The sequence below is a fragment of the Ylistrum balloti genome, unplaced genomic scaffold, assembly GCF_031769215.1.
Source record: "Ylistrum balloti isolate Yb309-2 unplaced genomic scaffold, AGI_CSIRO_Ybal_v1 Utg370542, whole genome shotgun sequence".
Classification (NCBI taxonomy): domain Eukaryota; kingdom Metazoa; phylum Mollusca; class Bivalvia; order Pectinida; family Pectinidae; genus Ylistrum; species Ylistrum balloti.
Window position 1 is genome coordinate 617,284 of NW_026782344.1, and position 72,089 is coordinate 689,372.

General features: G+C 35.2%; 5 protein-coding genes across 5 annotated transcripts; 2 read left to right on the forward strand and 3 right to left on the reverse strand.

Moving 5' to 3' along the window:
- Positions 1-8,318: 8,318 nt before the first annotated feature.
- LOC132556044 (ubiquitin carboxyl-terminal hydrolase 48-like) lies at positions 8,319-11,734 on the reverse strand. The gene has a single exon (XM_060220437.1). It carries the CDS (start codon positions 11,732-11,734, stop codon positions 8,468-8,470), a length of 3,267 nt encoding a protein of 1,088 aa, XP_060076420.1. The 3' UTR covers positions 8,319-8,467.
- Positions 11,735-13,423: 1,689 nt separating this feature from the next.
- LOC132556045 (DALR anticodon-binding domain-containing protein 3-like) lies at positions 13,424-21,975 on the forward strand. The gene is made up of 13 exons (XM_060220438.1): positions 13,424-13,615; positions 14,469-14,773; positions 15,177-15,565; positions 16,052-16,122; positions 16,407-16,526; positions 17,201-17,277; positions 18,300-18,358; positions 18,690-18,772; positions 19,086-19,212; positions 19,375-19,433; positions 20,268-20,384; positions 20,865-20,933; positions 21,856-21,975. Exons 1-13 carry the CDS (start codon positions 13,424-13,426, stop codon positions 21,973-21,975), a joined length of 1,788 nt encoding a protein of 595 aa, XP_060076421.1.
- A 1,496-nt stretch (positions 21,976-23,471) lies between these two features.
- Positions 23,472-34,067, reverse strand: LOC132556075 (uncharacterized). The gene is made up of 12 exons (XM_060220465.1): positions 33,975-34,067; positions 33,550-33,729; positions 33,075-33,218; positions 32,657-32,839; positions 30,779-31,181; positions 27,083-27,629; positions 26,722-26,792; positions 25,983-26,408; positions 25,486-25,747; positions 25,160-25,350; positions 23,914-24,140; positions 23,472-23,786 (listed from the first exon to the last, which is right to left on the reverse strand). Exons 1-12 carry the CDS (start codon positions 34,065-34,067, stop codon positions 23,472-23,474), a joined length of 3,042 nt encoding a protein of 1,013 aa, XP_060076448.1.
- A 1,254-nt stretch (positions 34,068-35,321) lies between these two features.
- LOC132556046 (cyclin-dependent kinase 20-like) lies at positions 35,322-41,213 on the forward strand. Its single transcript, XM_060220439.1, has 10 exons — positions 35,322-35,385; positions 35,487-35,573; positions 35,796-35,869; positions 36,440-36,479; positions 37,239-37,427; positions 37,841-37,962; positions 38,156-38,218; positions 38,453-38,504; positions 39,111-39,182; positions 39,879-41,213. Exons 2-10 carry the CDS (start codon positions 35,499-35,501, stop codon positions 40,221-40,223), a joined length of 1,032 nt encoding a protein of 343 aa, XP_060076422.1. The 5' UTR covers positions 35,322-35,385; positions 35,487-35,498; the 3' UTR covers positions 40,224-41,213.
- A 22,484-nt stretch (positions 41,214-63,697) lies between these two features.
- On the reverse strand, positions 63,698-66,560 carry LOC132556076 (neurogenic locus notch homolog protein 1-like). Its single transcript, XM_060220466.1, has 4 exons — positions 66,326-66,560; positions 65,258-65,389; positions 64,613-64,849; positions 63,698-64,079 (listed from the first exon to the last, which is right to left on the reverse strand). The coding sequence occupies exons 1-4, from the start codon at positions 66,558-66,560 to the stop codon at positions 63,853-63,855; spliced, it is 831 nt and encodes a 276-aa protein (XP_060076449.1). The 3' UTR covers positions 63,698-63,852.
- Between the last annotated feature and the right edge of the window lie 5,529 nt (positions 66,561-72,089).

Genomic DNA, 72,089 nt, shown 5'->3' on the forward strand with positions numbered 1-72,089 from the left:
ATTTCTGTTGTATTATCTTATCTAGCGTTCAAAATATCTTGCTTTTAAACATACGTGTACTGTTAAGTGTGAAACGACAAGAATTATTTTGTAGGCATGTAGTAATTAATACTGGCCTTCAAGTAGAAACGATCAAATATATTATCTCCTTTATTATATAATATATACATGAAGTTGAATAATAGAAACTGGAGGGGCGAGTTATAGTATTTGTTTTTAAATAGAATGAAGACGACTATCATGTTTATTTTCCTACTTTATTTATTTATTTATCTATTTATTTATTTATTTATGTGTGTGCGTGTGCAAATATCGACTCGAAACTTGCAATTTGCATACTACATGATATACAAAAATAACGTTGTACGCATTTTTAATTCAACAAAGATAAGATGTGTTTTATTTCTTATAACTGGCTTTCAGAGAACAGAATTTGTACAATACCTTTTATCATTATATCCCTCATGTTGTTTCTTTGATGTACATGTGATGTTTATTGCACAACTAGGGGTATCTGAGCACCTCTCTAGCATGTGTTAATGTTTTTCGTGGATACTCAATAATCCTATCACAAGTCAAACTACCAGGTAAACAAGAAACCCGTTTACAAAATGTTACAGGTTATAGGTAAAGTAATCCGCATTGAACCAATGATTTTAAGAGTATAAAGAAGTCCTGTTTACAATTTTAAGATACATTTCTACATAAAATTGATAGCGACGTCATACTAATATCTGTAGCTGCGATGCATGTCAGTTCCTTTTAGTCGCAATATTTGTAAATCTATCACGCCTAAAACCACTACAGGATAAATGGGCTGTTCTCCTTCTTTTCAATTGAGCGACATAAGATAAATGTTAATCTACAAATTGAAGCTGCCCTGTTTCAATTTACATATTGAGTATGAAGTAATACGTAATTTACATCTACATGTCAGAAGTCATGCAGAACCAATGTTGTGTCCGTTATAAACTTCACCGCGTTAAGAAAACAAGAAAATAATGAGGTCGTTTTCTTCATTATTTAAATCAGATTTCAAACTACATGTATACAGTAACTGGGTATTAAATCGTTATCATCTAAACCCGTGACCTGTTTGAACTTTTAACATATTTGCAAGCATAGTCATACAAATAATAACTTTATATCGTGCAGCCCTTCGTAACAATTTCATTGCTTGTTCATTACAAAATATCCTGAAAAATAACTCTGGTTTTCAAAAAAATGTTCAACTTTGATATTTTACTTTATCAAAGGATATGAAGTTTTAATTCAAATCGTCAGTTTTAGGGAAATGCCAACGGTCACAGCTTTACACTGAACCATCTTATCATTGTGTAGTGATTACGTAATCCAAGATTAACAAATACCCAACAAAATAGATTGATTTCCATATAAAATGACATTTTCCTTCGTTTCTAGAATATCCAGTATTTTGTCTGACTATTGACACAAACGCAATGAAAAGGAAACGCCCAAACTAGATTTCCCAAATAAACAGGTATGTAACTGAACTAAGAGGTTTACTGTAAACTCGAATGACGTCATTATTAGATAACACATTTAACACACGACAAAGCATTCGTGAAATTAATGGAACAACATCTTCCCCTCAAGGAAAAAATTCAACTTAAATATATATCTTTTTGTAGCACTTTCCTATATTACGCAACTCGATACACCAACAGCATCGCAATACACCACGCCAAACTTTTGCACGTTGTCCAAAAGAAATAAGATACGTGGATTTCTAATGGTGTGAAAAAGTTGGTACGCATATAGAAGTTGAGGGTCCGAAGGGTCACTCATAGCAAGGTGTTTTTTTCATTACTACTTCCTATTACACACATATCTAGATACACTCTGTCATACAGCTAAGGCAAATAGCATATTTCACTCCCACGGAGAAAACGCGACTGCTTGCGGAGTATTTGCAACATACAGATCTTTTCCGGACGGTTGAGATTAATTACCTTATCAACAAGGAGATGAATGATTATTTTTCTGTTACCTTTCTGACTTTATTAGGTACTCGTATGTATTTTCTGTTGTCCTATTGCTTCGCATCATTGGTGTGACTTAATTGTTATCTTGACGTCATATCATTTCATGAGAGGGGAATCCCCTTCCTCAACCCTAGGGTGAGACAAGAAAATCTCACACCGGTAAAAAGCATGGATTTACCTCACCAGAGTGAGAGACAAGGAAATCTCACACCGGTAAAAAGCATGGATTTACTTCACCAGAGTGAGAGACATGGAAATCTCACCCCGGTAAAAAGCATGGATTTACCTGTCCAGAGTGACAGACAAGGAAATCTCACCCCGGTAAAAAGCATGGATTTACCTCACCAGAGTGAGAGACAAGGAAATCTCACCCCGGTAAAAAGCATGGATTTACCTGTCCAGAGTGAGAGACAAGGAAATCTCACCCCGGTAAAAAGCATGGATTTACCTGTCCAGAGTGAGAGACAAGGAAATCTCACCCCGGTAAAAAGCATGGATTTACCTGTCCAGAGTGAGAGACAAGGAAATCTCACCCCGGTAAAAAGCATGGATTTACCTCACCAGAGTGAGAGACATGGAAATCTCACCCCGGTAAAAAGCAAGGATTTACCTGTCCAGAGTGAGAGACAAGGAAATCTCACCCCAGTAAAAAGCATGGATTTACCTGTCCAGAGTGAGAGACAAGGAAATCTCACCCCGGTAAAAAGCATGGATTTACCTCACCAGAGTGAGAGACATGGAAATCTCACACCGGTAAAAAGCAAGGATTTACCTGTCCAGAGTGAGAGACAAGGAAATCTCACCCCGGTAAAAAGCATGGATTTACCTGTCCAGAGTGAGAGACAAGGAAATCTCACCCCGGTAAAAAGCATGGATTTACCTGTCCAGAGTGAGAGACAAGGAAATCTCACACCGGTAAAAAGCATGGATTTACCTGTCCAGAGTGAGAGACAAGGAAATCTCACCCCGGTAAAAAGCATGGATTTACCTGTCCAGAGTGAGAGACAAGGAAATCTCACCCCGGTAAAAAGCAAGGATTTACCTGTCCAGAGTGAGAGACAAGGAAATCTCACCCCGGTAAAAAGCATGGATTTACCTGTCCAGAGTGAGAGACAAGGAAATCTCACACCAGTAAAAAGCATGGATTTACCTGTCCAGAGTGAGAGACAAGGAAATCTCACCCCGGTAAAAAGCATGGATTTACCTCACCAGAGTGAGAGACAAGGAAATCTCACCCCGGTAAAAAGCATGGATTTACCTCACCAGAGTGAGAGACATGGAAATCTCACACCGGTAAAAAGCATGGATTCACCTGTCCAGAGTGAGAGACAAGGAAATCTCACCCCGGTAAAAAGCATGGATTTACTTCACAAGAGTGAGAGACAAGGAAATCTCACACCGGTAAAAAGCATGGATTTACCTGTCCAGAGTGAGAGACAAGGAAATCTCACACCGGTAAAAAGCATGGATTTACCTCACTAGAGTGAGAGACAAGGAAATCTCACACCGGTAAAAAGCATGGATTTACTTCACCAGATTGAGAGACATGGAAATCTCACACCGGTAAAAAGCATGGATTCACCTGTCCAGAGTGAGAGACAAGGAAATCTCACCCCGGTAAAAAGCATGGATTTACCTCACCAGAGTGAGAGACAAGGAAATCTCACCCCGGTAAAAAGCATGGATTTACCTGTCCAGAGTGAGAGACAAGGAAATCTCACTCCGGAAAAAGCATGGATTTACCTGTCCAGAAGGAGAGACAAGGAAATCTCCCACCGGTAAAAAGCATGGATTCACCTGTCCAGAGTGAGAGACAAGGAAATCTCACCCCGGTAAAAAGCATGGATTCACCTGTCCAGAGTGAGAGACAAGGAAATCTCACACCAGTAAAAAGCATGGATTTACCTGTCCAGAGTGAGAGACAAGGAAATCTCCCACCGGTAAAAAGCATGGATTCACCTGTCCAGAGTGAGAGACAAGGAAATCTCACCCCGGTAAAAAGCATGGATTCACCTGTCCAGAGTGAGAGACAAGGAAATCTCACACCAGTAAAAAGCATGGATTTACCTGTCCAGAGTGAGAGACAAGGAAATCTCACCCCGGTAAAAAGCATGGATTCACCTGTCCAGAGTGAGAGACAAGGAAATGTCACACCGGTAAAAAGCATGGATTCACCTGTCCAGAGTGAGAGACAAGGAAATCTCACCCCGGTAAAAAGCATGGATTCACCTGTCCAGAGTGAGAGACAAGGAAATCTCACCCCAGTAAAAAGCATGGATTTACCTGTCCAGAGTGAGAGACAAGGAAATCTCACCCCGGTAAAAAGCATGGATTTACCTGTCCAGAGTGAGAGACAAGGAAATCTCACCCCGGTAAAAAGCATGGATTTACCTGTCCAGAGTGAGAGACAAGGAAATCTCACCCCAGTAAAAAGCATGGATTTACCTGTCCAGAGTGAGAGACAAGGAAATCTCACACCGGTAAAAAGCATGGATTTACCTGTCCTGGGTAAGAGACAAGGAAATCTCACCCCGGTAAAAAGCATGGATTCACCTGTCCAGAGTGAGAGACAAGGAAATCTCACCCCAGTAAAAAGCATGGATTTACCTGTCCAGAGTGAGAGACAAGGAAATCTCACCCCGGTAAAAAGCATGGATTTACCTGTCCAGAGTCAGAGACAAGAAAATCTGTCACACAGCTGAAAACAGTGAACTTTGTCACTTATCTGAGACACATAGTAATAACCGATTCACACATCTGAGACAGTGTAATAACTGTTACACAACTGAGACAGTGTAATAATTGTGTCACACAGCTGAGATAGTGAAATATCTGTATCACACAACTGAGACAGTGTAATTACTGTGTCACACAGCTGAGACACAGAATAATAACTAACCATGCAAAACAACAGAGACATGGTGTAATAAAATACAGCATATCTATAACCATGTCACAAAGCTCGTACACAGAGTTATCTTGAAACATCCCAGATAGCTGGGACATACATAATAATGTAAGACAAATTGGGAGGTAAGTTTGCAAGAAAACGTGACAAGGGAGATAACTTCGATTGACATGTGATCCATTATGTCAAACCAAAAATCTGTAGTAACTTTACATGAACATCATGTTGATTTGCCTTTATCCAACTCGTACAATAGTGTTATTTCAATATTTCTTAAACTACATCCCCAGACAAAATTACACAGAAACATTCACATGGAATCATTTAATTCTTTCTACACAATTGATAAACTCAAGCTCATGTACATTGCAGTATTCAACATAAATGAGAGCAACATCCTGGTCATTTTTATCTAAATTTTACTTAAACACTTTTATACAGTTTATAATGTAACTGCTGATGACTATTTTAAACGTTTTCATTATCAATGAGACATATGCATTTGATACAAGAATTACGTTTCATTATTCAAAACCCAATGTTAACTAGATCATCTTATCCCTTATTCGAAACATCCATCAAAAAATTAAGTAATCTCGATTCCAATATCTATACTTCATGTACAAGAGATTTTTTTCTTTTTGAAAGCTTGCTAAACAATTTTACCTATAAACATCAAAGAAGTGTAGATGTATAATGTAACAGCATATATTATAGTGGTTATCTTATCTTAAGCAATTTTCAGGCTCAAAGTATTGTGCTAAAATATGATTTTTTTTTTTGTGGTTTCTGTATGTTGTTTATACAGTAATTCATGTGAATGTGCAAGTTTATCATTGCACCTATCCATTAAAAGTATATAATGTGCTAAAATCAGATTTTGTCAAAATGAGTATGCTTATGGTATCATGATGCATATTTTGGAGGAGGACCGTAACATACTTCTGGCATATTGTTTTTGTTATAACAAAATCTTGTTCTAGTATATATTTAGAAACTCTCTGAAATTCTAAATTCAAAATGAACTTTTTTTAAAATTGCTCAGATAAATCAAACTGCATCTGTGACCATCTATTGACATGAATTTTATGGACAAAATGAAAAAAAACAGTAAGACACCTATCTTCCTCAAAGTCTGCAATGATACACTTTCACATGTATCATATTATAACAGAAGTACCTGGATATTTTCTTCATGACAACAAACAACAACTCTGAATAACTTTAACATTTGCAAAACATTAAAGAATTTCAATATCTCAACTAAATTGTCTTGAGGAGGATGACCCTCTACTTTAAGTGTAAAAAGCACAACCTTCAACAATTACCAAGATAACATCAAAAGATACATAAACTAATAAGTTCATATGTAAAACGATAAGAGATATTTTGAGATGACAAAGAAATCAGATATTTTAAAATTTTGTTAAGAAGAAAGTGGGATGAAGTGTTCCAAAGAAAACATCAGCAATAAAGATCAACTAACCTGCAGTGTTTCCCCTTACCTTTTGAAACAGGGGTTCACTAAACAGGGGTTAAGTGTGCCCCTAACAATGTATTCATATGGGAGAGTGCTTGAAAACTGGAGGTATAAGTCTTTAACTTTAGCAATTTGGGGGGTAGAGCCTCATTGAGGGTAATGAGAAATTAGTATACAACTATTAACCAAATATATTATGTATCAAATATTAGTTAATTTCAAGTGCTATTCACAAACAACTCCTACATATCAGGTAATTCACGCATAGCAAAAGAAAATTATAACTATCAAAAAATCTTCCATTTAGAAGAAAGAAAAGAAAAATAGAACCTGATTAACAATGCCTCATCAAAAATACATCTATATTACTCCTAGAAAACAAAGGACGTGCATGTCAACAATGCTAAAGGTAACCATGGGTTTCCTACCTTCTGTACAGCACATTTACTAGTGCTGTACCACAGATAGTCATCACAATGTGAAAAGTCATCAGTTGTGTGCATACCAGTACAATGAAACCAGTCTAATTTACAATGCCCAAATAGATTCAATAATTATTACTTCCTGTAAAATCATTCAATTTTGTGGGAATTTATTTTCATTGGATTCATGGGTAGTCTTAATCTGAGCAAATGACCTGTAAATATAAGAATAAAAAGACTTATTGACTCGTATATTTATTCATGAAACGCAGTGTCAGCTAATCATACTGATTATATTAGTACTTTTTTTGTAAAAACCATGAATATTATATTCCATGAAGAGATTTTACAGCATATATAAAATTGGATGTCAGAAGTCAGAATGCAATATGATTTAGTAGAATGTTGAGACATGACTACATCTGTATATAATTAAAAGCTGGGCTAGACAGGTTTCAATATACTTTACCGTAAATTAGTAAGCACTGCACATATAGACAATAGTATGTGGTTGCATTGATAATGACTGTGAATCTTAACTGTTTAATACTTCAGTAACCATCCAAGATCCAAGTCAGAGTATTTATAATACAATGCTTCACATATTGGTTTTGCAAGAGTAACATTGACTAAATGTTGTTAAAAGTCAGATGCAATTAGTTATATGTCACTGTTTTGGAGAATGTGTTCTGAACATATGAAAAAAGTCCTCATAATTGTTATCGTTTTTTTTCTTATTTTTTTGAAAGATGAAAATTTTAAATAAATGTGGAAACAATATCAAGAACAGTATTTAATACTGATTTGATAAATTGATCAAAGTTTAATTCTTAACAGTCACCCCCACAATACATAAGTAAACAATATATTGAGTGTTTTGTTCCAAATTTCAAAACTAGAGACGCCATTTGTAAGCTCACTGTGAGAATGTACCATATAGGAAGCTAGCTCTTGTCCAGAATAACAGAGATACATAATTCTGGAACTAATTTTCTAATGAAAGAATGACAATCATAAAACCAGCTGTTATCTAATTTAACGGATAACTCATATTTAATCAATGAATTCAAATCCTGAACCAATACTGTTTAAAGGACATCAAGTCAATACATTTAATTACAATCAATTCAAAATTTCAACTGATGTCAATAAATCATGAATGGAGATTACATATATCATATCAAGAGGGAAATATACTATGATAAATGGATATGATATGTACACCTGTAATAAGCTGGTTTAGCACTATTATGCAGTAGAAAAAATCACAAGTACCCCCTGGGGCACACAATTTGGTTACAAGTTCTTTAATCCAATTCTGAATTTTACATGAACAACAGACATATCATATCATCAGATACATCAGACCTGCACCAATATGCTATAATCATCACATTCACAAGTTCAGTTTAAGGCAGAGCTACAATGTAGTAAAGCATTTCTGTAAAATCACTTTTCTTAATTCAAAAAAGAAAAAAAAAAAAGGTTTTCATTTACCAAGTTTATGGTCTTCTATGACCATTCTTAAAAGTTTTTTATTTGTTTTAAATAGAAAAACATTCACATACTAAATAAATACTACTGTACCAATAATAAAATTCAACACTAGGGCTTGTATCTATCTAAGTGGAGATAATTTGGTATGCAAACATCAATGCCCTAACAGACCTGTGCCTTTGAAGCCCGCCTCAGGGCCAGAGGACACTTGAATGAGATCCTGTAGGACCATGGGGTCCTCCACTGGTTCATCTGCCTGCAGCATTATAACTGAACCAGGAGACAACATTAGGCTCCCCAACGTGGCTGTGTCATCATTCAGACTCACCCCTGAAACAGTCAGATTCTGATCAAATGGGGGCACAGAAAACAGCTTCATGATCTGTAGTTTTAGTTCCTTCAACGTATCTGTTGAAGACACTTTTAACTCTTTCTCACCCCTAGATTTTCTGTGGCGCTGACTTTTGCGTCGTGTTCCATCTGCAAGTTTCATGAATTTTTCTGGAGGTTCTTCAAAACTTGTCCTGGATTTGTTTGCATTCTGTTGTATAAAATCTGGATCCTCCTCCTTTTCCATGTCTGTTGTATTCACCAGCTTTTGATCTTTTGGGACTTTTCTGATATACATAATAGCATCCTTGAACTCATATCTCGCCTGTTCCTCTTTCTCCATTCTATCATCGACACATTCACGACATACTTCAGGCAGGGTGAAAACCATCACTGTGCCATCCTCATCTTGTGTTTTTACAATACTTATTTCATAGTCAACTGCAAAGCTTTGTGCGATCACATCCCACTCTCTTGGCCACACATAGACAACCTTACCCCCATGGTCAATAAGGTCTGGATGAGAATTTGCTGGAGGGTACAAATACTTCAAATGTTTGCATAAGAGAGTTGAATTGAGTACCTCCCTAACTGGTTCCCTTTTGAGAGGCTCTCGAATGAAATTTCTCCATTCTCCGACAAAGGCAGCACTAACTACATTTACTTCCTGCGGAGAGCTTAATGCTACTGGACGTTTTTTATCTGCAAAGAGTTCATTGAGTGCAGATTTTTGCTGTGTGGCTAGGAGTTTATTCATCTCCTTACTTTCCTGTTCCTTTTTATTCATCTTATTGCATAGATCACATGATGGTGTACTTTGTGAAAATTCTGGACAGTCTGGAAAGTACTGCCTTAACCTACCCCACACATGATCTGGCACAAGTTTTCTACAAGAAAGGTCTGGGTCTAGTTTATCATGATCACATAAAACGTCAAAGTTAAATTTCAAATCTGGGCCTTCTTCCTCCTCTTCATCTTCTTTTACAGTTCCATTTTGATTTCTAGAGCATGTGGCTTCTTCTGTAGAACAATTTGAAAGCCTTTGAGTTTCCTTGTTAACCAAATCTGTGTTTTCCATGTTATGCTTAGGTGAAACAGTCTGTTCCTCTTTGACATCTTCTTTACCTGTAGCCTCATGACAGTTGCTTACTTTATCTTGTCTTGTTCCATCCAACCGCTCCATAGCCAATTTCTTCCAGCTTCGTAGTGATGCTTTTCCAACCCAATACGAAGGGCCATTTGTTTGAACATTGTTAATTTTCATAGAGGCACTTATATATTTCTCATCATCAACCATTTTGATTTTTAGTCTTATCATGTTACAATGTTGTTTGACACATGTATGGCAAAGAGAATCCACAACACTGAGGCGAGGTCCTCCACCATATTGACTAAACAACTTACTGGCTCCAGCAGAATTAACACACTTGAGTTTGACTGCACAGTGGGGGTCAACCTTGCCATGATGACAAAGGAAAACCTTGTTGTCTATCATAGGGGCCTTTGATGGCTCCTCTAACCACATATTGAGCCACTTTAGCCCTATCCATTCCATTTGGCTATGAGGAATATCCTCCACGAGAAGTCTAAGGTAAATTTCCTTAGTCAATTCCTGTTGTTCTTTTCCAGTCTCAATATTACGATCTCTCATCAGCATCATTTCAGCAACCCACATTTCAAACTTTTCATTGTCGCTGTCAACATAATCTTTGACGTGTTGAGGGATTAGACTTCTGGATACAATGCTGTCTTCTTTGCTGTAGGAGTTGTTCTCTACCTCTTTTTGGCGAGTGTAGACTAACATATAGGCATTTTTGGACCCATGGCTTCCTTTTGGGATTCGTCCTTTTTGTTTGCCTTGGCCTTCCTGAGGGTCATCCTCAGTACCAAGATGTAGGTTTGAACCCTTCATTTTCTCTATTTCCTCATCATTGTACTTGTACCAGGTGCGAGAGTCCATGTCTTTGATGTGTGCAATGTAGTGGCCACTATAGGCAGTAGGGCCTCTGTGGATTAGTACTGCTGTCAGACTGTAGATGGCGTTACTGTCCATCTCATCATCATCAGGATCTATATCTATAATTTCCATCTCATTCTCTCTAACAATTCTAGGTTTTTTGACAATAAATTTGGACATGTCCAAGACTTCAGGGAATTGAATGAAACTGTTCAGTTTTTTCTTGTGCCCTGTTTTTTTATCGAACACAAATCTCAGTAGTTGCAGATTAAGAACAGGTGGAAGGTCCTGCAGCTGTATGGAGCGAATGGCGTTTTGCTTTCTAGAACACACTGAACACATGTATTGGTTGTCTCCTTCAAGTTTTTCCTCTTTAAGGAAGTCCTTAAGAGAGTCCTCTAAAGTTTTGTGTCCCCTAATACTTAGGTCTAACTCATAGAACTTAGAGGGGCACTGAGAGGAATTTCCACACTGACTACATGTTGTCACATAAGCATATTCCCCACAAAACTGGTTTTGTATAACAAATCTAACACTGGGTTCTAACTGCTGAGACAGAGACTCCTCTAAAAGGTTAAGGAACAGCTTTGAGAACTCCTGTGCATCCTGCTGTAGGCCTGCATCTAAACCTAGATGTTCAATAAACACTTTTGGGTCCAAGAACTGACGCTCAGAATGCTCTAGTAAGGCAAACAACAATTGTAGATGACCAGCAATACTACTTGGTGACCAAGTCTCCTCTGTAACACTGCTCATGTCAAGTCCATTCTCTCTGTATTTGTACAAAGCCTGTCGAACAGACTTGTTATGAAACCACAACTGTAGGAACGTGTTCACGTAACACGTAGCTCCTAAATTTTTTAAACCCACAAACATCCCATCCTCTCGTCTTTCCGCATTTGGATCCTCTATATCATGCCAGCTGCTTTCATCAATTTCCCCAAACCACACTCTTTCCCCGATACAGTTTAAACAGTGCGGATTCCCCTTACAGTTTCTCTTGCAGGCCTGTGGCTTGCACTTTTTAAGGTTTAGTCTGTAAGCAATCTCCACATGGTCATGATCAATATCTTCTGGGTTGACTGTCTCTGCCCACTGCCAGGCAGCTTTGTCCAGCTGCTGCTTAGGCGGCATCCTACAACACAAACAATGTTTACTACCACATGGCTGAAGAAAGGCTACCAGATTGTAAGAACAAATTAAAGTTTAAAAAAAAAAAATTGTTTAGCCTATATTCATATCATGAAGAAAACAAAATCAAAAATAAGATTTCACTTATTTAAATTTGACGTCTTTACCAAATAAGAAACACATATAGTTTGGGAAACTGTTATTAGTTTGTGTGAGAAGCTGTCATATAATTAACTCATATAGTGACCCATGTTTGAATCTGCTACTTAATAATGTATTTATAATATAATACTTAAACAACAATAACATGTTTTTAATGTAATAATAGTATAATATATATGATTAAAAGCAAGTGACCTACTACCATATTCGAGTGTCTTGTAATTATATTGACAATAAAAACATTCAGAAATATTTCTATTTTATGCACTTACACTACAGACATTTTGGTAATATTAATCTGGTATCGGGTTAAATTGAATGAAAAACATTATCTTATATGATTGAGTAAATTCAGTAATTGGATGTGCGCAGTGACGTCACAACAGGGCGGGACCAGTTGCAATTACAGTCTTGATCGTAAGTACAGTGTCTGTCTGCAAGTACTGTTTACAAGGGGGTGGCTGCGACCAAATGTAAATTTAATGCAGGTCTTACGATGACCAATTTTACATCATAATCAAACACAATGATGATATTGCTACTGGCACTACATCAAACTTAAAACTGCATTGTATATGTATGATTTCTGGACAGCAGTAATATTCATTCTTGCAGTTACACTAGAAGAGTTGTCCCCCCTGCATCTGAGGTTCAAGTTTTAATTGAACTTGTTCATATAAGATCATGTGACCTAGTGTGGGAAATCATAAATTACATATATCATATACAGAAATAATGGAAAAAAATAAATCTGGAAATTATGATATTTCCACAATCATTCTGTCTCATTAATCAATTGATAGTTAGAAAACCAATGCTCCCAACACTTAGCATAGTCTGGGGTTCACATTTCATACAGTGCAAGCTCATGTTCCTTACCAGAATGTGGGCTGGTAATTTTTCAAGTCAGTTGTTGTAAACTTGGGAAACCCGAGTTGCCAACTCAAAGTATATACACAATAACATGCTATACCCACCCACCATACATAAGACAACCAATATTTTAGTATAGCCAGTATCAAGAAAAGCAATTGCAACCAATAGTTTTATTAACAAACCTATGTCATATACTGTTTACGGAAAAATAAGTCTGAACTATGTATATAAACAAAATCTCATATTTGGTTTGAGATCATCCGTATTCAGTTTTATCAGTTACACATGACGCATTTGCTGCAACCTTAACATAACGATTAATGACCATTCTTTCGCTCATATATATGTTTTGCGATAATTTTCTTTTATATTCATACTTTAAAACAATGTCCTGTGTTCAACTAAACATCTGCGTGTCAACTAAACTGGTGTTCTGTGCCAACGTAATGACTTCCCGCCTCTCTCGTTCATATTTTCTTACCTTGAACTGAATCGACTGCGTTATTAAAATTGTCCATGTCATTTAGGTGCTCTCTCATTATGACTTAGGAACAAAACGCACAAGAGATCTGACAATTAATCTACATCAGATAGAAGCCGGGGTTTCAGCAGCAATAACAAACTTTTACATGACCACGTTTATAGTAAACAACTATGGAGGAAAACGAAAGTAGGCACATGTTTCTCGCTTCCGATACTAGATCAGAATTACTTTCTGATGTCCAGAAATGCTTAAAGTCTCGAAATATTTCTTACGACAAAACATCTGTGGTCAAAAGAGTTCGAGATCTTTATGATGGTGACTACTGTATTCCTAAAGGCTGCCTACCAAAAGTCACGAATGAGGTAACGAACTCACATGGGTTGTAGGTGTTTACAACTCGGGTTAAGATTTCGGGATTTCAAGAAAACGGAAAGAGTCGAGAAAAAAGGAGGTATATATTGTATCAGATGATAATGACATCAACAGGACTATTTATATGGATAGATTATACACACTAAGGTATAAAATATTTTGAAATGGCGATAAAATTATAACGAAAATAGGTCGAGTTACATTGTATTAAGTAGTGATGTTCTTATGAACATTAGATGGTTAATATATATTATCCCATGAACGTCAATTTTTATACATGTATATATTTTTAAAAACCTGCTCTTAGATGTGTCAGAACCTTTTAGCTATGGCCTCCTCGTCCCTGTTTATTCTAGTGCAGGACTTCATCAAATTCCTCTATAATTTGCCCCCTGTTGCATGCTGATATGGCTTCATTGACTTGCAAAGTTAGTGGAGTAGACTTAACCAGGGTTCACCACAATACAACACAAGAACTCTTTCTTTATAAGAATTGTGATAGACTGGAAACATCTTTAAGATTAAATTGTGTGTGCACCAACAATCAAGGGATTTAAGTCATCCCTCACCAAGCACTACCAATAAAGGCATTTCTCTCTCTTTTGTCATGCAAAAACAAGCATTAGGATCTTTGAGGTACAGTTACGGATAGACAGATCACATCCCATGCTTTTAAAACCAAACCAGGTTTAGTCTAAGTCAGTCATTTTTATGGAAGTTGAATTGGACAGTAAATGGTCTTTCTGGTAATGACAGAGCTTATACAATTGAGATACTTTCTTGAGCTAGAAAAAAACCGTATTGAATGCAAAATATGTAAGTTGTTATAAAATCTTGTTTTAGGTCTTGGAGGAAATTTGTGCAGAGTTGATAGAATCAAATACAAATCGACATTTAAAGATATGCAAAGCAACAACTTCCAAACACTTTGGCTTGACATTCTACCTTGAAAGGCCATTGACACTGAAATCTACTCTGGTGCCATTTTGGCAGAACAGAATTGCTGAATCTTCGTTTTGTAATGTTGGGAAAGGTAAACATGTCTTGGTTGTTTCTTCTGACTGGCACAAAAGGAACAGTGGTGACCTGGAGAACTTACGGTCCACTGTTTTGACGGAACATGTGACATATATCTTAAAGGAAGCAGGGTAAGCATCTATGATTTTAGATAACTATTCATTATGCACAATACAGTGCTCCGTATTGTTAGTTAGCTTTTTCGAAAATTTTATTTCCACTATATCAAGGATGGTCTGCAATTCCCCCACCCCCCCCCCCCCACCCCCAAAAAACCCCCCCCCCCCCCCCCCCAAAAAAAAAAAGAAAAAAAGACAGAAATAGAAGTCAAGAAAATGTAATAAATTGAAATTTGTGACCCCCCCCCCCCCCCCTTGAATAACGTAATGGAGTGTCATTTGATGAGATTTATTTATCAGATGTTGATTATAATCATATATAATGTTTAAAAAAAAGAGAAAAAATACATTATCAAACAGAAAAATAGATTTTAAAAAGTCAAGAAAATGTACTTATTTGTTGGTTTTGTTGAAGGTATTCTGTAGAAGCTGTAAGATGTTGTCAACAAATCAAAACTTTACCAGAGTTACTGGACCTGAAAATTCCAAGCATAGGGTTAACAGATCAGATCTCTGCAGACTGTAAAGAGTTGGTTAAATCTCTGGCCATGAATAACAGCTACTGTAAAGAAAGTCACAAGTCCTTTGACCAACGTGACAGTGATGTTCCATGTAAACATGTAAAGTTGGAGAAGGACAGCTCTGTGTGTGATACAGGTGATTCTGTAAGCAAACCGTATGTGGTGGACAGAGAAACAGGACAGCACCAGACCAAGGTTGTACTTAATCTCCAACAATTTGTAGAGGACAAGCAGTTGCTTGTTGGTAAAGATGGCTATGATAAGAACCTGAAATTCTCAGAATGTGAGTTCATTTTTAAGTTTTGTCAAAATTGCTGATTAGCAAAACTTCTTTACAGATTTCAAGTTTGCAAAAAAAAATTGTTGTTTCTAACATTAAAATTAATTGTTGTATTGAAATTCAATATAAAAACAAGACAAAACATTTTGAGAAATAACTTGTGAAACATCACTTAACTGATTTTGAAGCAGTATATGTTCCAATAGATGTGGAGTCTGCATCTGTCATAAGGGAACTTTGTATACTTTTGATCCAGGTACTTTAACTATACATCATGTAGTGTAGTCGTACTATGATCAAAACTGATGGACTGTGATTAAAAGATGCAGTGAAAAGTTATGACAAAATTAATAGATGTTTATAGGCAGTCATCCATGTTCACGAGACAAATTTATGCAGTTTGAAACGTAAACCATAATTCAGGATAAAGTTGATTTTCTTAATTTGGTTAAACCATTCATTTAAAAAGGGATATTTTTTCACCTTCAGTTTTATATGGAGGAGATATGATATCAGACACACTAACAGAATCTTATCTTTTACACGAAGCTGTTGGAAAAGTGAGTTGGTTTTTTACATTGAATCCTTGTCTAAAATATCAGAAATAGACAAACAACTTCAATATCTATGAAGACGTCATACATACATTTAACTTTAAACTATCCAACACATTTATCTAAGGAGGAAAGTAAGAAAAAGTTTCAAATGAAATTTTTATTGTAAATTTATTGTTTGTAAGATTTGCAAGAAAAAACAATTATGAATCTTAATTTCAATCTTTATGAAGTTTTTCGTAATTTGTTTAAGATAACATGTTATGATTTAAGAAAATGTAATTTTTCAGTTACAAAAGTATGGAGCAGGAACTATTGTCTATGTAGTACCTGACAGTGGGTATTTCTCCCAGCAGAGAGTAGACCTATCAACTAGGGCCATCTGGCCTCAGGACCATTCCCACAAACACGTAAGTTGGCACTCCCACAAACAGGTATGGCAAGGTATGAAAAGAACCTGACGACCAATGGCCTCTCATGTTATAGGTTCTGTCTGATGCTATGCATTATTGATCAGTTCATCAAAGAAAAAAGAACAGCATTTACCCTTTGAAATGTACAAAATTTGTAATGTATTGCTGAAAATAATAAAATTTTTAAAATGTTCCGATATATCCGTAAATCTTAATAGAATTGTAAAATTAGTATTTCAAAAGAATCATATCGATAAGGCACTGATCCACTTGTCAATAAAGAACAGATCTGAAGTATTGCTTAGTGGTGAATCATCTGTCCATCTTCCAAAATAGAAAAAAAGGAAACCATTAATGATATATTTGGTTTATAGGGTTTAACATCCTCACTTAGTTGAGTTGCCCAGTCATAATCTGGCAATTACGGTTGATAACAATCAAATGCGGAGTTTTAGTATTGTATATAAATGGAGTATACTAAATGTGTGGACTCCTAGTGTCAGATGTAAAACTAAGTATGTTCTTACCTGTTTCTGCTCAAAGAAGAAAGGCTTTGTTTCATTTTTAAGGAATGTGAAGCTACAAATCATCAAATCCTTAACACCTGTTGAGAACTCATCTTTTCTGAATGTAACAAAAAACAATTTCCTTATTTCTGATGTCTGTGTTAGGTTTACCTTGTCCATGGTCCAGTCAAATCCAGGAGACAGACACAAGCTAACCTTAAAACTGCTGCAGACTTCATACAGTAAGTATGTACTTACACAGAAATAGACTCTATACACTGTCCACAAAATAAAAAATCCAGACATCTACAAACTGAGTCTTAGATATAACACCCTACCTATTTCAGTCAAAGTGCCATCAGATGGGCATCATGTTCTAGATGATATCATCATAACAAATCTACAGGTTGTACCAAATAAAAATAGACCCGAACCTGGCCATCTAGGAAAATTTATAAGTAGTGGACAATTTTAACAAATATCTTCATGTACTATCATTAAAACAAAACGGACATGCAGAATACAAAACAAAACAATTATTCAGTTTTTGAAATGTAATGACACCAGTTGCAGTAATATCACACAACTGAGGATCAATAATGTAGTTATTGTGACAATAATCTTTATTGAAACATCATCTATCAAGCAGTGTTAGGTCAAATTGAATCACACACCTTAGATTAAAGAGTCGATCATTATCAGAAATACACAGAGTATACCCTAAAATATTGAAAATAAGCCTGTTACAAAAATCACCATGGATCTCTTGCAGGGAAAATATCATACCTTGAAAATAAGATGGCCTTGCAAATAACCGATAATAAGAATTTAGTCAAGTTAAAACTAAAATGTGACTGTGTTGACAAATTGAGGCACAGATATTTAAATTTTGCATTTTATTGTGAATGTCTCGTTATCCTTTTAAATTTAGTTTCATCACTGCATCTTTGTTCAGAAAACAAGCTTCCTCAAAAGACAAGCAACAAGAGGCATTTAAAATAAAAGCTTTCATAATTATGCCACACTCGGGTCATCAGCTCAAAGCAACTTGTAAATGTGGCATTCCTGAAGATTAGCTAGTGACAAAAATAAGCAATGAAATCACTATCTTATTTTCAAGATTAATTGTTATGTCAAACTAAGATGAATGAAATGTTTATACACAGCTTGACATGAATTTCAATAAGAAGAATATTTTCTCTGTGATGTGTAGATATAAGTTATATACCAATGGTATATATATATATATTTTTTTTTTTTCAAGGCTGAGATTTTCTCAGATGAAGGCGGCTGCGTTAATGAAATATGGAGAGGAGGTTAATGGTAAGAAATTTCATTGTGATCTGCTAATTTCTAAACCTTCATCAGGATTGTTCCATGATTTATGAATCTCATTCTTCACTTGTTCTCATTTTTACAAACCACTTACACAATACTCTTTTTTAAAATAATACTCCTGGTGCACTATTGAATCATTGTTTGTTGTCAACAACACAAGATAATTCTGTAAAAGTTTTAACAAATCAATTTTGTTTTTTGGTTTCCTAATTTGAGAAAAAAGGTAGAATTTGCTGTCAAAAGGGAAAAATCAAATATACTTAAATACTCTCTGCTGTGGAAAATGATAAGGGATAATTGATAATATTTTTTATAGGTCCAGGATGGCAGTCCACTATTTCTGTTCTCACTTCGGCAGGGATCAAGTTTGAAATGCTCTCAACTGTCAGCAGAAGTGCAGTAAGTTGACATCAAGGTTTTCCTTAGTTTTATAGGCCCATCTAATACCGAACATTTTGATAATTTAAGTTTCTCTTTGGTATTAAGATCTGCCTAATGTTTAAAATTGAAAAGTTAAAAATGCAGTTGACAACAAAATTATTGGGTAATGCAAGCGATTCCTGATCTTGTCATGTAAGATCAAAGAGGAGTAGGAATTGATGACCAGAATGCTTCTTTTATGCATATCCTTGATATTGTATTGAAATGATTTTTTTTCATTATCCTTTCTTTATGTAGGCCTTTATGATCATTGTTTGAATCTATGTTCCAGGTTAAGCTGGATTTATCGGAAGGCGAGAGTGGAACTGGTAATGACAATCGAACTGGTTCTTTTGTCATGTATAACTGTGCAAGGCTAGCGACACTCTTTAAGCACTATGAAGATTCAGTAAGGAAAGGTGTGGTTTTCTCTTTTCTTGGCAAATAATTGTCTTTGGACAAAACATGAATGACTTTTTAATACATACCGATGACAGGATTAAACATGGTTAAACAGCATTTTAATTGACACTGTTATTGATGGCTCAAGTTCACATTTTATTCTGATTTTGTCATTGCAGGTCAATACCCTCCACTTCCAGATATCAAAGATGTGGATTTCAGTCTCCTCAGAGAAGAGGTAAATACAAATTACGTCATATTCCTTTGGTTCATTTATTATATAGTATTAGAAATTGTATTTTAATTTTGTTTCCAAAAAATACTTGAGAGTTTGTTTCTTCAAAAAAATACTTACTTGATAGTTTGTTTTTGCAGAAAAATACTCACACAAGAGTTTGTTTTTTAAAGAAAATACTTACACGAGAGTTTTGTTTTTCCAGAAATCAATATTCATGAAGAGCATACATAGAAAATGCTGCTAACTTTTGACCATTTCTACTTGTTAGATAAGGTGTATATCTGTTCTGTATTACTTCAGGCTGATGGTGCAACAAGACAACATGTGATTAGAAAACATATTGTTGATTAAACATATTCATTAGATGTCTTTAGATCTCATGGTGTCAAAGTACTCTCTGGAATGTCCGTTTTACATGTTGGTGACATATTTAAATGTCTATATTTTAATTGCATTACATGTGATTAATCTGGTATAGGAACTTTTAACAGACGGTCAGATATGACTATTAGATTATATACTCTGCTTTGAAACATCGCTTAATGAATCAGTCTGGAGTACTGGAGATGGAATAGATGGGAGAAACTCTCGGGCACTTTTCTCTATAGAGAACTGAATCGCAAAGATTAAAATGACAATGCAAAAATGGTCAAAGGATTGTACAAGTGTCAATTGAAAAGCAGCTTTCGATGTAAATTTAGAATTAGATACTTTGGAGCCAAATCATTCATTTAACCACGTCCTAGTGGAACTTGTCAGTATTGCTTGGGACCTAACATGTTATACATCAAATAAGTATGGGAACAAATAACAAAAAGATTTGTTGTGTTTCAGGATGAGTGGTCATTATTCTTCCTGTACATATTCCCATACCCTGACTTGATAAGAGAGACCATTGAGGAACTGGTACCGACATCAGGTGGCATCTCAACCAAAATACACACGCACAAGGTAACTCGTTGTCACAGCTGTTTATGTGTGATCAAATGCAGTGTTTATAAAAAGACTTTCATAGTTGAAAAAGTTACCATCACTGACTGTATCTTGAAGTAATATAGTTCTTAATATTGAAGGTGTTTGAATCAGTATAATAATTCAATTCAGCATTTAAGAAAAACACACTCATACTCTAGCACTATGTTTACATTATTTACTACTGAAGACAAAAGCTACTGTGGGTGGTTATGGAATGGTTTCATTAAAATATAAGACATGTAAAGCTTGGGTTAATGTTATTGTATTTTAAATTTTTTTTTGTAAGTCATTATAATGTATTGGCAAAAGGCCAATAAATCAGAGAGGGAAACATGGTTCTTCCTTCCGTATAATATTGGGTGAATGATATGCTAAAAGTCATGCAATTTTTTGTAAATATCAAAGCTGCTTATTTCACTGTCACAATTCTTAATAAATTGTTGTTTGCATTTACAGATCTGTAACTTACTCATAAACTTCAGTCATAGTCTGAGTTCCTACTACAGCAGGACACATATCTTAGGGGTGAGTACATGTCACATTGTGGGCTCCTACTACAGTAGGACAGACATCTTAGGGGTGAGGACACATATCTTAGGGGTGAGTACATGTCACATTGTGGGTTCCTACTACAGTAGGACAGACATCTTAGGGGTGAGTACATGTCACATTGTGAGCTCCTACTACAGTAGGACACATATCTTAGGGGTGAGTACATATCACATTGTGGGTTCCTACTACAGTAGGACACATATCATAGGGGTGAGTACATATCACATTGTGAGCTCCTACTACAGTAGGACACATATCTTAGGGGTGAGTACATATCACATTGTGAGCTCCTACTACAGTAGGACACATATCTTAGGGATGAGTACATGTCACATTGTGAGCTCCTATTACAGTAGGACACATATCTTAGGGATGAGTACATGTCACATTGTGAGCTCCTACTACAGCAGGACACATATCTTAGGGGTGAGTACATGTCACATTGTGAGCTCCTACTACAGTAGGACACATATCTTAGGGGTGAGTACATGTCACAGTGAGCTCCTTCTACAGTAGGACAAACATCTTAGGGGTGAGTAAAGGGGATTGCATTTATACTGTATATAACACATATTTGGAAAAGATCACATCTATTTGAATGTTCTGACTTTCTAATTGATGAAATATTTCATTTGGTGTTATATAAGATGCTGAGTTGTACAATGAAAGACTTCCCGTTTCTGGCTTTGTCATTATGTATACATTCACTGTTTATCTGGTGTACATGCAATTCCTGAGAGAAATATATAATGGTGACTGAACAAATTATATATATATATATTGAATTAACCACTATGTATTGGATTTCTTCCGGGAAACAACATATTCATCTAAACTTTTGATGATCTAGATATATATTATCTATATTTAAGAAATTGGTGCTTGTTTTTTTCAGGAGAACCGCCCCCATCTGCTGCCGTTGATGTATGCTCGTTTGTACTTCCTGAAGATCGTGTTCAAGGTACTGAGTCATGCCCTCAGTCTCATTGGCATAGAACCCATGTCACAGCTGTGAACATTAATTTGTAATAAAATATTGAAACTTGTGTCTGTATTCAGCTTTGTTAAGATATTTAATAAATCAAATATCAAAAGAAGATACAAGCTGGCTGGGATAATACAGTCATTAATAGCTGTAAAATAATTTATTTTTGGTGGGGGATTTTTTTTGGTTGAATTCATAAGTGTGCTAAATCCACGAATTTATGTGTTTACGAGATATGATAATCAGATGAAAGTTGATGAAAATGGATTACAAACTTTATGAGCGATATTTAACCGCAAAATCAAATGACAACGTAAATGTTGATTTTTGGATAACCTCGAAATTTGAATCTCAAGAAAATACATGATTTTACAACATCAGCAACCCTCGTTTTTATTTCATTATTATGATTTTTTTGTCTATTAATTGTAAGGCAGAAAGTCGACCTTTATAATCTTCAAACATTTCATCTCATAGAAATATGTGAAAATATATCTCTGGCACGTAATCGGGATGTCACTAGCTAGTACTACTATTGACCTTCGGAATATTCAAATGTTCTTCAGTCATCTATAAATAGACTAACTAATCAACTGACGAAATGCTAGTCGTACATGTACTAGGATACTATATAACACCAGCTAGTTAGATTTAAGATATATACATGTGTTGATTTTAAAAAGAATAATTAGTAGTCACATGATCAAATTGATGTTAGAATCGACCATTTCAAATAGGAAATATGAAGTAGAGAAATTGACGCTAAATCATCTAGAAAATTTGAAAATGAGAAGTGAAGCAGAACGATTGGTGAACTGAAAATAAAAAGAAAACTGCTTTACCTCACCACCACCTACAATGGCTTAAAGGAAATATAATGCAGAACTAAAACGGGAAAATGCATGCAATATAATTCACAGAAAGAACAATTGCTTTGCAACAGAATTTGAACGATAAAGGTATGAAAATAAATAAATTTATTACGACTCATAAGCATGTACTTCCAACGCCTTTTGTACAGGGACAAGTGGATTGTTGCGGTAACAAAAAATGTATTATTGAAATATGCCATCTAAATCAATTTACTTGAAACACGTTAGACCTCATTAGACAAATATATAAATACCCTCGACACGAGTGTCCATTTTCTGTAGCTTAAATAGATTTTATGTTCCTTTCACAGAGTACCTGGTACTCATACTCAATTTATGTAAACTATTTTGTCTGGTTGATCTTCCTAATACGGAGACTATTGTAGTACCGTGAATAAATAATATATATGTAAATATATGACACAAATAGTAATATCAGAGTTCCTTAATATCGCACTTTCTACACCAGCATGATTAAGTGATTGTCTATTGATCTTTAAATTTTCGTATCAATATCATAAGGAAGGCACGGATTGATTGTGACATTAACTATAGTTTTATATCGATGACCGTAAAGCGCTGTTGATATAAAATGTCACTTTTCGACAATAGATCACTTTTATAAAGCACATTGTTCACACCCAGGAAGAGTCTTCATCGTTGCTTTAACTTCGTAGTCACCGGCCAAGCCATGGACACACGATTCTCAATGTCCTTGTTGTATTTCTTGTATATTTCCGGCAGTTCAAACAGAGAGTAGGAAAACGATGGTGTAAACGATAAAGACGAAACATTTCTCACCCTTTCAATGTCACGATTTTTGACTTTCAATTCAATTTCTCGAAAATAAGCTTTGTTCATCATATCAAGTAAAGGCTTCTTAGCAAAGGAACACTTTCTTTTGGGGGATCGCTTCAGCTCTTTCTTCGATGTGTCTGTAGGGGATCCTTCGTGTTTTTTCTGTAAACCCTGAAAACACGAATTTTTACATGTTCAAAAAATCTTCAAAGCACGTGTTTTCTCATGTTTTTAAAGCGACCATAAGTAAGATAAAATACTAATTAGGTTATTTCAAATCTAAGATTATAATATATACCACAACTTCCGGGGCGAGTGCGGGTGATTCCTTAACATTGGTGATGTTTCCCTGTTTCTTTGGAGTGTCATTATCTTCCACCAGTTTGTTCTTGCTTGTGCTGTGGTTTGGAATCGTCTGAAGGAGATGGTTTAGGGAGAGTTGGGGTATGGCGCCGTTTGTTGACGAACTCGAGGGCAGTTTTACCTCAGAAACTGGCCGCTTCCGTGGGAGTAGGTTACCAGTAACTGTAAATAAAACGATCTTCCTTGTTAACACCCCAATACATGAAATAACTGATTTTGTTAAATTTTTACTTCATATCAATAGTAACTTACGTCACAAGGCATGTAGTTACCACTGATGAATGGATTATCATAGATACTATCAAGACCAAAAAAAGAAACGCTACCTTTTGAAGGAAGGTTATAAACAAAAAAAAAAAAAAACAAAAAACAAAATTGAACACTTGAGATGTTTTTGACACTATCCAAAATCGATCACTTTTCAAACATGTGACATAGAATCTGGATTTTGTTTGTAAGTTGAGTAGTAAACTATGATCAGCAAACTTTATGCTATGTATAAGTAATTATGGTTATGTTTTCTTTGTTGCTAATCATCTCGTTTTAAGATAGAAACAAAAAATGAAATGATAAAATTCCCAGGAAATGATGTCATGCGACAAAACCAATATTCTGTTAGGTTTTAAACAAATAAAAGTATTGCTAAAATTAATAGTTTTGATAAAAAAAAAGTGGCTCAAGGTTTTAGGAAAGTAGTTGCACTTTTATTTTTTTCGATTATGTCAGTTATTTCTATAAATCTACTGAAAATTTACGAGGTGTTCCATCGCTAAACCTGGCATTCCTTGTACGTTGCATTCTACTTATATACACATATTCTTCTGACATTTTAACAAAGTAAGAAAAAAAACTAAAACTGTCTATTGGTGATTTTTTTCTTTTAAAAAGGTGTTCCAAATGGAGTAGTGCTACTTTATGTTGAATATCAACTCGATTTAAAATACGGGAATTGGGACTGTTCGACATTAAATATCTGTTTGTATTTCTCTCAGTACGAAATCAAACGAAGCCAGATTATTAATATTTTATTTTCATTGAAATGTTCTAATATCGGTAGCGTTGCGTTTCACATAGATATGAAGTAAACTGACGATATTCATAAGTTTACCTGTTTAATGAATATTCTATAGTTATTCGTCAAATTTAGTGTACATATTCAATAAAGAATATATTGTACTCACCAACTTTATGTCTTGCCATTCTGGACAGAAGTAATCTCTCTTTTGAAGCTTTGTCCATCCTGATTCTGACCAGGCCGGAAGAAGACTGACTAGGGGAGTCGCCCGATGGATTGGACTTGCTTAATTTGATGACTGCACCACCATCACTAGCCGCATGGTAAACAAGACTTCTGTCTATTGGCTTAAAATACCTGGTAGAAAATAAAAAAAAACTTGTCTGATATACAACTGTCTTGCAGAAAGCACCTGTGTTTCAAAATAAAACAAAGACTTATCAAGACCGACATTTGTTCTTTTAACTAAATACAATTATCACTCTGAATCACCTGTTTTGGTCTTCTTGAAACGGCATCGTCTTTCTTGCGTAGGTTGGTTTCTTTGCCTTGAAGCATGGGAGCTTGGGTGTGGATTTTGTAAGATTTTCTTCCTCATCTTTCCTAGTTGGAGGAGTCGGGGCAACAGATGGCTTCCTGGTTATGGTAACTTGGGAAGTCTGCAGTAGACAACTGCCCAGATCCGAAGTCACATTTTGCTCTTCTTTTCGACCGCTGTAGGAACTCAAATTGAATGCTTCTTGTTGAAGTGTATCTATAGACGTGTAAAGAGATAAATTCAATGTGGATTATGTAAAGAAACTTCTCATCGGGGATATGGAGGATATAATGTTTGAAACTATACATAATTAGCTATTTAATATTTAGTTTCCGTGGCATATGAATTCTTGAACAGAGTAATATTGCTAAATGTCTTTCATAATCATTTCAAATCATATACATGTATATACAATGATGAAAAATGCACCAAAACATAAATGTTTGTCTACCTTTAGCTCGCTGTTCTATAACAGTACGTATCCTCTCTTTGTGTTCCTCAATAGTGCCGTTAGAATGGCAAACACTGGTATTCACATCCTCCTGAAAGTTATAAGAGTTGAAGTCTTTGTCGGAGGACATCAACTCGCAGCTACCATCATAATGGAGATCATGTGGATGGCTACTGGATCCTTGGTACCCAAAGTCGTCTTCCTCGGGCAGTTTCCTTCGCCTGCGGAGTTTAACGTTCAACACAGATGAATCATTGATCATACTTTCCCTGTTTTCATCCGAGGAGCTCTCACAGGGTGAGACAGTTTTATAACCAGACTCATCTCCTTTATTTCGTTTGCGCCTCCTACGCTTCCATCTGTTATAGCGTTTATCCACAATAGGTGTGTAACACAACTCACTGTTGTCTGGCACCATGGTAATCTCTGAAACATTAAAACAATTTTAGTAGATGTAGACCCATAAAAACTTTTCAAAGAACGCGTGTAAACGATATTGGTAGGGTGGTAGGGTGGTAGGGTGGCATATAAAACTGTGTGCTCACCTATCAGAAGAACGGCCATGGTGCCATGCCGTGTTCAATTTTCCGGAAATCATCAGCAAAACTTGTGTAATTAACACATCTATAAAAACTATTTATTATCCGTAGGAGTTTAAGATCATTTGAAAAGCTGGAAAAATACTTCTATGTTTAAGCACAAATTCCATAACACAATGATACTCTTAAGATTTACGTACCAGGTAAGAGCTGTCGCTTGGGAACGTCTATAATTTCTGCACATTCTTGCAACACCTGCTTGACTTTTGCACTGCAACGAAATATTGTTTATTAAAATTTCATCGATTGATATTTTAATTTCGCGATGCTTACGCAGTAAAAATCATATACTGTACATAATGTGGTGTAATTACATGATGGATTCAAGACAACACAAAGGCGTGTCTTCTCTCCTCAGTGGGTTCTAGCAAACGTGAGGGTCTCCAACGTTTTATGCCAATGTAATCTCAGCTTTAAAGTAGAAACTCGTATCTTTAACGAGTTCTGCTTTTTATCAAACATACTTCGTAAATGAAATGGTCAACTGATGTTAATACTGACCTATCGAACACTGCCGGGGGCAGATTATCCTGCAGTTTGGGTGTAATACCGTCGCAGGTGTTCGAGTTTCGGTCTATCTCACTAAGAGCAGTTTTCGAGCTGCTCCTTTCCGTTACCGTGGCTCGGCACACTCCACTTTTAGGTTTTGTTTTAACATAGATTGACGGTAGCACGATCACATCTTGCTCTCGCAAACCGCTTTGGTGCTGTGACCTGCTTGCACACGGAGATACCATAACAGTTTCTTCTTGGGAGAGTTCTAGTTTTGAGGGAAGTTTCCAGTCCGGGGACCAGAACGACATTTTCTCTCTTTCACTGGTCATTGTTCCGGACGTTTGCACATTGTCTACGACTTTTGTCTTACTCCTATCTGGCGCTTTCTCTATATGGTCTTTTCTTTCTACATCCGCTGCTGTCGGTTCCGGATGACCGATGACGTTGCTAGCTTCCGCTTGTTGACACTTAATCACTGTGAGCGGTTCCTTATTATCTAAGTCACTGACTGTGACTTCCAGCTCCGCTTCATCATCCAATGCATCCTCTGAATCTGAAAACAATATGGAATATCATTTATTACGTCGAAACACTCGCGCAATAACTTTGCGAATAGAGATTTTACCAAAAATGATTGAATATACTTATCAAGTTTTCGTACTTGCCGTTGCAATGAACTCACCTAACAGACAGCATAAAGAAGCAGGTGCTAAAATATAACGTCCTCGAGACAAAGATTACCAAAATGAGCCACACAAACAGGTTACTCATTACTCGGTATACACATTTAATCCCGTCCACAACTGGGGGATCTTAATAACATTCAATATCAAGCCATGCAATTGAAAACAGGATTTTGATAATGTTATTTTAAACAAAGATATGGAAAATGTTTACCGAAGCGTGTATACACTTAGAGTTGAAGTATTGTTAAACTTCTGGCATTTACGTAAGTGATTTATGGTTACCGGGCGCGAGTGTATACCAAATCACTCAGTCTAACATGTGTTTGTATGGAAGATCTACAGTTTATATATACAATAGGTAATATGAATCTGAAATAAATCGTTTTATAAACAGCTCTCTCAATAAATAAGTTCTGATCGATATATACAATTACACACACATGGGAATTACACACGCCAAAACAAATTTAGAATTAGATACAGTAGAGCCAAATAAGGAAGTATAATACATCATACAGCTCCACATTCAATATTCTTTTGACTAAATAGAACAAACACGTACAAAATGTAACTTGAAGCTCTGTTGGTAAAAATACTTTTAAATGAATGCTAAAATCATGATAACATCAAAACCAAATACATGAATATATGTGATAATTTTAGGGTTTACTTTAGGCAGCTTAAAACTGTTTCTAAAATGTGATATTGCGACATTACAATGAGGAACCCCATCAAAAACTTACCTTATGACATTTATTCTGACATAAGACCACTCTCGTATATGAAGTGTTTGTATATATAACACACTGTACATATTACCCCTGATTTATAAGTTATAGATATCATTTGTACTTTTATTCTTTGGGGAAGGAAAGGGACCAATTTACTTTCATTGTCAACAGCTTTTACTAATGTGATAATCTTCATCGCCAGATATACCGACACTTACACGTGCTATTGACTGCTGCCTTTTACAACTATAAGTGAGAGGATTAAGCGGCGATTAACATTTTAATAGGACTCTCTACTAACTCATTGAAAGCTTTGTTAACCGGACGAGACATTCTGCAGTTTGTTTCATTAGTAAACATTTCAAAATATATCAAACATTCACTAAACTTCTCCGTCACAGTTTATAAATTTCTAACAATGTATAGCATTTTTGGATTTTATCAAAAGCGTTTCTCGACTGGATTTGAGTATGATAAAGATTATAATACAGCTGTATACTTACACAACGTCTTAATCGAGAGAACCACTCATTGCTTAATACGGTACACGTGTTAATACAGCGAGCCAAGAAAGTCAGGGACAAGTATGAAACATTAATGTATATTGGCAAACTATATCAAAGCATTACCTAACAATGAGTTCGGCTTTTAAGGAGTCAGGCTATTGCAAGATGTATTACAACACCAGTTAAAAAAAGAAAAAATAAACACAAAAGGATAGATAAGATTTGCATTGATTTTACCGTTCAACAAAAACAACAAGATGATGTGTTTATGAAACACTCTGTCTCCGGTTGCAACAAAATTATAAATTGGGACATGAAAACTATGCTGTGTACGGCATGTGCTAACTGTATGCACACTTTGTGGAACACTTATATTTTCAATGTGGCGGTGTAAATTTTTTTTTTACTTTCAAATATAGGTCAAAGGTCAAGGTCAAGGTCACATGGTCAAATAGTTTGGTACCAACGGAAAGGTCTTGTCACATGGAACACACATGAAACCCATACCTCTTTAGGTGAAATAGTAATGGGCAAGGTTAAAGCTGACAACAGGCAAACAGCACAAAAACAACATGCCTCCCCCTCCCCGATCTTTCGATCCGAGGGCATGAAAATGCATATACTGATATTTCAACAGAATCTTAATTCAAACTTAAATGCAATGAAAGTACGGCAAAGTATGAATGAAAGAGGAAAAATTTACACGGAGACCCATGGAAAAGTTTAAGAAGAATCAGATTATGTGTTCCGGAAGATTGAGCTTCTACATCAAGGAAACAAAAGTTTCAACATGTTATTGGAAAACATACCACAACATCGATTTTTATTTACGAAACTCGGTCATTATAATAAAGAATACGTCAGCGGACAAAACGCCAAGACATCAAAATTAAAATACGATACCATCGATAAGCAAAGACAAAAATAACCTCAACTCTCAAGAACAAACAACACCGAAGAGTCCACAAACATTGGCCACAAATATGAAGGTCCAATAAGAGGACTTTGGACTGGTGATCGGAGGGTTGTTGGTTCGACTCCCGGAACGGATGCCGTGTTGTATTCTTTGACAAGATATTGTACTTTACTCTGCTTATTCGAGTCGACATGGCTGTAAATGAGTATGTGTTTGGTCAGTGCTAGACATCTTGTGTAGGCTACCAGCTTGTTAGCGCCGAATGCCAATTCTGGCTGTATGGTCCCCACCGAGTACCGTAGATAATAATTTGTAAACCATTCTGATAGACATATGTTGCTTTGTAAAAGAGGTGTGTTATTTTCTCAAAATACATACAAGGAAAAAATGCCATGAAAGCATAATTTAAAAAAAAAAAAAATGACACGGCATCATCACACAAGTTGAAAATGTATGTGGCCGGACACTTCTACACACGAAAGAATAGAGTACCACCGCGCCAATGTATAATTTATGTACACATAGTGAAGCCTCAAGTGTAAAAGATAAAATCATCATAGGGTCAACAAGTGAGGACAAAAAATTAATAAAAAAAACCATGGAACTGAAAGCGCATTATCAGGATAAAGTAAAAAAAAATACATGGCTTTGATAATGTAACAGATTTCTGTATACAAAACCACCGCACTCTGTATTAGAGAATGTGTTCGTACATAACTTTGTTGAAAGTCATTAAGAACGCTTAAAAGCAACAGAGACAAGCACTTTTCAATTGGCAATTTTACCGAGCCGTGAACGAATAATGAAACGGGTTAGTAAATTTGTATTGCTACATAAATCTAGTACCTGTAATGAATACTTACCAGATGATTCATCTTGACGTTGCTCTATAACACATGCTTTACTACAGGAGGAAGAGAAGCCGGTGTTACTGTTAGAAGGGATTATAAGTTTCGTGGGAGAAGGCGACGACTTAGTCGTGTCCACTAGACGTCCATTTCCCCACAGCCTGGAGAACTGGCGTCTCTGTTCATCATCTACAGAATAAGATAATGACGACTCGAGAAATGTATGGATATCATCAGAGACTGGAGTGAAGTGTGATGTACTTCGTTCAAGAGTGTCTATCCTGTTGCATTTCTGGTAGGGGTAGAAGGCGGAGCACGAGTCCAGCACCAGTGACTCGTGACAGGTCATTCGTTCGGCACATTTATCGCAGCAATAATTGGTTCGTTTCACGTACCCGGGGTTGAAATCTCTATTGCTCTGTAAAAGTAATATGTTATCATGCAGTAGGAGGTCTAGTATTAATTCCGACTCAAGTGCGTAAGTAGTGTTTGTCACAAATACTTGGGACACCAATGCTTCAAAGCTAATGTAAACATCCCCTGGTGTAGTTATAACACTGATAGAATAAGATAGATTGTCGTTTGAAATATCAGTGAATGTTTGCATGAATTTTGAATGTTTCAAACTCTACTTTCCGCGCACATATATGGATCTTTTTTTGTGAATTTGATCGTTATGAAGTGTTTTTGACTAAATGATAATTACCTGATAAGTGCATTTTTAGACAATGGTCCTTAGAGTGCTATAATGTCTTTTATAAGCATACAATGAGCAGCTAAGTCTAGCTTGTATGTAATGTTAAATATGGTCTCGGTAACTGATGATGGAGCATGTTTCTTGAGCTCAGATGTAGAGCCGTGGATTATCACACAGGAGACCCGTGTTAGATTCCTTTTCCCTTCCCTGTTCTATCAAACGAGTACATGCTGTTAGTGTTAGTGGCATGACGGTTATCTCTGTTTTCATCATTATTCTGACATGGGCTTACCAATAATCCCCAATTTTGAAATTAAATGTTAAGTGGAAGTGGACAAGTACGCTGGAGCAACCATAAGGATTTCGGATAATCTTGTTCAAAGAACGGAACGAAACTCGTCATTTCGATCTAATTTAGAGTCGGGAAATTCCAACGGGAATTTCTTACCCCGGTATTTGTCACGACACGACTTACTTCACAATAAACAAGAAAGAACTCCTATCATGCTTAGCGTTGTAGTCAAGAAAATATGCGCTGGAGCAACCATAAGGATTTCGGATAATCTTGTTCAAAGAACGGAACGAAACTCAATTTCTCATTTGAACGAACACCAACAGCCTTGTTAACAAGAAACAAAATAATGACTTTAATGGCTGAAGCGGGTAACTTTTAGGTCATGTTCTTTTCCTGAAGTAGCAATCTCAACTGTTACCCTTAATCATTGTTAAGCCATGTTCCGACTTTGGTCGTCTTTTATGATGTCATCCCTAACTTCCGGATCTTACAGCGATACAGTTTGATAACAAAACCAAGACAAATCTTTAAACATGTTCTTCGGGACATGAAATAAAAAATCTTATTATGATGTGTTGTATTTTGTTGTGTCAGTCATATATCTACTCTACAGACTTGAAATCAGAAACAATACAGACATTTGACCTTTAGCTGACTTGAAAACAAAATCAAACAAGGAAATATTACCACTTATAATGTGGCAACATATCCTCTTCCTACACTTATTTTGTTAGATGTCACCTCAAAAACTTTGTCCAAACAATACGATTTTAGCGATTGGCGGTCTAACTCAACAGATAAGAATTCGCGGTGTGCATGTTGATAGAACTACGGGAGGGAGAGTTTTGTTGTTGGTGTTTTTTTGGTCGACATTTTCTCCATGTGTGGACGTTCCACTCACCTGTGTACATCTAGTGTCGCACACTGAACCTATCCTCAATCCGTCCACTTTGAAGCTGCTGATGGAGCACTCTGAGGGAGTAGGTGGAGGTACGCTCGGTTCTCCTTCCTCACTGTCTTCGTACGCCAGCGTGATCTCGGATAAGTCATTGGCTGGTTTATTGTAAAATGATGCATTTGTATCCTAAAAACAAGACATCGAACAGATTTTAAAACTCACCACGTGTAATCATGATGCTAGAAATTATAGGCGCATTACATCAAACGGTGTGTATAGAATTGAAAAAATATATTTACTGGCAGCGTACTTCGTACGTAATGTATGGTAAAAGGATATCAACAATTATCAAGGTTATTTCAAGACAGTATTGGCTACCAAGCACGGTTACACAGTGTAAAAAGTACATATTTTAACTTACCGTACGACTTGGAGGGACATAAGATGACACTCTGGATATAGCACGTGATGCCATTCCGGAAAGTGAACTGAACCTCTCCCCAACGACACTAAGGGGTCGATCATTCTCAGGGGAAACCTCGTGTGAAGCGGGGAGAATATCTTCCTCCTGGCCAAGAACAAACAAATGTTGCTATATATGACTGTATAGAAATATTAAACAGCATGCTGAATACATTTCCACCCTTTTTGATCGGTTAAATGATTCCAACAAACCAGTAATTAATTAATATTTTCGATGCTTTCAATGTGGCGGTATATTTTCGCGGATCTCAGTCTTGGTTATGTGTGATAAAGTTAGAAATACGTCTGCGCTGATTAACTGTTGTTGCGAAAAAAATCGTTATCTGAAATCTATTTATTTATTTTAATTAAGATTTCATGGAAAGGACTACTTTGAGTTTGAGGGAAAGAGTCATTTTCTTCGGAATGACTGCTACCTTAGATGGGCTCCTTGGTGACGCAATAGTGTTCCTTGGCGAGTTATGAGGTGCTTTATACTCCCTAGATGGCTCCACGCACAGAAGAGACGATCCTCTAACTGGACAAACATTAGGGTCGAAAGAGTGGTTGGAACTGTCGACCGGCAGACGTGTAACAGACGATAGATGACATCCCTGTATGTGAAAAATAAATCTTTCAGAAATTAAACGACAGTGTGTTAGGATTGTTCAACTTGTTAAAAGCTTGTGAAGAGTGCTGCTCATGGGCATACAGTGTCATTAAAGAAGAAGAAATGTATAACATCTCAGCTAAATACATGTACTAGCATTTCTTTCTCTGTGTGATGAAGATCAACGGGATATCATGGACAATATATAGTTTACTTTACCTCTTTGACCAGCTATGCTCGGCCACTAACCTTAGCTATCTTGCTCTTGTTTCTGAGTTGCGGGTAGGATCCTTCTCTTGGTGTTACTGGAGGCCCGCGTTCTACCACTGACAAAGTCGACATCGCGTTTAACTTGTAACCCTACCCCATAGTTCTTCTCATGGTGATTCACATTGCTCTAGTTTACAGTTTGGTAGTATTAGCACGTCTGAACTGATGCTGTGTTGATAAGCGCGATGCTAAGATATTGATTTTATTATGACGTCACGAATAACATGACATAGTAGTGATAATGACGTCACATCAATTATTGTCGTTCTTCACCAATAAACTAACAGTGACAATTCCACACATTTTTTCTTCTAGTTTTAACGTTGTTTTCCATAATTAGATGACAAAACTTTTCTACATCGTTCTACAAAACACATGTATCAGAATGCTGACGTTGCAACGGATGTTGAGTTTTAATCATACTATATTTATACATACAATGCCTTTCTAGTGGTGTATTCATGTGTCAGGCATTTCTCTACTATTTTAATTGAACTTCCAAAATATATATTCTTGATTTACACAAGTACGTCCATTGTATGTATAATTTTTTGCTTTTTTTCTTGCTTTTGTTTTTTTCATAATTGATTTTTAAGGTGTTTCATTCCAATTTCTGAATTGATATTGTGTAACATTCGGTATCGGTAATGGACAAAAGCAAAAAATTAAAAAGAAATACTTGTCTGTTTGATTAACACTTACATTTGAGGATCTTTTCTTCATTTTAACAATTTTATTTCACAATCTTGTACAACAGGGTAAGACAACAAACATAGTCTATAGAAGTCTTCAAGGATTCAGTGTTAATATATGATATTTGATTAAAAAAAAGTTCAACACAGACGATGAGAAAAAAAATGGATTAAACTAATTGCTATATTGTAATAAAACTTGACAAAAATACGAAACTCATACAAGATATACACACATGTACACAAAGTGTGTATGATGTTGTGCAATGGAATAAAACGTTTCAACCTGTTATTTTTTTTTACGTAATTTGGGGGTGCGTATTTTTCCATTACACGTATTTCTATAAAAAAAATCTGCTTTAACACCGCCCACTGCTAATGATCACTGCAACGAATGAACAAGATATCATGTGCACTAGGAATCGAGACTTTTTTTTTGAAAATCACAGTTTTGTTTCTTAACACTTTATAAAACACACACACATAAACACATACAATAAAATTTGCCTAGTCGCTGATGTGGTCACTGCTGAGCGTGGACCGCTTTCGTATTCGATTACAATGGGTGTTGGAGTTGTCTCCCATAGTACCGTTCTCCGATTTGTTCGGTAAGAAAATTTCTAAACTGGCAGCATAACGACAAGTCAACAATGTGCATTGATCGATGAAGATGAGGCCTGAAACGTAGTCTACATCAGGTAAATTAGGATAGTGTTGTTTTAATATTCTTCTATGTATAGGAATACACATATCTACAGGTGATTATAATATTCATTTTATCAAAAAAATTGATTTTCAGCACTGATTGATCATGGAACAATACACAATATTGGGTAGAATTGGAGAAGGTGCTCATGGTATTGTCCTGAAAGCAAAGCATGTAGAGGTGAGTTTACAACAAACTTTCGTATACTGATACCAGAGACGTATATAACACAATTACTGTGTTATATACGTCTTTATTGATACGTACACGCATGCGTTAATAAATGACATAACAGCATTTTGTTAATTTCTCAACTTATACTTTTGTTCATTCTTTGTTAGATGAACTTTGTTCAATAGTAGTGAACACCCTGTTACTTATGTCTGCATACTCATTTCACAGAGTGGTGAAGTCGTTGCTCTGAAGAAGGTTCCTCTCAGGAAACTAGATGATGGTATCCCTACCACAGCTCTCAGGTACTGTACTAAAAGTCAACATTGATTCAGGGAAATTTATTGAATGATAAGTACGCCTGTAGCTACACTTGTACTCTCTTGTCTGTAACAGTAAATGTTATATACATATATATTCAGTTATTTTACATCCATTTTACTGTATATACATGTATATATTGTTCAATTATTTGAATTTTCTTCATCACAATTAAGGGTATTTTAATTTGTTTTGAATACAAATATGATGTTTATTGGCAAAACGAGTTTTAGCATTTGTGCTTCCAAAATACTAGCAGTGAATGAAATATATATTAACTACAATGTGGAAAATCAGGGGTTTGTTTTGCAGGATTTGGTGCTGATTATGGGCTTTGTTCCAAATAGCAAAACTTTAATAATTGCCCAAGCTTTAAATTTCCCATAATAATGGTTGTTTACAAATTGTCAATAGTCTGGATTGTGTTAAACCTTATTCTATGAAAACCTTAAAAGCCATGGGCCCTATGCGGAAGTTATTTATTTTCACAAAAAATTGACTGATAGAGATATGTTGTGATTTATAGCCTTTTGTCTATTCTTTTTTAATTACAGGGAAATAAAAGCTTTGCAAGAGATTGAAGAAAATCCTTATGTAAGTATGAAAAACAACAACTGAGTGATATGTTATCTGAATTCATGATTTCATCTTCAATCTGTAAAACACAGTCGACTGAAAGTTATGCAACTGTTTGTGTTCCATAGAACTGATTTGATGTTGTTAATTCAATGTGGTTTATTATTGTGCATTCTAATTAATACTCAGGGGTTACGATCACTTTTACTCTCAGTCTCTGCACCCCGGAAACATTTCATGGCAGAATTATGCCAAAAGTGAAGAAATTTGATAGGTCTAGAGTGGGTTTCAGGAGAAAAAAACTGACCAATAATACACCGATGTGCTCCTTTGAAGATTACAATGGAATGACAACCAACTTTAATGCCAGCACATCAAACAGTTATGCAACTTCCAGATTTGTTTGGTGTACATCAAAGGATCAAACTAGTCTTTTCCTTTTATCCACAAGGTGTTGAACACTGAACCTTCAATTTTGCCATGAAATGTTTCAGGGATTCAGAGAGCGATAGTGAGCATAACTGAGTACTGAGGATGATTAATATGCTGTTATGAGGAAATGAGTGTTGATCATAATAGGCTTTGCCACCTTACCAATAATGTTTCAGAATATCCAACTGTAGAAATGATGATTTTTCAGTTTGTTTTCAGGATTGAAAAACTGAAAATCAATGGATTTTATTTGAACCACGCTTTGCTTTATGTTATTTGGAAAACAAACAATGCGAACATTATTATTTAGTTTGTTACTAGATGCTATGTGAAATCTATTGACAGGTGGTGAACCTTCGTGAAGTGTTCCCTCATGGCTGCAGTTTGGTACTTGTGTTTGAATATATGTTGTCTGACCTATCAGAGGTCATTAAGAACTCTGATCATCCATTGTCTGAGGCCCAGGTCAAGTCCTACATGTTGATGCTGTTGAAAGGTGTTGCATTCTCACATGAAAACAACATCATGCATAGGGTGAGTCCATCTACCTTTTACATACACAGTCCACTTACAACTGGGCTTACCCAATCAAGATCTAGCACTGTAACAATTAGACTTTCTCAGCATAGTTATTGCATTATATTAATGACACATGAGCGAAAAAAATTCAACATTTTTAAGTGTAAACTGGGGAATTTATCTCCCCTGTTTTAAGCTCCAGACTTATATGATACGACATTTGGTGCCCAACCAAAGTTAGGAAGTGGGAGCAACACTAGAAGGTACATTGTAAGATATTAACCCACTGTTCCCTACAATATATGATACTATAATGTCTCTCAGTTCTCATAATTACTTTAAATTTTCATAATGTAAAAATGCCTGTTTTTTTAATGTGTAATGGAGCTTGTTTTTATCAGTGTAATCATTGTTTTCCTTGCTAACAGGATTTAAAGCCAGCAAATTTGTTGATAAGCTCAACTGGGCATCTGAAAATAGCTGATTTTGGACTAGCCAGAGTGTTCCAAAACAAGGGTGACCGACAATACAGTCACCAAGTTGCCACAAGGTAGGAGAGCAATACTTAAAAAGTGGGTCCCACAAATATTCAGTTAAATCAGGATTATTGGTGTATCTGAGTTGTTGATTAATACTTATTCAGAAATACTTATTCAGAAAGACAATTTGTGTATAAAGCTAAGGTTGTTTGTAAAATAGTATTTTCATCATACACTACTATAAATATTGTGTTTTATTTACAGGTGGTATCGTGCCCCAGAGCTTCTGTATGGTGCCAGAAAGTATGATGAGGGTGTTGACATTTGGTAAGTTCACACCCTAAGCTGACATTTATTATTGAAATATTTGATATTTTGTTTTAAAGAATTCAAGCTGAAGTCAAGACAATACAGGATAATTTGTCATACTTATTTTTCGTTCTTGTCCTTCCTGTATCATGTCAATGTAACGATGCTAGTTTTCTGATGTGAACAGAAAACAGTCACCGTAAGTTAATTCATTGCTAAACTTGCTAAAATTGAAAATGTTTCGTATTTTAGGGCTGTTGGATGTATATTTGGGGAACTTCTCAATAATTCACCACTTTTTCCTGTAAGTAAAAGACCTTTTTGTTATAAATCCAAAATTAGATATTTTTACAAGCTCATTTCTTCATGAACAACTCCAGTATCCTTATTTCTATATCTTATCTGTTGTTGTCTCGATATTGAAATCTTTAAGTATATCTGATGTTATGATTATCTGTCTCACTAACAATCATGGTATGTCATATTAATGAATTTATCTTGCAATAAGCCCATTGGGTAAACACATTAACTCTTGACTCAAAATAAGACAATTGGTTTGTTACACCAAATTGGTGAACCATGATCATAATTTGTTAGTATAATTACTGAAATTGAAATAAATAAGTAATATAGTGAGGATTATTACAAGGCACAGGCTTATTACTGGATAATACATTATAGTAGGTGATACTGATAGTCAACAGTGGAACCTTCTCTATTTAATATTATTTGATGTAAAGTAATCAAGATATGAAATTTAATTATTTCTAAATTAGAAGATGGCTTTAGAAGTCCCCATCCTCAAATGTTTTGCCACAGTCTTCAAATTTTGCTACCATGTCCTTAACAGATTATGTTTTTTTAATTTTTCTCCTTATCAAGTTGGTTTATGTGAATATATTTGTTACAGGGAGAGAATGATATAGAACAGTTGTGCTGTGTTTTAAGAGTGCTTGGGACACCTAATGAGAGCATATGGCCTGTAAGTATTTACTTAATGGTGATGAAGATTTAATAAGAAATAATGGTACCTTCTGATAAGCATTCTTTTGAAAATGGATTGTATGGTGATGTGTGTTTTATATTTTTATTGACTCAAATGTATCGTTGTTTTTAATGTAAAAAGCACCTTTTTAAATATCAGACAAAATTGATTTATAAATTTGATATTTTGAGTTCATATTTTTACGGCTTATAGATACTTCTTGTGTCAATAATTAATGATAAAACCAACGTAACAGATGGTATGTTTCACTCACATTTTTAAGCCTGATGGCTGTCTTCAGGCTGTGGCTTCATTTTAAAGTCATGGTTACCACATCATGACATATAGAAATAGAATAAATGATAAGAGGGGAGATAACTGTACCTGTTTTATTGTCTTGACCTCTTGCATACTTCCTCCCAGGCCAAAAAAGAGTGATTAATATAAGTTAGAATAACTTGCTTCTCAACTGTTGTAAAATAAATAAAGTTCATTTATGTATATATATACATCAATCATGTACTGTCTGTTAGGTTTTGTTTTGAACCCTGTAAATATGACGTGCTATAAAGGCAATGAAATTTAAAAAATCATATGACTGCACAATAGAAAATATCAATAGAAATATTTTAATGAATTATCTGATTTAAAAAATATCTTAAATTACATACTTAAGTGATTTTTGCATTGTAGGGTATTTCCGAATTGCCTGACTTCAACAAAATTACATTTCCGGATAATCAGCCAATTCCCCTAGAAGAGATTGTACCAGATGCCACCCATGAAGCTCTAAGCTTGCTCAAAAAGCTTTTAGTTTATCCAACGAAGTCAAGAATTTCCGCCAAGGATGCCCTACTTCATCCCTACTTTTTCAGTGAGCCTCTCCCTGCTCATCACTCAGAATTGCCGATTCCTCAACGCAGCAAGAGGGGATTGCCTCGACGACAACAGACCCATGAATACAATATTGATCTTCCTTTGGAAAAAAGTTTGATAGACCCTGAATTTTTAGCACCATATGTTGTGAAATTTAAATAGACACTATTCAAAAGAGATAATGTATGCATACATGTACAATATACATGTACAATATACATATGCTGTGATGTGTTCTGGTATCATAATGTTATACATAAAAGTACATTTTGTTGAAATCATGTTTAAATGTGGCCAGGTCATTTCATCCATGTAACACATTCACACAAATTAGTGGCATACACTTATATAGCCTGGATTATTTCCCTTTATTTTGCAAAATGAAGAGAGTTTGGTAGTTGAATTGGGTTATTTCCCTTTGTTTTAAATATAGAAGCCTAGAGAGGGACATGCGACATTGATAATATCTGTCTGTGTTACATACAATGGGGAAGAGTTTCCAGGTGTGTGTATATTAACAACTGACAAAACACTGACAGATACTGATCATATGTTCAAGTGATTGAAGATGGATGTACATAGTATGTTGTAAGATTCTGTAGTGTATATGGTATACGGAAAGTGATTGGAGAGTATATGTGTTTCTGTCAGATGTGTGCAAGGAGATAACCAATTTTCTTCAGCAGTATTTCAAGCTGTTTCTCAGTTGATAATATTTCAATTATTATCTTGCCATCTGTATGATGTATAGTGGTGTGTTCTGTTACACAATATCATTTAAGAAGAGTGAAGATATCACCTGAATTTGCATGAATGATTATATATAAATCATATGATTGAGAAAGATCGTCAGAGGAAAGCTTCTTTTTCTATAACATTTCGTCAATGATAGATCAATATCATTATTAACACCTGATGACTCCAGTTGGTCTCATGATACAATACAGGGACTTAACAGTGGTGTGACTAGGTCGGATGTCATTCTGCATCCATGGAGGAGCTGATCTAGCGTCATCTGCAGCTTGCTTGTGTACAGATTTTATCTTCAAGTGTCATATGGATTTGACACATGTCTAGGAAAAAGGTTGATTGTAATATTTGAGATATAATGCTTATATGTTTTTTTTTTTTCATTTAATTTCAAATATAAAGCCGTCCAAATAAATATTATTTAAAAAAAATATGCTGATGATTTTCATTTCGTTTTATTTCAGTTAATGTTATAAAATAAAAGATGACACGGAAGTGATATTCTGATTCTCAACAAATATGTACACATACTTTATCAGAGAGATGAAATAACTAACCATAACAGTAAGTTAAAAATGCAAGTACTAGCATGACATTTACATGTAGAGTAATTTTGTATCACATTACTTAGAGAGAATGGGGAGAAGGTACAGAGGTTTGAAAGACAATCGAAATGGGTCACATATGTCTCGGCATGGACGAAACACTGTATGACGTTTAAAGTGAGGGAATGGTTCAGAGAATAGCCTTGGCCTTATGAATGGATTGACAGTGATAGTAATGCACATATGACGAGTATAAAAAACATGTACATCACACTTTATCAATAGAGACAGTACATGCACGTTCATACTTTTCCTATATACATCAATTAAAGTTCTTTGCCCTTATTGGATCACCCGTTGTGTCAATGATATGGGGGCTGCTATTTGTCATTTTGTTATTTCGCGACGAAATAACGACATCTGCCTTGATTCGACATTAAACAAGCATCATCATTTAGCAGCGACAGACCGATAATACAAAAAAGAATCCTTACGCGAGATTACACAAATTAATGAATTCTTCGCGTTACACTGTTTTCTATGGTTAGCCAAAGTGGAAAATGGGTCCGTATTTATGGATATCCATAGATCGAAATTAAAGTCGGATTATAGGAACTTTTAAAATGCGATAAAAACCTCAACGTAAGTCAGAATAAAAATGATAGCAATTTGTTATGAAATTATGAAAACGTAAAGTCTACAATCGATCTCAAAACAAATACTGTACTTGGCTTGTCATAGTTTTCGATATTTTGTGTCAATTGGTGTCGGTAAAGAAACGGCACAAATATTCAGCCACCATGTTAATGAAGCACAATGCCTGTAAATGCGACACCAGTTTTGCGTCGTTCCTTATCGAAACGAAAATGAAATATATTATAATTTTCATGTTACCAAAATACACATTTCGATATTAATATATCACCCCGTATCTGCACGGTGCCAGACAGCGTTACTGGTAATAAATAACAGTATATACTATTTGTTTCTGCGCAAAACTGTCAATTATTTTCACTAATTGTCTTATAACTGACCCTGGTCTTTGTAGTTCTTACTTAAATAGATTACCCTCATTTCGTTTTCATTTTAGGAAACAAAATATCGAGTCCACAATAAATTCCATACACTGACTTGTGTCCAGGTGACATGACATGTGTTCGGATGTTATACCTTACTACAAATAGAGACCGAGACGTTCAGTATAGGCGTGTTCGGAAAGGCGACCGTCCTGACAAACTTATCTGTGTATGATACGGCAGGAATGTGGTGCTGTGTTTGAACCTTTCAGAAACAAATAGAAAAGTTTAGACTTCCTGAGAGTAACCGACTAAGAAAACCAGACTAAACAGGTTGTAAAGGGTATACATTGTTGACCGGGTACTGGCTCCGGTGTGATGGTGACTACCAGTAACACCGGTTACCTGTACATTGTATATTGACAAATCCATGTATTGACGGATTATTGATGGTTTACCTGTATTGACGGACTATTGATGTTTTACCTGTATTGACGGACTATTGATGTTTTACCTGTATTGACGGACTATCGATGTTTTACCTGTATTGACGGACTATCGATGTTTTACCTGTATTGACGGACTATCGATGTTTTACCTGTATTGACGGACTATCGATGTTTTACATGTATTGACGGACTATCGATGTTTTACCTGTATTGACGGACTATCGATGTTTTACCTGTATTGACGGACTATCGATGTTTTACCTGTATTGACGGACTATCGATGTTTTACCTGTATTGACGGACTATCGATGTTTTACCTGTATTGACGGACTATCGATGTTTTACCTGTATTGACGGACTATTGATGTTTTACCTGTATTGACGGATTATTGATGGTTTACCTGTATTGACGGACTATCGAAGTTTTACCTGTATTGACGGACTATTGATGTTTTACCTGTATTGACGGACTATTGATGTGTTACCTGTATTGACGGACTATTGATGTTTTACTTGTATTGACGGACTATAGATATTTTAGCTGTATTGGTGCGTTGACGTAATGTTAATGTTTTACCTGTATTGACGGACTATTGATGTTTTACCTGTATTGACGGACTATAGATATTTTAGCTGTATTGGTGTGTTGACGTAATGTTAATGTTTTACCTGTATTGACGGACTATTGATGTTTTACCTGTATTGACGGACTATAGATATTTTAGCTGTATTGGTGTGTTGACGTAATGTTAATGTTTTACCTGTATTGACGGACTATTGATGTTTTACCTGTATTGACGGACTATTGATGTGTTACATGTATTGACGGACTATTGATGTTTTACCTGTATTGACGGACTATTGATGTTTTAACTGTAATGACGGACTATCGATGTTTTACCTGTATTGACGGACTATTGATGTTTTACCTGTATTGACGGACTATAGATATTTTAGCTGTATTGGTGTGTTGACGTAATGTTAATGTTTTACCTGTATTGACGGACTATTGATGTTTTACCTGTATTGACGGACTATAGATGTTTTAGCTGTATTGGTGTGTTGACGTAATGTTAATGTTTTACCTGTATTGACGGACTATTGATGTTTTACCTGTATTGACGGACTATTGATGGTTTACCTGTATTGACGGATTATCGATGTTTTACCTGTATTGACGGACTATTGATGTTTTACCTGTATTGACGGACTATTGATGTGTTACCTGTATTGACGGACTATTGATGTTTTACTTGTATTGACGGACTATAGATATTTTAGCTGTATTGGTGCGTTGACGTAATGTTAATGTTTTACCTGTATTGACGGACTATTGATGTTTTACCTGTATTGACGGACTATAGATATTTTAGCTGTATTGGTGTGTTGACGTAATGTTAATGTTTTACCTGTATTGACGGACTATTGATGTTTTACCTGTATTGACGGACTATTGATGTTTTACCTGTATTGACGGACTATTGATGTTTTACATGTATTGACGGACTATTGATGTTTTACCTGTATTGACGGACTATTGATGTTTTACCTGTATTGACGGACTATCAATGTTTTACCTGTATTGACGGACTATTGATGTTTTACCTGTATTGACGGACTATTGATGTGTTACCTGTATTGACGGACTATTGATGTGTTACATGTATTGACGGACTATTGATGTTTTACCTGTATTGACGGACTATTGATGTTTTACCTGTATTGACGGACTATCGATGTTTTACCTGTATTGACGGACTATTGATGTTTTAACTGTAATGACGGACTATTGATGTTTTACCTGTATTGACGGACTATAGATATTTTAGCTGTATTGGTGTGTTGACGTAATGTTAATGTTTTACCTGTATTGACGGACTATTGATGTTTTACCTGTATTGACGGACTATAGATGTTTTAGCTGTATTGGTGTGTTGACGTAATGTTAATGTTTTACCTGTATTGACGGACTATTGATGTTTTAACTGTATTGACGGACTATTGATGGTTTACCTGTATTGACGGACTATTGATGTTGTACCTGTATTGACGGATTATTGATGTTTGACCTGTATTGACGGACTATTGATGGTTTACCTGTATTGACGGACTATTGATGTTTTCCTGTGTGAAAGATTTAATGTAGTGTGATGTTTTACCTTTATTTACGTTTTGACGTGGTATGACATTTTACCTGTTTTAATATGTTGACATAATGTTAATGTTTTATCTGTATTGACGGACTGTTGAAGTTTTATCTGTGTTAAGGTTTTAATGTAGTGTGATGTTTTAACTTTATTTGTGTATTGACGCGGTGAATAAGTTCTTCAGTTATCACAAGAAGATTCATATTTGTAACTTTCGGCAAGATATATATGTTTACTTTTTTTTCGGTGAATTTCGCTAGTACTGGGAAAGAGAAACCAACAGGGGTTGATGATTATTACATTACAGAAGTGATTTGGTTTTATCGGTATTGTTTGCGTTTTGACAAAGAGATAGATGGCGACAGATAACGACCCGGTAATGGAGATAATGATTTACCCATCTTTATCATTGTGACTCCTCCCGTGTTTGTCGGCGGTATCTCGGCTACACGGATGACCTCTCGTTATAGGGCGATATAGGTATCCAAGTAATTACGTACAACAGGTAGGAGACTCTGTATGTGTGAAATAATGCTTTTTTGGCAGTCTTTTATTTCCGTCGATAGCTTGTCTGCAATCTTTATCAGTTCCGATCTTAAGATCTACAAATATTTGGTATAAACTTGCCTAAACACCGGAGATCAGTTTTAGCAGTGATGTAGGTTGTAGGTCTATGATGTAGGAACGGAAATGTTTTCTTAGATTAATCGTGTTGATAGAACCTCTATCATATAGACCAGACAGATGAGGTAGACTTTCCCTAGGAAGCGTCCGGTATTTGTTTGCCTGGTGATGAGTGATCGCTGAAGTAAACTAGACATGACTAAAGTCTGTCACGTAGTATCAGACGCTAAACAAATTACAGTTGAACTTCACATGTATATATATTTTTCTTTTATTTTAAAAATATTTTACTGGGAAATAATAAATATTAAACATGCATTGTTACAAACAAGTCTTTATATTAATTCCGACTCATTGTTAATAAATGACTGTCTCCGCTGCTCTGTCTGTTGTATGGGCCACACGGAGTTCAAGTCAGAGTTCTTCATGCCCTTAATAACTTTGGCCGCTTACAGACTGTATGAACTACAACTTCCATTGGTGACATAAAGCTGCTTTCGAGTCGCTTGATCTATCGGACATAATCCTGTGCCGATGGTTCTTCCGTTCTTACATATCATGTACCAGGGCGTGCCAGTTCGGGTTGCGTGTGGGTACATTCCATCTCCTAACGCCTCACAGCTAGGGAATCGGATGTAGCAAGGAATGCAATGAGCCACTGGACACTGGTTGTGACGGTAATCACCTACATAACCGGAACAGGAAACACGTCATATTAAAGGACGTAACGAAATAAAATTCGATGTACATGCAAGGTTTCACCAAAAGTAATTACAAAACTGCAATTAATAGTCATTTAGGCAAACCATTCCAGACAATGTAATAGATAATGGAGACATTTTAACTAATTCGAAGAAAGAACAGGTAATTAAAAATGAATATTTCAAGTTATACACAACTACATACATTTTAATTCTGTTTACTTACAGCCGGATTTTTGCTCCTTTCGGTATGTACATTGCACGTCCTCGAATTCTTCACATTTCTTGGTTTCAACAGAGAAAAGCTGAGGATAGGTACATTCTTGCATGTGCTGCTCAAAGAACCTGGGCACAGTCGGATAGACATGGCTGCAGTTATAGTAGAGCTGGCATTCCGTTGGGTGTGGAACCACTAGGTCAGGATTGTGAGCACACAGGGTCGCAACGTCAAGGGTTGTCACAACTGTAAGGAAAGACACGTCAACAAACAAATATAGTAATGCAAATGTACGACTAAGGAGGTGATTACACATGAATTAATTTAGCAATGCCGGAACGCACTGCTAATTACAACGAGGAGAACTTCCGATGGCGGCTGACGACACGATTATATTTTACGTCGTCTGAATAGAGTTAATTTGCAACTAGGGCACTCCATAGTTTAAAAATTATACATGTGCTTGTAAGTAAGGCATCAGGATACTTGATCAACTGTTCGGTTAAGAGTGGGGTTTTACACTCACCTGTTTCGCATATGGCCTCGATGTGGGAAAGAATGAGGTTTTACACACGCTTGTTTCACATGTAGCCCCAGTGTGGGGTAAGGGTAGTTTTTTTTATACTCATCTGTCTCGCATGTAGCCTCGGTCTGGGGCAAGGGTATTTTTTTACACTCACCTGTCTCGCATGTAGCCTCAGTCTGGGGTAAGGGTAGCTTTTTTACACTCACCTGTCTCACATGTAGCCTCGGTCTGGGGGTAAGGATGCGTTTTTTACACTCACCTGTCTCACATGTAGCCCCCATGTGAGTTGGTGGACAGGTACAGAAGAAACCCTTGTCGTCCCCAAGTCCAGTACACGTAGCGCCATTCTTACACGGCTTGTTTTCACATGGCTTGTCAGGTTTAACTACAGGTAAACAGATATCGATTTTATCAAAATGTTGTGGCGAGAACATTTTACGATATATCGTGATAGAGAAAAACAGTTAGTTTAGCATTTCACCATAGTCACCATGATCAGCGCATTAACTTATATCAAGCTGTAGTTTGGAGTGTGAAGAAAGACAAAAACGATGAGCTTTTGGCAATCCCCTTTCGTCATTCTCTCCCGAGCCAGATGTATATTATATTTTAAGACTGACTAAATGTTCTATTTTCATTAATTGTAAATTCAGACAAAATTTCAAAAGTTTGGAAGGCATATTCAGTCTTTGTTTACCTGACGTTGACGTTACGCTGAATTGTGCCTCATGACGCAAGTGTAATTGCTTGGCGCAGAAATATATTCTATAATTCAATTGATATAAAACGAAAATTTATGTATTGTCTTAAATAAAGTTGTCTGTTAAAATATATACAATCGCTTGATTAAACAGTTATCTAGGTTTTAACTGAAATATCTCGGTAAATCCGACAGAAATTCTGTCGAAGCAATGCTTGTGCTAAAATACTCTGGTTTCTGTTATTGCCGAATACAGTTAAACCTATATATCAGATATATTCCGACCATGACCGCGCAGGTTACAATATAAAAAAGTTTAAAATGTTATCTTAACAAAACAAAAATCAAGATAGTATTAATATTCATCAGTCGTAATTACGATATTGTATAAGATCTCGCATTAAGATAGTTTGATCAATAGATGATCATGTTTAATTGTTTTTTCTTTGAAGGTAATTATTTTACTGGTCAAGGTTTCACAGAAAGTTACGTCAGCTAAGTCCATGTGTAGAGCTTGGCTCAAATTATCATGATGTTGGATCTTCTATCATGCCAAAACATTATCAACACTGCACTATGTTTTTTCATCAAATGACAATAATTTCATTCATTTCTTGTCCGGAGACATGTCTATCGACTCCGATAACAATGAAAAGCAGACACACAAGTGGATAGCACTTTTTACCACAAGCACATCTAAACAACCAATAAAAACTGAATAATATAGCTGTTTTGTCCTTCTAGGACTCGTCAGTGATGCTCAGGACCTAAACCTTGAAGCCTATGAGGCGTCTGAGGAAAATTCAAAGTATTCAAAGATATTGCACTTCTTTATTTCATAGGGTAAATAAAAGTAAATAATGGTTTCTTCTCTAAGTTTTCATTCATAATTCATAGTCGCTGTTAAATTAATCTGCTTCCTGTCAAGGTGAAATGACACATTTGTTCACATGGTTTTCTTCAAAGACAAATTTTGTACTATTAATAAATTTCCTTAAGTGTTTACATGCCTCATAATAAAAAAGTGAAATGTAACAGTAATGTATTAAATTGTAACACAAACTATCTATAAATGAAACAATAGACGTTCCGAGATACAACCTTGTGGAATACCAACTTTAAACGAATGTGGTGGAATTATGGATAAATTTGTTGATTTTTTTTTTCTCAGAAAATATTTCTTTTTAATATAGGTTATGTACGTATATATCATTCCAACAACAACTATTGAAGTATCACATATTTATCCCTGATACACGTAATACATTTAGATAGATATATGTGCAATCTGTTCAACCAAATATTTGCAATAGTGGGTTTCTGTGATATATTTCGGATGTTCGGAAGGGAACAGGCCTTATAATTTGACTTTGATCTTAATTGCTATTAACAGAACGATGGAAAAAACAGCGATCAAATTCCTATCAGAAAAAGACACTAAACCTAATATTATTGTCAACATTTCTGATCTGTAAGATTTATTTCAGGACCTTATATCAGCAATATGTAAATGGGCTTCGCTGATGATTTCTTCCGAGAATTTAGATATCAATATTTCCATGGTTGGACACCATTTAAAAAAAAAGGGCGGGGGAGTATTATTTTTCAGCCATTTAGTAATTTTGTACTGTTTACCTTACATATAGTACATTTAGAATATTGACATAACAATCTGATAACATAATTATCTATTCGAAGTACGAATCACATTAGCAGAATCAAGCAATTGATAGAATTGGATTTCAGCAATTCAGACTCCTAGACGACTGACCAAGTTACTTTATAACTTGGCATTACTGTTTCTAATTCTTCAATTGTATTAGAAAATGCTAAGTACCATTGAGTCTTCTGTAAATCCTTTATAGATAGATGTACAATTAATCTACATAACTATCAAGACTATAGATTCACCAGTCTCTGCAAATATCGTTACCCCCATTCCATTTACATCAACAGACAATTATGTTTTCTTGTCCTACAGTATTTCTTTCGTGTTTCAGTCTTATACGTGAGCTGTTGTCTGTGTATACCTACTTGTTGAATTAAACCTCGAAAAGCAGAGATCGTTGGCCCACTTCATAATTTCCATGAAAAATTAAGTCTTTCAATTTAAAACTGCAAAAATTTTGATTACCGAAAAACACCCGTAACGGTACTAGTATCTAAAAATCACATTTTACTTGTTTGACCTTTAAATTTATAATTCTCAAAAATTAAAATGCATATTAATTTGCAATTTGTATATGTATATTACTATTGTTATTATTTATTTTAATGCGTGTTACATTCATACTTACACGTATTTATGTCGATTTTGCAATCATCGAACTCACTGTCCTTCCGTACGCAAACCTTGTACCGCTTGCTGAAGATGAGATCTTTCTTTGGACATCCGGGCATTTTGATTGGTTTTCCCCAAACACACTGCCATAAGGTCTGGCACTCTCCGTCCACAAAAGAGTCGAAATCACTCTTGCATGTGACTTCTTCTGACCATACATGACCTCCCAGCATCAACAACAAACCACAAAGTGCATAGGTGTACATGTTTGAAGCGATGTTAGTGTGAGTTCGTATTCTGGATCGAATCGCACGTAATGCTAGCTACACAGAACGACACAGCTCAGTCTCGTATGTAGCGACTTCTGGACGATCCGTTTGACTACTTCTTGTTAAATATACGCCCAAAACTTCCATATTTTATCTGACGTCATCGGACATCAGAAAGGCACGTGACTAGAAAGAATCCTCGTTGCCACCAAAATTTACGGAAGGGGTGCGGACGATGGGCAATAATGATGGCGCTTATCGGCCTGGCACCTCGTGACGGTCCAGTGTTTGTCCAATGTTATCACACGACATGACAGAAGGTTCCGCTGACTTGGGCAGCTAATGTCAATACCGGTAACGGGAAGTGAAGAGGCAAAACAGTTTGAAATACACAGATATATCATCGTCTTTAATATTTTTAACTGTTCTTTACATTGCCGCTTTGTATTGACTGTCACCGAATAAGAAACTCACGCGTCATTCGGAATGTTTATGTACAAACTATCATGACGTAAAGCTATATTTGTTTAAAGGGTGGAAAAAAAACGCATTTCATACATGCAGACAAGTTATAAATGGTTTCGAGGTGATTTTCAATACTTTTGTTAAATTAGTATTTTGATAAATTGAAGTGCTTCGCTTGCTTATCTGCTCAGAATTTGTAGATTATTTCATGCAGAAAGAACCGTTTTGATTGGTCAACACCGTAGATAATATCATCTCTAAAGATAACGTAAAATTTATACTATTTTTATACCATAATCTCCTTCAGGTTGGCCATTTCTTATTTCCACAAGCGTACGTGTAAATGTAAGAAATGCGGAGAAAACGAGAAAGTGCTTAAAATCTTAAACTTATATTTACATACAATATTAAGATGTTCTAAGTGTAATTACAGTCTCTCCAACAATTCATTATCACTTTCCTACTTTGTGCTGGCAGTCATATCCAAAGACAACAACACATTTTAATATATGAATCTGTTATCTTAAGAAATAAGATATTAGTTAAAATTTATTTGAAATCCCAAAGAATCATTTACATATCTACTCTTAACATATTGGTTTAATCTCTCAAATATCCCTTCTAACGAACCAACCTTTTGTGATAATAAGTGAAAAATCAGTTTCAAAATTTGTCAACAATATCTACATGTACAATTGCTGTAAGACAAGTGAGTAATTTGTTCCCGTCTTCTATTTTCGATATTTCTAAATTATATGAAAAGGTTATTTAGAACTGTGCTTTAGGACTAGGCTTTACTGAGTTGAAACTAAGAGTGAAGTAGAACTGAACTTGTTTGTGAAACTGTTTGTATAATTGTTGGCTGACGAAACTATTTTACTAGCTTAATCACCTCGTGACTTGTTAAAGGGCTTAACATACATCAAAGCTACAATCTACATGTATAATAGCGAGTTTTGATGAGGAAGCTAATGAGACATCCCTCTCTTTTTTTTACATGTGTTGGTAACGATGTCTACAGATTTTATTGGTCTGGGCACCGATTATTTAATCTGAATATCAAATAATGGTATGATCTTTAAGAGCAGCCATTTTCCGGACAAAATAAATTGTAATACTGAATAGATATCACACAAACTGTATTTTCTATTGAAGAAATACAATTAAATTGGTTTAACATTTTAGGAAATGTTTTTAATGAGTGTGGGTAAGACATGAGTAGAACAAAACCCTATGACAGTGCATTAAAGGTAAATCAGTAGCGTAATGGGTTAAACAGATCTTTTATATAAAATATTGTCTATGTTATGATTGAAATACTGTTAAGTATTGATCGAAATCAAATACTAGGCCTATTTACACTGAGGTACTCTGCAGCTTGCTACCGGTCACAGATACTCGTCCAGAGGCAGACAATGATAGCCTATTCAGTATCAAAGCAAAATAACGTAATTTTCAAAATTACATTCTGATGAAAAAGCAATATCAAGTAATTTTATCATATATGCAAAACATTTTTGTAACACTCAATAGTCACCTTATGTGAGTATATATACTACACTAGGTCTACGGTTAGTACGCTATGGGTTTGTCAATTACAGTATGCTGCTTTTAAAGGGCCCGCTTTTAAATACGCTTCAGAAGCTCAATTTTAACCTACAAGTAGATCTACATACAGAAAAAATGAACAAATAACTGTTGACTTCACATGTAAGAGTCTCGAATCAGGAATATAAGTGGCTTTTATTTTTTTTTTTTTTTAGTATAATATCGCGATTAATTGAAATTGACCTATCCCTGCAAACCAAAAGAAGGTATATATACAGTAGATAGAATATATATATATATATATACATACATATGTCAAAGACCAGTTATCAAGATGGCTTTTTTTTTTTTTTTTGCATAAAGCGATCTGATCATCCTGTCATGAAATTGATTTGTGTATTTATACAGGTTATATGTTCAATGTTGTTTTTATGTAATATGTGTATACCTGCATTATAACCAAATATTCAGTTTACATGCCAATATGTGCCCAGAAAAAATTATTTGGACTAGGTTTTTTCAGGGAATTATTCCAAGAGGCTAATCAATTAAGCTGTTAGTAACTAAGGTATGGATGGTTTACAAATAATGTCACTAAATGTCAGGGGACTCCATTCAGATAAAAAAGAGAATAGACTTATTTAATTGGATTAAAAAGAAAAATGATACTGTTGTATTCCTACAGGAAACACATAGCTGTGTAGAAATTGAAACTAAATGGGAAGATGAGAGGGGAGGAAAAGGAATACTTAGTCACTGTAGTACATCAAGTGCAGGGGTTGCGATATTTTTTGGAAACAAAGTTGAAACTAATATACATAGTAGAGAGTTAGATCCAAACGGTAGATACATTATATTAGATGTTACAATTAATGGAGCTAGAATCACTTTAGTAAACTTATATGGACCTAATAATGATGTTCCTGATTTCTTTGAAAATATCTTTAGAAAAGTCAGGTTAATCTCAAACACAAAAATTGTAATAGGAGGGGATTGGAATGTAACACAAGACAAAAAACAAGATACTGACAATATTATTCAAGATAATCATAGATTTTCTAGAGAGTGTATCATAAGAAATATGGAAGATTTAGACTTCATTGATATTTGGAGAGTTCTCAATCCTGAAAAAAGAAAATTCACATGGCGAAGAAAAAAACCCAATCAAACAAAGTCGTTTAGACTATTTTATTATCTCACAAGATGTTTTTAGTACAGTTACAGATGCCAAAATATCACCAGGCTATAAGACGGATCATTCATGTATATCTGAAAATTTATTGGAAATTTAACACTGCTTTATTAAAAGATAAAACTTAGGTTAATTTGGTAAATCAATGTATAAAAGACATTGTTAATGAATATAGGATTTCTGGGGACTCAGAAACATTAGAAAATGTTGAACTACGAATAAATGATCAAATGATGTTTGAAATAATTAAAATGAAAATTAGAAGCCTAACAATTGAATACTCTATTAAAGCAGCAAAAGAAAAAGAAGGGAAAACATTATTACAGAAAATATAAAGAAATTAGAAAAGTTAATGAAGAGTCAGCCTTCCAATGAAGTATATGAACAATTAGAGGAAGAAAATAAACTATTATCAGAGGAAAGAGAAAAGAAAATTGAAGGAATTATGCTTAGGTCAAAGTTTACATGGTACGAAAAGGGTGAAAAATGCTCAGATTTATTTTGTGGTCTTGAAAAGCAAAATTTTGTTAATAAAACGATTAATGAGCTTATCAGCGAAAAGGGTGAACATTTAACAAACATAACAGAAATATTAGAGGAAGAAAGACAATTTTATAAAACACTTTATACAACACAAAAATATTGTGAAAATGAGTCTCCACTATTTAACCATGGGAAAATGATAAGTCAGATAGAAAAAGAAAGTTGTGAAGGTCTTATTACAGTTAACGAATGTAGTAAAGTTCTTCAAGATATGAGTAATAGAAAAAGTCCTGGATCAGATGGGTTTCCAGCAGAATTTTATAAGTTTTTCTGGAAGGATATGAAATACTTTATATGTAAATCAATAAATTATGCTTATACTTATGGATCACTATCAGACTTCCAATGTCAAGGAATAATAACTTGTATCCCGAAAGAATCAAAAGATAGAAGATTAATAAAAAATTGGAGACCTCTGGCTCTATCAAATACTGATTATAAGATAGCTTCTGCAGTAATAGCAAACAGAATAAAGAAAGTACTACCAACAATTATCAGTGATACACAGAAAGGCTTTATGAAAGACAGATTTATTGGTGAAAATACAAGGTTAGTCTATGATATAATGCATGATTTAGAGGAAAAAAATATGTCTGGTTTATTACTAATGGCAGACTTTGAAAAAGCCTTTGATTCTTTGGAATGGAAATTTATACAAAAATCTTTGCAATCTTTTAACTTTGGTCAGTCTTTGCTCAAATGGATACATTTATTATACTATAATGCAAAAAGTAGAATAATTAACAATGGATATTTTTCTTCATTCTTTGAGATACAGCGTGGTTGTAGACAAGGGGACCCGATATCGCCATACTTATTTTTAATTGGGAGAGAAATTTTGGCCATACAGCTAAAAAAAATCAAAACATTAAAGGAGTGAAAATAAATGTTAAAGAATATATGTTAGGTCAATATGCTGATGATGCCTTTCTATTTCTAGATGGCTCTCCTAGGTCATTATCAAGTGCAATAACTGATTTCAATATTTTCTATGAAGTTTCTGGACTCAAATTATACATTGGAAAATGTCGATTAATATGGGTTGGTAATAAAAAGTATTCTGATGAGATTATATGTCCAGAATACCAGTTCAACTGGTCATCCCAAGATTTCAAGTTACTTGGAATACGGTTTCCCTTGGACCTGTCACATATGATTGAGTTGAATTATAAAGAAAAACTTTCCAAAATACGTAAACTTCTGGGAATGTGGGCCAGAAGAAATCTTACACTTTTAGGGAAAGTTACTGTTATTAAAACATTAGCCCTTCCTCTACTCATACATCTATTCTATTCTCTCCCAAAGCCTAGCAAACAGATGATTAGTGAAATAAATTCAGTGTTTTTCAGATTCATTTGGGGACACAAGCCAGAAAAAATTAAGAGAAATACAATGATTTTAGACTATGAAGAAGGAGGATTAAAGATGGTACATATTGAAAGTTTTATGAAATATTTAAAAATTAAATGGACTAAAAGGTTATACGAAGGGACAGGAGATTGGCAATCTTTAGCCAAATCCAACTTCAGTAAATATGGAATGGACAGAATGTGGAACCTGGATAAGGAAAAAATAGAAGAAATATCAGATAATATAAAGAATCCCTTTTGGAGAGATGTTGTTTTAGCATGGAATGAGTATAAAGATGATAACATTGACCCAAATGCATTTGTTAATGGTGACCTTTTAAATTATATTCCTCTAAATTTATTTAAGCAATTTAAATCATATGAGACAAATGGGGTCAAAACAGTAAAGGATTTATTGGATGAAAATTTACAATTTTTATCATTCAATGTAATGAAAGATAAATGTAGGAACATTAATTTTTTGCAGTATTTTTCACTGACTAATAAAATACCAAGGAATAAATTAAATCGATTAAGACAAGAACAGGTCACCTTGGAAAACATAAACTATTTACAGCAATTAATAGAAAAAAGAGATTTTAAATGTGTCTATAAATCACTAGTAGTGAAAAACAAACATTATCCTGTGGAGAAAGAAGAGAAATGGAATAGAAAATTAAATAAAAACTTAAGTGAATATGTTGATTGGAAATGTATTTATTTAAACAGTTTCAAAATGACAATGGATACAAATTTACAAAATCTCCAGTTTAGAATAATTCATGGAATTTTAACAACAAATAGTTTTCTTCACAAAATAAATGTGATAGACAGTGATTTGTGTACCTTCTGTGAAAATAAACCAGAAACACTAGAACATTTGTTTTTAACTGTATTAAAGTATATGGAACGAGTTGAAGGACTGGATGAATAGTTTTAGTAATAACGGATTAATAATTAATCAATTAAATATTGAAGATGTTTTACTCTTCTGCAAACAAGGTCCAGCTATTATCAATTACTTGATATTGATTATAAAGAATCATATTTATTACTGTCGTTTTAGAAAAATACTACCATCTTTTACTGGTGTTAAAAACTGTATTAAGAAAATAAACCTAATTGAAAAAAATGTGGCAGACACTAATAAGGGACTGCTTAAATTTAATCAAAAATGGAATCCCCTGAACAATTTATGTAATTAGTTTTTCTCATATAAGCTGGAAATTTCCTCAGATTAACCATAATATCAAGTCCTTCAATTGCACATGTTGATAAAACAGAAATGTCATACATAATTTTTGGTAGGATTTTTAGGTAAAATGAAATGTTAACATATATGATATTGTCTAAAGTACATAACCAGGTAATTGTTAGGTGTGTATGTAAACTTGTTTGTTATTGTCTGATGTATTTGTATGTAACGAGAAATTATTGTGTGTATATGTAAACGTGTATGCTGCAGAGTGTATTGTTTATTTGTGTATATGAACTAATTAGAAATTTATATGAACTAATTAAGTAGTATATTATAAAAAAATGTCCCTTTTTATTGTTTGAGTAGATGTATTTGTTCATATTTGTGGTTGTGTGAGTTTTGGATGAAAGGGAGACGAATGTATGTGATGTGTAATGTAGTTTATATAAAAGGAATGGAATGGAGATATAAAAAGAATGGAATGGAGATAGTAGTAAAGTTTATGGTTTGTTTATATTGTCAGTGTGAATGGCAAGTGTGACGAGTGAGAGCCCTCCTGTGTGGGGACATGTGTTGTAATGTTAATGTTTATTTTGTCAATAAAATTTGTAAAAAAAAAAAAAAAAAAGAACAAATCCCTATGACAGTAGATATTGATTGGTATTAATGTTAAGTTTATACATTCTAGAAAAGTAATAACGTTTGTACAAACCTCAGTGTATTTAAACATTAACTAAATCTTGTCAATTAAACATTGTCATTTTTTATTTTTTTCCAAGTATAGAATATGAAACATTAGATTTCCCTGTAAAACCGGGAAATTGAGAAATGTACCAAGAACAGACAAGGTCTGTGTGATGTTTGATTTAAATGAAACAAGAGGTGAATTCCATTACCTATCTGAGTGGACGAATCAACAATTGATACTACATGTATATAGGACTTTTTATATATTCACCCTGATTCCGTAATAAATCAAATTATTTTATTTTAACAGCACCATCAACTACCTACCTCCAACTAAAATCAATAAGATCAACCCCCCACCTCAGCACCCAGGTATTTAAGTTATGAGATTAAATGAACTTGACACTAAGATACAGACCGTTGTTAAAATAGCACTTTATGTTGTCAATGCCATTTTTAACACGATGACAAAAATACAGAAAAAATGATTCAAGAAATCTTCTTACTTCAGAGAGTCTAAATGGTCAATAAAGCTTAGGTGGAAATACTAATAGATAATTGTATTTTTTAAATCTTGAGAATGTTAATTTTTATTTTATTGATGTTAAATCTTAATATTATTGATGGTAAATTACATAATTAACAAAACAGGTGAATGTGAAATTGCCTCTTTATCTAGACTTTTGTTTGATATCGTCTAATGTCTTATATATGAGAATTAATGGCCTCCCTGTGTATGCGAGGTGAGTTTACGTGTGGAGTGTGTCTGTGTTTTCGGGAGACTGCGAAATGTTCTTGTAAGTCTCCATGTGATATCGCGGAATTGATGTAGACTTTGTACACTTGTATTGTCACAACAGGGAAATAAACTGCTGAAGGCCCACAGCAGGACGCAACACCCGGCTACAATATACTGACAACGCGCAAATCTGTTGTTTCACCAACATAGTGCTGAGAATAGTAGGAAATAACTTTTAAACGCTGTCGTATGTCTCGACCAGGGGATATAACCCAAAGCCTTTATCAGAGAGAGGAACGCTCAACTTAAGCATTAGGGGAAATATAAAACAAAATAACGTTTAGATTCGAAAGTCGCCTCTCACGAAAACTGTTACAAAAAGGCTTATCCATACAATATAGTTATAGTCGCCGATACTCTACACTGCAAACATCGTTTGGAACCTTGCTCACATAGGGAGGCTCTAAAAGAAAGGCAAAACGTGAATTTGCGCACGTCAAGAGATTCATTAAGGAGGTGACACTCTTCAGAAAAAACGTAAATATCCAGAGTTTAGTGTCCTCTCACAGTCATGCAATTAGGGACAGCGGGTACAAGTTGTCCAACCCAACCCCGACCCCAATCCCGTCTACCTGATGGCGTTTATTGATAAAAATTTAGGTGATCAGCTCTTTCGTTATCTCATAAAATCGCGTTGAATGATAACTTACTGGCTCCGGCAAGGCTCCAGACATATGTTCTGGTACAAAAGACAATTATGCCTATCACAAGGCATCGCTTGTGCTGTCAAAATAACACAAGAACAATTCCCATTTTTTCTTTTTTTTGATGTTTATTATAAAACTAGCACAATATTGAAATGTAGAAATAGACTAATAAGATTTTGAATGTTTATTTTCTCACCACTAATGAAAAGAAATGAAAAGTTACGATTGTGGAGACATTTTCAAATCATTTCAATGATATTCAATGAAAACAGGTTTTATATAGACTGAAGAATATCAATTTTATGCATTTTACTAGCAAACTGTGGCAATATATAGTGATTTTTAGACGGTTCTGTTTTATCTTATCTAAGCTTCTAAGTGACATTTCAATGCAAGAGTATACTTTTAACAAATTTTGATGTCAGTAAGCAATAAACAATACTGTTCAAAACGTGAAATAATGAAATGGCGACTGAATGTTAATTTGTCAGTATTTGTATTGATTTGAGGTAATCAATATATTAAAAAAAAAACAAAGAAAATACCAACATGTCAACAGGATCTTCAATTTAACTAATACTCAATAAAACTAGGAGGGAAAATATCTACATGGATACCTCTGAAACCGTGCTAGAAGAATATGACCAGGTGTTCCAGAAGGAAGAGGGTTTAGTTGTTATAGTGATAATATTTTATTATATATTTTATAGAATTGATTGATACTGTTAACTTCATCGACTGAGCCAACAGTGGTGATTTTGTTTTCAAAACACTTTTTAAGATTTTATTTAATGAAGGTATGTACACATGAGTGTTATTACACTTGTGATAAGACCAGGTTTCCCGGAAGGATGAGGAAATTCTGCTTCACAGACGACGCCGGTCAATTGGTCAATTCAAGTAAGTAAGGTTACATTTTGTAAAAAACATACTGAACACGCATACTTACCAGCATAAAATACGTCAAGCTCCATAACACTCAAGGAAATATTTCTGTTATTATTCTCCTCGTGCCTTTTCAAGAGTCTCCGTGTAAATCTTTGTTCCTGTTTTCCCCTAGTTTTTATGGAATTTGGGTTGGATTATGATTATGTTGCAATGCTGATATTTTCTTGATGTACGTGTGCCATACCTTGTGTAAGGGTTATCTCTCTTATGTCCACAGCGATAGATGTAATGGTTTGAACTGATGGTGAGCAAAACATAATATACACATATATATCAAATGCCACTTAGCCGTTTTGGAGGGAACGACCTCAATAAGAAATGGAGAACCGTATCGTCTGAAGAATCACTAGATATTTATAATGGTAAATGTTCAGGTACCATACGTTAATAACAAAGGGAGAAAATATAGGAGTTCCTGAAAGAGCACTGAGGGAATGGTGTACATAGTGTAACTCATGGACTCATTTAAAGTGCGATACTTAAATAACACACCTGTGATAGCATAAATGCCAACTTCTATCAAACATCGCTGTCTTTAATGCTAACTCGATCAAAGCTGAATTTTAAGCAAGTATCAGTAAGAAACTATATTATATTTCATCTGACAAGTTTGTCGGTGAGGTGAGCGGAACCTCATTTCTAAGGCTATTGAAGTCGAAGTCTCGCTGCGTTGTGTGAGGTGTGAGGGACCAGTTTAAAGCGTTATTTCTCTAAAATGTCTTTCGGCAGCTGAATTGGTGTGATATCTTGTAAGGTGCTGTTCACTTGTGTGTCTTTTGTATAATCTTATCGTAAAATACTGAGCGTCCGGCAGGTAGCTTCAGGTACCAATTCCGAGGAACAGAACCTATAACTCTTTCCCACTTTTAAAACCAGAATCAGTAACAGATTATAAAAAAAGAATTGATTTATACAAAATTAAAATAATGTTTTGCATTAGCAAGTCTACGTTTGCAATCTTAACTGTAGTACAAAGTACGTATTATAATTACAGTGTAACTAGTGATAGCCACACAATGAGATATGATATACAAGGCGGTTCGAATTGAAATGTGTTAACTAATAAGCTACAGTTTTACCGTATTGTATGTATACATTCTATGTGAAATTTACCTGTAACAGATTATTTACAAAACATACAAAAATATTGTTTCTGCATTTATTTTATGTAAGAATTAATGTTTTACATAAAGTAAAGAAAAGGTATTTAAAAGGATATTCCACACAAGTAAGGATTTTATAGGATAGTTTTGAAGAAAGTTGTAAAAACTTATCTTCTTATGTTCTAATTGAAATCGTACATCTCAATCTTCAAATTTCAATAAACATATGATGTTTAATTTGAGGAAATTCTTTATAGATCTAGTCCTGAATGCGTTTGACACGTTAGCGTTGTTATTACCTGAACAGAATGAAATATTTGTGTACCTTATAAAATTCACAGAAAATGAGTCAAATTAACCCCAGCAGAATTTTTAGCGAACAGCATACATTCTCGAATATTTACATAATTCAGTTAACCAATGATCCTTCAGTTCCGGATTTCCTGATACGCTTTTTTTTTTTTTTGTTGGTTGTGGTTTTCCCACTCATTTCGCCTGTCCAAACTGACAACTGGAGAGCTATTTTTTTAATTTAATGAGTTCATGAAAGGGATATATAACCCAGAAAATTTTCAACCTGGGCGGAATATCCCTTTAAGCTATTATGAGGACATGATGTACTCCGTATAATTCTGGTGGCAAATCTGGTATTAAGTTAGCTTCTAAAATTTGATTAAAAGTGACTGAATCGTCTGATCATCAAAACAATTTCGATCAACCACAGGGATCTGAATTAAGTCCTCTACATTTTTCTTTGGAATATTCTCATACCTAGCACCTGAAGGTAGACCGTAATATTTCTTTGGATTTCGAATCTCAGTTTCTTCTCTCCTGCCAAAAAAGACTTCTTCTCTTTTTATGGCTTACTTAACAGTACTTCGGTTTTGTTTCTTTGTTTTAAACATTCGCAATAGCGAGTAAGGTAACTAACTGGTTCTGTTCCCTGACAAATACTAACAACCTATATCTAGAGGTTTACGGTCGTCGCCAAGATATCATTTGAAAATAGTTGGACGAGTCTGATGCTTGTTATCCTCCAATGTCGCTACGGTGCTGTTAACATTGTTCTCGCTTGAAAACATGACATTACTTACTTTGAGTGACCGAAATTAACATGTTGTCAACGCTTTAAGTAACTTTACGCTCAGTCTTGTACTTTTTCATGAGTCTCCGTATAAATTTTTCATTTGTTCAGATTTTGCCTTAGGTTCATCGCAAGATTCTGTTGACATCTATCAGTATTTTCTTTGCTGTTTATCCTTGAATTTACACCAATTTCGCCGCATTTTTGGACGATAATGACTTTGTCCTTGCTTCAAAATTAAACTAATGTTTTGCAATATAAAACTAATTACGTCACTCTTCCACAAACAAGCGTATTTTGTAAAGTCCTAAATGGACAACAATATGATTTTCTATGACTAGAAAAGTCTTGCCACCAACAAACCTTCACAGTATGGATTTTTCATCAGCCAGCTTTGGGCATTTCATGTGTGCAACATGACTTTCCATTAGTAACATAGATGGTACAGCTGAATAAAGTATTTGTACGTTACAAAAAAGTATCATTGATATTCAAGCATCACCAATAAAATAGTTTTCACTGATGAAATTTAATCGCCTCTTACAATCATATAGTGGACAACAGACACAATTATCGCGCTTTACCTGCAGGACAGTTACAAAATCTTTCTCAATACTTGCTCAAAATAGAAGTAGTTGATTTCTTTTTTCGAAGTTGATTGCAAATATATTTTTACCTGCAAACAATTTGAGCATATTTAATACTGCCAGTCTTGGATGTAATGGTTATTTAATCACTTTTATTCAAATTTCGGAAGAGTGTAAAACATAGCCACATGTATGTTTATTTTATTTAAACATTTCTAACTCCTCCCGGTTGACTATAAGGAATGGGCGTGAAATAGTTTTTTTCCCAGTCGATCGCCCGATAGGTGGCATACCTGTGTTGGCAAGACATGCACGTGCAGCCGGTGTGTTGACAACTTCTTTCAGGATAACGCACTGGCTAGGACGGTCATTTTCCTTTCCCTCCCCTTTTCTCTTTGTAGATTGGAATGACAATTTATGCAAGGATTGTTTCTGATTTAAATAATTTTATATTTAGAAACTTGTTACCAGTTTATTACATGTGTTAACTGACAATTAACTAGAACCCTCAGCCTTATTGACTAGAATGCACTATGTACACGTAATTTCCTCCTCGTCTCTAAATCGGCTATTATAATCTCAACACTAATCCACAAGTTTTGTAAACAAAGATACTATCATGTAATTATTTAGATGAATAGATGATCCTGCGTTTTTGTGAGACAAATAGATACTATTCCAATTCGTGCTCACGTGCTTTCTTTATACCTTACATTTTTAAAAAAATGAGTTTTATGGCTGTTTTACACACAGGTGCTCAGTTTAGGTATTCTGAGTGATGTATACGACATCAGTTAATAACCACAACACAATAACTCCAGCCCCTGTGTCCCCGCCCTCTTCAACTGTAGCGAAACACTTCTGGTGACCAAAGATTTTTTGTATTATGATATGTAAATAATTTGGTCTGGATAAATGTTTTCTTAGCTTTTAAAGTTCGTGTATAATAGGCAAGAAAGCAAGAAAAAATACTAACCAAATACAACTATTGTGATGTTGTTTTATTACAAAACGACAGATAAATAAATACGAAGGAATGATAAATCTAAATGTGACAATGATATTTACATACAACAGAATAATTTTCATATATGCTTATTTACGAAATACAACATGGTATGTATAACATTAATCAACTTGGAAAAACATAAATTAATCAATGAAATTGGACAGTTGTGGAATGTAATCTTTTAAAGCACTCCGAGTGATTTCTGGCTGTGCTTCGGTGTGGATTTCTTGTCATGGAATTCGGAATGAACGTTCATAGATAGTAACCACAGCGCGATATTAAAACTAAAACGGAAAATCTCATGAAAACACGATAAGAATTGACCATAGTTCTCCTGGCAGATACCCATGATCTGAAGTTTCATCGACCTTGTTGAAGGTCGGGAAGAGTGTCGCCAATCTAACATGTTAGATGCTACATTGACCGTTCTTGACAAAAGTCTGTTGTGCTGTCTTTTTGTCCATTGGACACGTGCCAGTTTCCATTGTACGTTCTGATCGGCATACCATAAATTCGGGTGATCCGACTTTGGAAGCGTGAGGATGAATCCCATCGGGAAGACCCTGACAACTTGGATAGGCAAGGTCACACGGATAGCAGTGGGCAATCGGACATTTGTTAGAGATATATTCACCTGCAAGAATGAAGACATCATATTTTAGTAGGTTATAACTAGACGTGTCGTGGTGACAGGAAGGAAGAAACTATTCAGTATGGTCAGGTTTGTTATAACTAATGACTCATGAAATAGAATTGAAGTCCAGTGTTTAGAATATATGGTAGAGAATCTGAAATGAAATATTATAGAAGTCCTGTCTGCCGATTTTTATTTTTACCCCCACCCCTTCCCCTGAATTTAGGCAAAGCTCAATAATTATGGTCTTAAAGTTCTCGTTAAAAATCAAAATTCTTCAGACTTAAAATTACCATAATTCTGGCAAAAAAGCTTTTGTATAACAAAATCAAAACTTTATCTCTTTCATTATACAACACCATGCCGTGTTACAGCAAACGAACTGAAACGCAATTATGACGAAATGAATGCCAAGGGAAAGGATTGGACACAAGAAAAATGGATTTTTTGATAAAGCGCACTATCTTTTGAATGTTGAGATTTTTGATAACATAAAAGGTATAGATTTTAGCATCAAACTGTGTGATACTTACATGCGGATTTGTGTTCTGTGCGTATCCCACAAGTGACGTCATCAAACACCTGGCAGGAATGTGTCTGAGTGGAGAAGAACTGTGGGTAGGGACATTCGAGGAGGTGCTGCTCAAAATAGCGTGGGACAGTATGATAGGTGTGGCTGCAGTTGTAGTAAAGCTGGCATTCCGTGGGGTGGGGGATCAGCATAGAAGGGTCAGCAGAACAAAGCTGTGTTATGGGCAAACTTTGGATGGCTGTTACAGAGAAACGCAAATATACATGTTGATGGTATATCTAAGGTAAATATTGTAATATTAATGAAATATCATTAAGTTTTTTTTGTAATGTATTTCGGTACTTACAAGACACTATACACTAATGAATTGTTTTACCATATAGATCACCAAACATCACAGGTAATTGACAATAATAAAATACAAATCTTTCTTGATAGTTGTTTTGTTGCTCAACTTCGTCTGTAACTTATTCAAAAAATAAGCAACGGTAGAGTGTACGATAGCTTTAGAACAACAGACAACGTATGGATTGGTGTATGAATTTATTTATCTAATGTCTGCTACTCTAGTGTAGGAGAAGATGATTCAACGCCCACACCAACTTGTTTACTCGTGGTCTGGATTGTGGTGGGGTTTTACACTCACCTGTCTCACATGTAGCCCCCGTGTGAGTTGGTGGACAGGTACAGAAGAAACCCTTGTCGTCCCCAAGTCCAGTACACGTAGCGCCATTCTTACACGGCTTGTTTTCACAAGCGTCATCTTTGCCGGTTTCGACTACAAGGAGAAAACATTACGAGGATAATTCAAACATATTGGCAGTTATACGCACATAAATCAAATATACGTTCATCACAAGTGTATACTTAAAATGTAATAAAAAAAAAACTAAACACACTCATAGCAATTCTCATCATTTTCTCTCCAATCGAGACTAGAGTGTCCCTTATGATATCAATATATATTTGATATACTACTGCCACCTTCTCATCCTTCCGCCTCTTATATTGATTAGTATAATTAAGTTTGATATTGTGACTGTCTTCAAAATTTCAAGTTCACAATATAATTTTATAACTGACAACAGTTGACGTCTTAGCGTCAATCACGAATCCCTTATACGTGAAGTCACACGTGAAGCGTTAATTATGGAATCCCTACATGTTAAGTCACACGTGTAGCGTTAATTATGGAATCCCTATACGTAAAGTCACACGTGTAGCGTTAATCACGGAATCCCTATGCTTAAAGTCACACTATTAGTACACGAAGTCCTTGTGATTTACACTACTTTTTTAAGTTGTAATTTCCTAAACAACGTTACATTTATCGACAGTAATGAGCAATTTCTTCTGAATTTACATGTGTTAACATGCTCGTTACTATACCAGATTTTTTTTGTCCTTGTTTCAGCGATTTTTATTTTGAATTTACTTCAGGATTTTATGAACGTATCTTGCTGCTATGATATAAGATATAGTTTATATTTATGAGCCCCCTTGTTTCCTGCTAGGAGACATGATTGATTTTCTCTGATCCTTGGTGAACTTTATACCTGTTGTCTTTATACACGTAAACATTCAATTTTACTGTACGAACTAGATCTTGAATAAAACGATTTCTCATATCAGACTCAATTGATTCCCCTTAAATCTAAGGAAAACCATTTTAAAATGTATCCGATTCCATCATTTATCATATAGATAGCCTTACCTGTATGAGTTCCCTTGCAGTCGTCATATTTGCTTTTTTCAGGTACGCAGACCCGGTACGTCCGGCTGAACACCAGACCGGACAGACATGGTGGCATTTCCATGGGTCTTCCCCAAATACACTGGTACAACGTGCGACAGTCAGGGGACAAAACGGCATCAAATGAATTGCGACATTTGGGTTCGAATCCCTGCGCTGCTGAAATCGCTACTGCTAGTACAACAATGAATTTCATGATTCAGTGTAGTTTTCTGTAAATATGTTGTTGACTTCTTCTTTGCAATCTTCAGACCTTACCACCGACTTAAGTTTGACTATAATTATCAATGTTTCATTATTGCTTATATAAGGTGCATGTTGTACCTGCTGTGACGTAACACCGGATATGTACACCACGTGACCAGCCCACGAAAGCCCACTCAACAAATCAGCACTTGTTTGACTGACAACCACATGTTTTATTACCACACAAATTAGTGATGAATCAATACATAACAAATGTCGTCAACACCTTTGTTATAACTGAAATCGGAAATAAATAAAATGTTAAAGTAAATTCATACTTAATAAGACTGAGAAAATTAGTAAACAAATATCACTTTGTTTTACTGGGGAACACCTTTTTACCATAGATTAAGAAAACAAAACGAAATACAATACATAAATACATAAATAGATAAATATATACATAAGTAAAGTTTGTGTACCCGTGGGATGACCAGTATCTTAAAAAAATAATACCAAACTGATTTTTTTTTTAGAAAATAACAATGTATTCGATAAGAAAAATATAGGCGTTTAATGTCAATTTACAAGGACAAAACTGTACTTGGTGTGCACGGGGAAAATGTCACAGTATTTGAATTTATACATCTTTTATTGACGATATCAGTATTTGCTTTTTCATTACTTTAGAGTAATATCATAGTCAAGTTTCTAAAATACAAAACAAACCAAGATACTGACAAAATATTATAATCAGAAGCACAATTAAAGCATTAAGAATATTTTTAATTATTATGACTAATTTGGTGTATTGTAATATAAAAATTGAACAGGTGTATATTACGGAACTAATACGAATGTGTAAGCGTCTCCTACACGACCCTGCTGTATGCATAATGAAGTAGCATTGACTCATAGACTAGTTAACACAGGGTAATTAACCAGCCAGGTGTATACTTGTACAACAACGAATGGTTAAATTTAGAAATGCGGTTTGAAGTTGGAATGCCTATTTATAAAAATACTACCGCAATCGGCGTGATGCAGCATTACAAGATGCTAGGTACAAAGTCCATTATTGTCTGTTGATATAACATATCGCGTCACTCCCGCCCGCCTGGGAACCCCAGAATGCACTCTACTGGCCATCTCATTTCGGGCGAACCTTGTTTCTCAATTAAGGGCGTATTCAAAAAGCAGTCTAGTCGCTAATTATCTAACGATTAAATTTACATCTACCTTGTGTCGTTTCTAAAACTTCATTTTGATCCTTTGATAAACTCTTAATGGGTGGTAGACATGTTTTTTTTAAATTATTTTACCAATGTACAAGATCACTAAGGATATATCCTACCTTTTCCCCTCAGAATAGTACAGTATGACTATTTTAGAAAGATAATTTGTTGCTAAAACCTTACATCGCCGTATTTAAAGGCTGTGGAATGTTTTGTTGTACCTTGCTCGTCGGCGATTTGATATGCTGGGGTAAGTTTACAACCATTTTTCAAGCAAAGTGACAATTTTTGAAATGATGATTTTGAGGTTTTTGAATCGGGAAGTATGGAGCTGACCGCACCAGCAATATGTCACACATTTTTCAATCAGGACTGCATTAATTAACGTGTCCAGGCACAGGGAAATACATGTACTCATCCACTATTAACTATAACTATTTCTCCAATGACAAGGTCAGTCAACTCTCCAGTCACAAACGTGTTAAACTGACACGTACGCATGTGTAACATGTAGTTTAAGATTTTTTATATAAAAAGATAGTTTGCATTAGCAGTTCTGTGTACAAGCGAGCCCAGATTAAAGTGAGGGGGTTTATGTTTATACAATGCTATATCAACTAATAAATCAATAAAATGAAACAAACAAATGTATCGACGAGGAATGTCGTAAAAAGTGAATATCTTTCTGACGCAACACACTATATACCATATGCTATGCTTAACAACCGTGTTTGTTTTGCTGCATGCAAGGCGACACCATACAAATGTGTACCACTCTAGGTGCTAAATTCTGTTAGGCGATGTCCCTACCATTCTATGGAAATTGGGTACATTCCCTACACATTTTAACATGTTTGATAAAACGGCCATTCTAGATCGTTCCTACGACACACCATTTGAGCATTAATTTTTAAATTTGATATTTTGACGTCTTTCGAACACACATAGGTGTGTAAAAAGGAGTTTCATTATGTAGGATAAATTTTCATTATCAATGTACTTGACAACCGTATATTAATTTGCATAAGTACACACATAATCTGACATCAAACCGGGTTGACCATAGTGGCCGAAGTGACGCGTACGGCCAGCGCTTGTTTAGTGACAGTGGTAGTGACGTCACATATGTACCTTTCATGATGTCGAGTGGCAATAACCGGACTTTGGACCAAATAGGCCGGTCATTTGATTTGTTTGGTTGGTTGACAGTTTTTTCCGTCTCCGCGACTCCTCTCGTATCCGGGTATCGTCTCACCGACGAACGTCAGTGTTCTGGCAAGGTGAGGGGGCGACCTGCATCCCCTTCAGTTTGATGGAACCGTCTGTAGCGGTGATGGTTTCAATATATCGGTTTTAGAAGACGGCTCCAGATCCTAATAGTGCCTTAACCTAACTCCAGCAGTTGGAAAATGTCCTGAAGCTGAAAGGAGGAGCTGGGGGCCTATCTAGATTTGGCTTATATTAGGTAATTTTGAAGTCCGCCAAATGCCTTAAAAATAATTGTACAGTCTGACAATTTCCTTAGACCCCTGGACATCGGCGTTGTCACACCTACTTTTTTTTTTTTACAAAAAGTCACAGGGGGGCCTTTAGCGTGCGAGAGTGGACAATTCTCACATGACCACCGTTTAAAGTCACATCCGCCGGACTATAGTTAGTGGTTATTAGTTAGTTCGGTGCAGGTGAAGTTTTTATTTACACTTGTTATTTATTTGTTGTCCCGTCTTAAAAACCTTTCCAATTATATCGTCTAAGTTTACTTTATCAAATGTCTATTGCTTTCTGTGCTTTCAGTTTTTGAAGAGATAGAGAGATTTCTTGTGCAAGCACGGGTAGGATGGTTGGATTATGTTTTAGGCTATGTGTTTAGTAGGAGTAACTTGTAAATTCTAATGTATAATTACTAGGTATATAAGGTGAGAGATGGGTATGGGAGGGGATGGGGTAGGATTGGGGTCTGGTATAGTGTTTATTTGGTTTGTATTTTTGAGTGTTGTGTTGTATGTATGGTTGTGTGTTGAGCTTAATTGTGTGAGGTTCTGGATTTCGAATTTTTGACCCTGTAGCCAGTGTTGAATAAACAGTTCTGTATAACAATTATCGAGAACTGTTTGTCACTATTGTCCCACCTGAAAAAGTTCCATATGCTTCAAGCCAAGGTAGAAGGCAAGAATCCGACTGCAAACCAGTCCATAATCGTTGTACCACGAGGTTCTCTTTATGTTTAATCTATACTGGACGTAGGACCTTAAATGTGGAGTTTTTTTGTGCATTTTTTTCTTCCTATTTAGTCTTTTTTTTTATAACAAATATTTGAAAGCGCGTATTTCCTTGTGTGTTGTTTTATTTATAAATACGGTTTCAGATTATTTTACAAATGTGAATGCTGGGTTGGGGCAGAGAAGAGGACACCACATGCCTCATGAAGTGTAAGTATGCACCAGTGAATGAGAGGGTCAGTAGTAATTCTCTCTGGTGCAGTCCCCCTGGGTATCCTCGGGATTCTACCTGTAGTGTATAGCGTTGTGTAGGTTTCTGATGTTTGGGAGTTGTCTCCCTTCGACCTTTCTGGTTACCTTTTATATTTTATCAAGGTAGTCAACCTCTCTTAGGACTTCGACGGGCTGTCTATGAACTAGTCTTTCATTTTCACGTGACATTAAAACCTGACTGATGGATGTGTAGTGGATTTTCATTCTTTTGAATGCGACAATGAGATTGTTTCGTTCCTGATCGAATCTATTAAAAAACCTTAAAATTAATGCAATTGCGTCGGATTGTGATATTCTGAAACGGCATCGAATATATTTCCAAATCTGTAATTACATGTAGGGTTCTACTGCCATTTTGTTGAGAGCAACTAGGATGATTACTACAAACATACGTACAAATTCACACCATATGGAATTTACTGCATCACTCAAATGAGAGTTGAGTTTTTTTAAACACACAAAAAAATCACAGTGAGTATCAAAAGATATTTCTTGTTAATCAAATGAAATTAAATCTGAATCACAATGCAATTGTAAATTTGAAACATTTAATCTCAATTTGAAACTAGAAATTGTTGTTAACAATTTCTTTGGCGACAAGTTGACCGGAAGTTGACATTTATCCTGATAACAATATATGAGAAAGATTCCTTGTTTGTTAGTCTCTACGACATAACCAAAGATGAACTTTGAATCTTGAAACTTTAAGGAGATAAAACTACATAATAACGAAGAAATACACTTTTTTAAAGGTTCAAACATATTTGACCCCTGTGACCTTGAATGTCGGACAAGGTTATTCATATTTTCAAGCCTTATAATGTAACATCTGATGAACAATATGTTCCCAATATTAGTTCTCTAGACCTTGTGAAACTTGACAAGAAGATTGTTGAACATTGGTACCCTATTTTGTATATTTGAACTTTGACCCCTTTCGGAAACCGGAAGTTGACATTTTGAGGGAAGTTTTTCTTATGACAATCAATAGGAAGTGTCCACAGAAGGTTTATAATCAATATTCATCATTGTGTGCCTTCTAGAAGGTGAGACACTGTCATTTAACGATTCTTAGTTAATTGACCTCTGTGACCTTGAAAGTGGGTCAAGGTCATTTATATAATCAAACTTTGTTGCCAGTTACATATGCTTCATATATGTGAAATATAGAGCCTCTAGGCGTTTCAGAACTTGAGAAGAAGTTTTTCAAAGATTGGTACCCTTAATAGCACTTTTCAACTTTGACCCCCTACCGCAAACCGGAAGTTGAATATTGAGGTACGTTTCTCTTATATCAGTCGACAGGAAATGTCCACAGTATATTTATATCCAAAGTTGAAGACATTGGGCAGCTTAACAATGGAGAAATTACCATTTAACGATTTTTACATAATTGACCCCTGTGACCTTGAAAGTGGGTCAAGGTCATTTATATTTAAAAAAACTTGATAGATATTTAAACAGACAACTTGCACATAAAATATCAAGACTCAATGCTTTGCAGAACTTGAGAAGAAGTTTATCAAAATTTGTAACTGAAAATAACACTTTTGAACTTTGACCCCTACCGAAAACCGGAAGTTGACCTTTGATCCCAGTTTTTTTTTCATGTGAAAAGTGTTTTCTTTTTAATTTACATAATATAATTAAAAGTGGGGTCACTAGCTTAAACAGTTCTTGAGTTACGGCATTTTAGGTAAAATCAGAAGTGACGTCATGGAGGCCATTTTGTTTTTCCGATGGATTTGTAAATGTCACTAAATGGTAGAAGACATTTGGGGAAATCTTCTCAGTAACAATTTGATAAGATAT

Excerpts from the sequence above, each read along its gene's own strand:
- LOC132556044 (XM_060220437.1), bottom strand. The coding sequence starts at position 11,734 with ATGCCGCCTAAGCAGCAGCTGGACAAAGCTGCCTGGCAGTGGGCAGAG.
- LOC132556045 (XM_060220438.1), top strand. The coding sequence starts at position 13,424 with ATGGAGGAAAACGAAAGTAGGCACATGTTTCTCGCTTCCGATACTAGA. Across the intron at positions 16,527-17,200 it reads AGGACCATTCCCACAAACAC|GTTTACCTTGTCCATGGTCC; the intron begins GTAAGTTGGCAC and ends TGTCTGTGTTAG. Across the intron at positions 20,934-21,855 it reads GCAGGACACATATCTTAGGG|GAGAACCGCCCCCATCTGCT; the intron begins GTGAGTACATGT and ends TGTTTTTTTCAG.
- LOC132556075 (XM_060220465.1), bottom strand. The coding sequence starts at position 34,067 with ATGTCGACTTTGTCAGTGGTAGAACGCGGGCCTCCAGTAACACCAAGA. Across the intron at positions 31,182-32,656 it reads GCGACACTAGATGTACACAG|AGCAATAGAGATTTCAACCC; the intron begins GTGAGTGGAACG and ends TTACTTTTACAG. Across the intron at positions 25,351-25,485 it reads TTTCAAGAAGACCAAAACAG|GTATTTTAAGCCAATAGACA; the intron begins GTGATTCAGAGT and ends ATTTTCTACCAG.
- LOC132556046 (XM_060220439.1), top strand. The coding sequence starts at position 35,499 with ATGGAACAATACACAATATTGGGTAGAATTGGAGAAGGTGCTCATGGT. Across the intron at positions 35,574-35,795 it reads TGAAAGCAAAGCATGTAGAG|AGTGGTGAAGTCGTTGCTCT; the intron begins GTGAGTTTACAA and ends CTCATTTCACAG. Across the intron at positions 35,870-36,439 it reads ATCCCTACCACAGCTCTCAG|GGAAATAAAAGCTTTGCAAG; the intron begins GTACTGTACTAA and ends TTTTAATTACAG.
- LOC132556076 (XM_060220466.1), bottom strand. The coding sequence starts at position 66,560 with ATGAAATTCATTGTTGTACTAGCAGTAGCGATTTCAGCAGCGCAGGGA. Across the intron at positions 65,390-66,325 it reads CTGCAAGGGAACTCATACAG|TCGAAACCGGCAAAGATGAC; the intron begins GTAAGGCTATCT and ends TTCTCCTTGTAG. Across the intron at positions 64,850-65,257 it reads GGGGGCTACATGTGAGACAG|CCATCCAAAGTTTGCCCATA; the intron begins GTGAGTGTAAAA and ends TCTCTGTAACAG.